At 45.0% G+C, this 72,089-nt stretch overlaps 1 protein-coding gene across 1 annotated transcript; it reads right to left on the bottom strand.

Moving 5' to 3' along the window:
• Window positions 1-36,039: 36,039 nt before the first annotated feature.
• LOC141148162 (uncharacterized) lies at window positions 36,040-70,422 on the bottom strand. The gene is made up of 5 exons (XM_073635345.1): window positions 70,272-70,422; window positions 66,811-67,091; window positions 39,285-39,476; window positions 38,454-38,473; window positions 36,040-36,417 (listed from the first exon to the last, which is right to left on the bottom strand). Exons 2-5 carry the CDS (start codon window positions 67,064-67,066, stop codon window positions 36,238-36,240), a joined length of 648 nt encoding a protein of 215 aa, XP_073491446.1. The 5' UTR covers window positions 67,067-67,091; window positions 70,272-70,422; the 3' UTR covers window positions 36,040-36,237.
• Between the last annotated feature and the right edge of the window lie 1,667 nt (window positions 70,423-72,089).

Below are 72,089 nucleotides of genomic sequence, written 5' to 3'. Positions count from 1 at the left end.
GTTACCTTTGATGATGCCTCTGAGCTGTTGATGGCTTTTCCCAGATTTGGATACTTTTGCCATTCCCTTATCATCATTTCCAAAAAGGAGAAGATCCCGGGCCAGTGTTCCGATACTGGGCTGATCTTTCAGGATCGCATTCTTCTGCACTTCACTGGTGTCCTCCATATCATCAATCACCACAACCACATTCTCTCTTCCTGTAGGAAGATGATTTCCTTATTGAACATTCATTTAGTATTACGGTATACCATTTCACAGACCTGTACAGAAGATGTTTGTTGTCTATGTACTATATACTCTACTGTATGTCACGCCCCAACGCCATAATGTCTGGGTAACTGTGCCACACTGTTCTTAGCTCAATTAAAGATGGAAATGTTGAGAGAACCCTGTTAGGTCTCTTGCTGTTCAACGCTAGGAAATCCATTGTCCTATGCTGGAAGCGGAAAGCTCATCCCTCTATAGGTCTTTGGAAAAAGCTTGTCAATGATGTGATACACCTATACAAAGATACTTATATTCATAGAGGCTGTCCAAAAAAATATGACAGGGTCTGGTCTAAGTGGTTGGCGGAACCCTCTACTGCTGCAGCAGACTAGGAGGTTTCTCGCTATCTGACGACCTCCCTTGAAGCCCTGCTAAACCAAACCTTGCCAGCACAGTAACTTAGGTGAGCTAGTTGATTATTCACCTACCCCTGGAGCATGAGCCAGGCCCACACATGGATGATGGTTTTATCTGGTAGTCGCAAAAAATCTAACACTTTGTTCCGCTATGTTGACTTGCGACCCTTGCGCGGGTCCCATTCCTGATGTTGCCATGTGTTGGCTGTACTGTTGTATGTTTTTTTTGTGTATGTGTTTGTTATACGCAAAAAATAAAAAGATTTGAAAAAAAAAAAGATGGAAATGTTTTTTGCTAAACATACAAATGACCTAATGCAGATCTAATTGTAGAGCATCCCTGTAGGAGCCGCTGGTAAATTTGGTCCTCTTTCCCTACTTAGAGCACCCACAGCCAGGCACACAACATTTTCTTCACTCTTCTACTGGCTCCAAAGAACAGTCTAGGGTTTTTCTTTTGGGGTTTTTATTTGGATAATGAACTTGAGTAGGGAGAGGGAGCATGATAAACCTCAATAAATTGTAGAACTGAATAACTTGGACTCCTCAACTTTCTAGCTGCACATTACAAAAAGCAATGTCCCGCAGGATATCTATGCTGTCGATGACCTGTACTCATTCCAGAGTTAAAAGCTACACACTTTTCCTCCAGCACTAAGGTCATGTACGCACTCAGCCACAAGATCATCGGTTTCCTCCTGCCAATATTCTCCAGGATCTTTCAAGTGAGGGAGATGTTGACTCACACCACCATAGGACAGCTGGACTCCTTTCCACCAACTTCCTCCTGGCCTCTCTTCAGTGAACTTCTCCAGAACCAACTTGATCCTTGTGAATAGGCCCCCCAAGCTAAGACTAGCTGGGACTTCTGTGTCTTTCTAATAGCTTCTTGTAGAAATCTGCCCCAGGGGTTGAACCCACATGCACAGAGGTCTCTTCCAGCAGGACTGGACCCAGGATCTCCGCACCCTGCTGCTCAGGCCTAAGACTACGTATGGGTTCTCTCGCCACCAACAGCACACCCCTCCCATCCCCCAGGGATTGACTGGAGTACCACAAATATTCAGGTTGAATGCCCTGCTTTTCATCCCACTAAAATTTCAGAATTCTCTAGAAGAAAGGGGGAAGCAACAGAGAAGCAGCCTGTGAGGCACTCATCAGCCCCAATTAATCAACCCAATTTACCTAGAAGCCTACTCTACTCTAGGAGGGTGCTACATCATGAATATCTATGGTGGAGAAGTAAATTTAGGTGGCTCTGGTCAAGTAATGGCTTTGGGCTTCCCTGTGGTTACCACGTTACAGAAGGAAGCCTTGACTAGTTTAAATCTCAGTACAGCAATCACCACAAACAGTTAAAATAAAGTTTAGTTCTCTCACCCAAGATCTCCGATAGAGCTCGGAGCTCATCATCGTACAGAGAATCTGGTACATCAGTGACATTAATTCTTCCTCTGTTCTTGGTGTGGTAGAGAATAGCAAATGTACATTCGTGTATTTCCTTTGTGAGGTTCCAGGATTGATGTGATATGTAGAAATAGTTGACATCTCTCACCAGGGATGAGTCCAGAAGGAAATCAATCAACCATTTATAGCAGCTGGCATGCTCTCTGGAGAAGATCCCTACCAATGCCTTCTTCTGACACATCTCCCGTCCAATCCAAGGAGACCTCAGAAGTCCTGGACCTCAGCATCGACAGATAATAAAGACAGATCTCAACACTTTCTGTAAAGAGAATAGAAAATACCAATGTACTTTCCTGCTTCTGATATTAGCTGAATGTTCCTCCATCATATTATATTTATGGTGCTTCCTACGATGGCCACAAAGAGGACAAAGTTATCTATAAAGAGTTTAAATTCTACTGGTGGATTTTTTCTCTGCTGATACTGAATTAAAATGACAACTTTCACTATTAAACTTAAAAGAGAAGTATGGGGTTTTAAAAAAAAAATCTGTCGAGTGAAAGAAAGGGGCGGAAGGTGCGTGATCTAATGCTTGAATTAAGATGATACAATTTATTCTTATACAAAGTAGATAAATACAAAAAAGCTACTACGTGTTCATAAAAACTAGGTTACAAAATATGCATTAAAAGTTAGACATGCCCATGCAAGGACAAGTGCTCAAGGGTAGGCTGACGCATTTTGACGCGTTCCCTCTTCATCAGAGCCTTGGAAAACAAGAGAAAGTCTGTACAATGTGGTAGACTAACATAAAGAGGAGTGGCTGATTGGGAGGTGTATCACACGGTAAGTGATGGATTCTCCTTTACTCTAGAACTGTCCACATCACAGTGCTCTAGAGCGCCCTCACTTTGATTGTACCTGGGTACTGTGCCCGTCACCAGACTATATATACTGAGCTCCAGGGTGAGTTATATCTGCTATGAAGTTCCATTGGCTGGTTGCTGGTGTGTCACCTGCATCTGTCCCATGCCCGCTCTAAGACCGAGAACTGAGTGATCAAAGACCACTGGTTGCTCAGCTCTCGGTCTTCAGGCTGCAGAGAGCTGGTGACTCTCAGTCACCGTCTCTTTGCTCTGCCCCTCCAGGGCTCACTGGAGCACTGGGCTGTGGAGAGGCTGAGCCAGCTGCAAGTCCAGGCATCTGGGTGGACCCCAATGGTTGAGATTTTTTTCAGAAACTGAACCAGTCTTGTGATGTCAGCCAACAGTGAGCTTTAGCATGCTGTCGGCTAAAAACAGGTCACAGGAGTGCAAAACGAAACTGAACTCCTGCGATCCACAGAAGTACAGCTGAAAAATCTTTGTACTAAATGTACTAAATGTACTTCATGAAGGTATGTATAGCAGGCATTCTGAATGGACGGCGACGGCGCCATCACCGGGACGGCACCGACCAATCAGAACCCGCATAGCCCATCCTGTCAGCAGGGCAGAAGAGGAGGAAAAGCCACAGGGATTTCACATCCCCCAGACCAGTAAAGCTGCTATGCGATGTATCACAGAGGGAGATCACGGGACTCCAGGTTAGCAGGACCAGAGGTGGTGGGGGGGGGGTTTGGTAGAGGTTCCAGTGTAAGTTCACCTTACAGATTTTCTGTAAAGGTGAACTTACCTTTTAACCGCTTGCCGACCAGTGCACGACGATATACGTCGGCACAATGGCACAGCTGTGTAAATAGGCGTACAGGTACGTCCCCTCTAAGAAGCGGTATTGTGGGCGCGCGGGCGCCTGCCTCATGCTGCTTGACTGTGCCCGCAGGACCAGCATATTCGATGTCCACCGGTGTCTCGTAAACGTGTCACGGAGCCGCAGAATGGGGAGAAGCCTATGTAAACAAGCCATTTCCCTGTTCTGCCTAGTGACATGACAGAGATCTACTGCTCCCTGTCATCGGGAGCGGTGATCTCTGTCATGTCCTTGGTAGCCCATCCCCCCCACAGTTAGAATCACTCCCTAGGACACACTCAACCCCTTGATCGCCCCCCTAGTGGTTGACCCCTTCACTGCCAGTGCCATTTACACAGTAATCAGTGCATTTTTATAGCACTGATCGCTGTATAAACGACAATGGTCCCAAAATAGTGTCAAGTGTCCGATGTGTCCGCCATAATGTCGCAGTCATGATAAAAATCGCAGATCGCCACCATTACTAATAAAAAATAAAAATGCCTTAAATCTATCCCCTATTTTGTAGACGTTATAACTTTTGCACAAACCAATCAGTGTAGGCTTATTACGATTTTTATTTTATTTTTTTACCAAAAATATGTAGAAGAGTACATATCAGCCTAAACTGAGGAAAACATTTGTTTTTTTATATATTTTTGGGGGGATATTTATTATAGCAAAAAAGTAAAAAATATAGCTTTTTTTTCAAAATTGTCGCTCTTTTTTTGTTTGAAACGCGCAAAAAATAAAAACCACAGAGGTGATCAAATACCACCAAAAGAAAGCTCTATTTGTGGGAAAAAAAGGACGTCAAAGTTTTTTGGGTACAACGTCGCACGACTGCGCAATTGTCAGTTAAAGCGACGCAGTACCGAATCGCAAAAAGTGCTCTAGTCAGGAAGGGGGTAAAATCTTCCGGGGCTGAAGTGGTTAAAGTGTTACTAAAGGTTTTTTAATTTTTTATTATTAAAATAACAAACATGTTATACTTACCTGCTCTGTGTGATTGGTATTGCACAGAGTGACCCTGATCCTCCTCTTCCTGGGTCCCCCGCTATTGACATTGGCTTCTACTCTTCTTCGTGTGTCCCCATAGCAAGCCGTTTGCCAGAGAGGCACATGGTGCCTGCTCGCTCCTGAGCTCTGTGTCTATGGAGCCTTGCTCCATAGACACACACAGCCGGGCCTAGCCCCGCCCCCTACTTCCTGCGTTTGATGATGTGAAGAGGAGAAGAGGGGAGAAGAGATGCAGCCATGTACATCAGGGGCATTGGAAGGGGGAGGACACAGAAGGGATTCCCTTCCTGACCAGTATCTAATCAAACTATTTCTTGGTAGAAGAACTACTGCAACCAGCATATAATATTAACCATATATATATATATATAAATACACACCAGTATGGAAATAATGCAATCTTTATATAAGAAAGGATTATTAATAGTACATCCATTTTTTTTTTTTTTTTTTTACGATTGCAATAAGCATATATTGATTGGTTTGTGCAAAAGTTATAGCATCTACAAAATAGGGGATAGATTTATAGTGTTTTTATTATTTATTTATTTATTTTTTACTAGTAATGGCCACGATCTGCGATTTTTATTGTGACTGCGACATTATGGTGGACACATCGGATAATTTTGACACATTTTTGGGACCATTGGCATTTATACAGCGATCAGTGCTATAAAAATGCTTTGATTACTGTGAAAATGTCACTGGCAGGGATAGGTTAACACTAGGGGGCGATCAAGGGGTTAACTGTGTTCCCTCTCTGTGTGTTTCTAACTGTAGGGGGAGGGGACTGACCTAGAGGAGATGATTGATCGTGGTTCCTAGCTATTAGGGACTCACAATCTGTCTCTCCTCACAGAACAAAACAAGGATTTGTGTGTTTACACACACATGTCTCTGTTCTGCCTCCGGCCACGAGCTTTGGCACCCCAGCAGTGCAGCGGGTGCATGCGCACCTCCAGCGGCACATGCACGCCTGCTATCAGGCACACGTGCGCCTGCTATCCCGATTGCGCAGACCGGCCGCTGTATAATGACGGCGGCTAGTCGGCAAGCGGTTAACCTCCTCCCGCCTGTGCTTTAGCCAAATGCCAGCTACAGCATGGGCCTTAATTGCCAGGAGGGTGTCAATAGACGTCCTCCACTGCATGAGCTGCCTGCACGCCCCCTGCGGGGTATGCGCCGTGCTCTGTGAGAATCGGCTGATCACAGATTGGAGTAAGGGGCTGATCCTGACCCCTTACCACGTGATCAGCTGTCAGCCAATGACGCGGTGGCACTTATGGGCACTGATAAGGCGGCACTGATATGCCACACTGATGAGCACCAGGGATGAGCTTCGAGTTCGAGTCGAACTTATGTTCGACTCGAACATCGGCTGTTCGCCAGTTCTCCGAACAGCGAACAATTTGGGGTGTTCACGGCAAATTCGAAAGCCGCGGAACACCCTTTAACCACTTAAGGACCGCCTAACGCCGATTTACGTCGGCAAAGCGGCACGGGCAGGCAAAATCACGTACATGTACGTGATTTGCCTTCCGCGGGTGGGGGGTCCGATCGGACCCCCCCCCGCCGCCCGAGGCGGTCCCGTTCTGTTCCCCGGCGATCCGAGATGAGGGGGAGGCCATCCGTTCGTGGCCCCCCCCTCGCGATCGCCGCCGGCCAATGGGAACACTCCTTTGCTGCTGTATGCTAAACAGCAGCAAAGGAAATGATGTCATCTCCCCTCAGCTCGGTATTCCGTTCCAGCGCCGAGGGGAGAAGACATCAATGTAAGTGCACAACACACTACACACACAGTAGAACATGCCAGGCATACAAAACACCCCGATCCCCCCCCCGATCGCCCCCCGATCCCCCCCCAATCACCCCCCCCCCCCTGTCACAAACTGACACCAGCAGGTTTTTTTTTTTTTTTTTTCTGATTACTGCATAGTGTCAGTTTGTGACAGTTACAGTGTTGGGACAGTTAGTATTACCCCCCTTTAGGTCTAGGGTACCCCCCTAACCCCCCCTAATAAAGTTTTAACCCCTTGATCACCCCCTGTCACCAGTGTTGCTAAGCGATCATTTTTCTGATCGCTGTATTAGTGTCGCTGGTGACGCTAGTTAGGGACGTAAATATTTAGGTTCGCCGTCAGCGTTTTATAGTGTCAGGGACCCCCATATACTATCTAATAAATGTTTTAACCCCTTGATTGCCCCCTAGTTAACCCTTTCACCACTGATCACCGTATAAACGTTACGGTTGACGCTGGTTAGTTTGTTTATTTTTTATAGTGTCAGGGCACCCGCCGTTTATTACCGAATAAAGGTTTAGCCCCCTGATCGCCCGGCGGTGATATGCGTCGCCCCAGGCAGTGTCAGATTAGCGCCAGTACCGCTAACACCCACGCACGCAGCATACGCCTCCCTTAGTGGTATAGTATCTGTACAGATCAATATCTGATCCGATCAGATCTATACTAGTGTCCCCAGCAGTTTAGGGTTCCCAAAAACGCAGTGTTAGCGGGATCAGCCCAGATACCCGCTAGCACCTGCGTTTTGCCCCTCCGCCCGGCCCACCCAAGTGCAGTATCGATCGATCGCTGTCACTTACAAAACACTAAACGCATAACTGCAGCGTTCGCAGAGTCAGGCCTGATCCCTGCGATCGCTAACAGTTTTTTTGGTAGCATTTTGGTGAACTGGCAAGCAAGCACCAGGCAGCATCAGGTTAGCGCCAGTAGCGCTAACACCCATGCACGCACCGTACACCTCCCTTAGTGGTATAGTATCTGTACGGATCAATATCTGATCCGATCAGATCTATACTAGCGTCCCCAGCAGTTTAGGGTTCCCAAAAACGCAGTGTTAGCGGGATCAGCCCAGATACCTGCTAGCACCTGCGTTTTGCCCCTCCGCCCGGCCCGGCCCACCCAAGTGCAGTATCGATCGATCACTGTCCCTTACAAAACACTAAACGCATAACTGCAGCGTTCGCAGAGTCAGGCCTGATCCCTGCGATCGCTAACAGTTTTTTTGGTAGCGTTTTGGTGAACTGGCAAGCACCAGCGGCCTAGTACACCCCGGTCGTAGTCAAACCAGCACTGCAGTAACACTTGGTGACGTGGCGAGTCCCATAAGTGCAGTTCAAGCTGGTGAGGTGGCAAGCACAAGTAGTGTCCCGCTGCCACCAAGAAGAGGACAAACAGGCCCGTCGTGCCCATAGTGCCCTTCCTGCTGCATTCGCCAATCTTAATTGGGAACCCACCACTTCTGCAGCACCCGTACTTCCCCCATTCACATCCCCAACCAAATGCAGTCGGCTGCATGAGAGGCATTTTCTTTATGTCCTACCGAGTACCCCTACCCAACAAACCCCCAAAAAAGATGTTGTGTCTGCAGCAAGCGCGGATATAGGCGTGACACCCGCTATTATTGTCCCTCCTGTCCTGACAATCCTGGTCTTTGCATTGGTGAATGTTTTGAACGCTACCATACACTAGTTGAGTATTAGCGTAGGGTACAGCATTGCACAGACTAGGCACACTTTCACAGGGTCTCCCAAGATGCCATCGCATTTTGAGAGACCCGAACCTGGAACCGGTTACAGTTACAAAAGTTAGTTACAAAAAAAGTGTAAAAAAAAAAATATATATATAAAATAAAAAAAAATAGTTGTCGTTTTATTGTTCTCTCTCTCTCTATTCTCTCTCTATTGTTCTGCTCTTTTTTACTGTATTCTATTCTGCAATGTTTTATTGTTATTATGTTTTATCATGTTTGCTTTTTCAGGTATGTAATTATTTATACTTTACCGTTTACTGTGCTTTATTGTTAACCATTTTTTTGTCTTCAGGTACGCCATTCACGACTTTGAGTGGTTATACCAGAATGATGCCTGCAGGTTTAGGTATCATCTTGGTATCATTCTTTTCAGCCAGCGGTCGGCTTTCATGTAAAAGCAATCCTAGCGGCTAATTAGCCTCTAGACTGCTTTTACAAGCCGTGGGAGGGAATGCCCCCCCCCCACCGTCTTCCGTGTTTTTCTCTGGCTCTCCTGTCTCAACAGGGAACCTGAGAATGCAGCCGGTGATTCAGCCAGCTGACCATAGAGCTGATCAGAGACCAGAGTGGCTCCAAACATCTCTATGGCCTAAGAAACCGGAAGCTACGAGCATTTTATGACTTAGATTTCGCCGGATGTAAATAGCGCCATTGGGAAATTGGGGAAGCATTTTATCATACCGATCTTGGTGTGGTCAGATGCTTTGAGGGCAGAGGAGAGATCTAGGGTCTAATAGACCCCAATTTTTTCAAAAAAGAGTACCTGTCACTACCTATTGCTATCATAGGGGATATTTACATTCCCCGAGATAACAATAAAAATGATTAAAAAAAAAAAATATGAAAGGAACAGTTTAAAAATAAGATAAAAAAAGCAGAAAAATAATAAAGAAAAAAAAAAAAAAAAAAAACACCCCTGTCGCCCCCTGCTCTCGCGCTAAGGCGAACGCAATCGGCGGTCTGTCGTCAAACGTAAACAGCAATTGCACCATGCATGTGAGGTATCGCCGCGAAGGTCAGATCGAGGGCAGTAATTTTTGCAGTAGACCTCCTCTGTAGATCTAAAGTGGTAACCTGTAAAGGCTTTTAAAGGCTTTTAAAAATGTATTTATTTTGTTGCCACTGCACGTTTGTGCGCAATTTTAAAGCATGTCATGTTTGGTATCCATGTACTCGGCCTAAGATCATCTTTTTTATTTCATCAAACATTTGGGCAATATAGTGTGTTTTAGTGCATTAAAATTTAAAAAAGTGTGTTTTTTCCCCAAAAAATGCGTTTGAAAAATCGCTGCGCAAATACTGTGTGAAAAAAAAAAATGAAACACCCACCATTTTAATCTGTAGGGCATTTGCTTTAAAAAAATATATAATGTTTGGGGGTTCAAAGTAATTTTTTTGCAAAAAAAAAATAACTTTTTCATGTAAACAATAAGTGTCAGAAAGGGCTTTGTCTTCAAGTGGTTAGAAGAGTGGGTGATGTGTGACATAAGCTTCTAAATGTTGTGGATAAAATGCCAGGACAGTTCAAAACCCCCCCAAATGACCCCATTTTGGAAAGTAGACACCCCAAGCTATTTGCTGAGAGGCATGTCGAGTCCATGGAATATTTTATATTGCGACACAAGTTGCGGGAAAGAGACACATTTTTTTTTTTTTTTTTTTTTTTTTTGCACAAAGTTGTCACTAAATGTTATATTGCTCAAACATGCCATGGAAATATGTGAAATTACACCCCAAAATACATTCTGCTGCTTCTCCTGAGTACGGGGATACCACATGTGTGAGACTTTTTGGGAGCCTAGCCGCGTACGGGGCTCCGAAAACCAATCACCGCCTTCAGGCTTTCTAAGGGCGTGAATTTTTGATTTCACTCTTCACTGCCTATCACAGTTTCGGAGGCCATGGAAAGCCCAGGTGGCACAAACCCCCCCCAAATGACCCCATTTTGGAAAGTAGACACCCCAAGCTATTTGCTGAGAGGTATAGTGAGTATTTTGCAGACCTCACTTTTTGTCACAAAGTTTTGAAAATTGAAAAAAGAAAAAAAAAAATGTTTTTTCTTGTCTTTCTTCATTTTCAAAAACAAATGAGAGCTGCAAAATACTCACCATGCCTCTCAGCAAATAGCTTGGGGTGTCTACTTTCCAAAATGGGGTCATTTGGGGGGGTTTTGTGCCACCTGGGCATTCCATGGCCTCCGAAACTGTGATAGGCAGTGAAGAGTGAAATCAAAAATTTTCACCCTTAGAAATCCTGAAGGCGGTGATTGGTTTTCGGGGTCCCGTACGCGGCTAGGCTCCCAAAAAGTCCCACACATGTGGTATCCCCATACTCAGGAGAAGCAGCTAAATGTATTTTGGGGTGCAATTCCACATATGCCCATGGTCTGTGTGAGCAATATATCATTTAGTGACAACTTTATGCAAAAAAAAAAAAAAAAAAAAAAAAAAAAGTGTCACTTTCCCACAACTTGTGTCAAAATATAAAATATTCCATGGACTCAATATGCCTCTCAGCAAATAGCTTGGGGTGTCTACTTTCCAAAATGGGGTCATTTTGGGGGGTTTTGTGCCACCTGGGCATTCCATGGCCTCCGAAACTGTGATAGGTAGTGAGGAGTAAAATCAAAAATTTACACCCTTAGAAATCCTGAAGGTGGTGATTGGTTTTCGGGGCCCCGTACGCGGCTAGGCTCCCAAAAAGTCCCACACATGTGGTATCTCCATACTCAGGAGAAGCAGCTGAATGTATTTTGGGGTGCAATTCCACATAGGCCCATGGCCTGTGTGAGCAATATATCATTTAGTGACAACTTTTTGTAAATATTTTTTTTTTTTTTTTTTTTGTCATTATTCAATCACTTGGGACAAAAAAAATAAATATTCAATGGGTTCAACATGCCTCTCAGCAATTTCCTTGGGGTGTCTACTTTCCAAAATGGGGTCACTTGGGGGGGTTTTGTACTGCCCTGCCATTTTAGCACCTCAAGAAATGACATAGGCAGTCATAAACTAAAAGCTGTGTAAATTACAGAAAATGTACCCTAGTTTGTAGACGCTATAACTTTTGCGTAAACCAATAAATATACGCTTATTGACATTTTTTTTACCAAAGACATGTGGCCGAATACATTTTGGCCTAAATGTATGACTAAAATTTAGTTTATTGGATTTTTTTTATAACAAAAAGTAGAAAATATCATTTTTTTTCAAAATTTTCGGTCTTTTTCCGTTTATAGCGCAAAAAATAAAAACCGCAGAGGTGATCAAATACCATCAAAAGAAAGCTCTATTTGTGGGAAGAAAAGGACGCAAATTTCGTTTGGGTACAGCATTGCATGACCGCGCAATTAGCAGTTAAAGCGACGCAGTGCCAAATTGGAAAAAGACCTCTGGTCCTTAGGCAGCATAATGGTCCGGGGCTCAAGTGGTTAAAAGTCTATGGGAGAAATCAAAAGTGCTAATTTTAAAGGCTTATATGCATGGTATTGTCATAAAAAGTGTTTGGGGACCTGGGTCCTGCCCCAGGGGACATGTATCAATGCAAAAAAAAGTTTTAAAAACTGACGTTTTTTCGGGAGCAGTGATTTTAATAATGCTTAAAGTGAAACAATAAAAGTGTAATATTCCTTTAAATTTCGTACCTGGGGGGTGTCTATAGTATGCCTGTAAAGAGGTGCATGTTTCCTGTGTTTAGAACAGTCTGACAGCAAAATGACATTTCAAAGGAAAAAAAGTCATTTAAAACTACTCGCGGCTATTAATGAATTGCCGGTCCGACAATACACAAAAAGTTCATTGATAAAAATGGCATGGGAATTCCCCACAGGGGAACCCCGAACCAAAATTTAAAAAAAGACGTGGGGGTCCCCCTAAATTCCATACCAGACCTTCAGGTCTGGTATGGATATTAAGGGGAACCCCGGCCAAATTTTTTTAAAAAAATGGTGTGGGGTCCCCCTCAAACCTGGCAGGCCGCAGGAAAAGAAGGGGGGACGAGAGAGTGCCCCCCCCCTCCTGAACCGTACCAGGCCACATGCCCTCAACATTGGGAGGGTGCTTTGGGGTAGCCCCCCAAAACACCTTGTCCCCATGCCTCATCCCCACAATCCCCACAACCCTTGCCCGGTGGTTGTGGCGGTCTGTGGGCAGGGGGCTTATCGGAATCTGGAAGCCCTCTTTAACAAGGGGATCCCGGCCCTCCCCCCCTGTGTGAAATGGTAAGGGGGTACAAAAGTACCCCTACCATTTCACAAAAAAACTGTCAAAAATGTTAAAAATGACAAGAGACAGTTTTTGACAATTCCTTTATTTAAATGCTTCTTCTATCTTCTATCTTCCTTCGGTTTCTTCCTCCATCTTCTTCTTCTTTTGGTTCTTCTGGTTCTTCCTCCGGTGTTCTCGTCCGGCATCTTCCTCCACTGCGTCTTCTTCCCTTCTTCTTCTCGGGCCGCTCCGCGTCCACCATGATGAGAGGCTCCCGCTGTGTGACGCTTCTCCTCTTCTGACGGTTCTTAAATAACAGAGGGCCTACCCCCTCTGACGCACGGGGACTTGACGGGGACTTCCCTGTGGCATTCCCCATAACGGATGACCCCGCCTCCCTCTGACGTCACAGGGAATGCCACAGGGAAGTCCTCGTCAAGTCCCCGTGCATCAGAGGGGGGCGGGGTCACCGGGTGGCTCCGCCCTCCATTATTTAAGAACCGTCAGAAGAGGAGAAGCGTCACATAGCGGGAGCCTCCCATCATGGTGGATGCAGAGTGGCCCGAGAAGAAGAAGGGAAGAAGACGCCACAGAAGAAGATACTGGACGAGAACACCGGAGGAAGAACCAGAAGAACCAGAAGAAGAAGATGAAGGAAGAAACCGAAGGAAGATAGAAGATAGAAGATAGAAGAAAGAAGAAGCATTTAAATAAAGGAATTGTCAAAAACTGTCTCTTGTCATTTTTAACATTTTTGACAGTTTTTTTGTGAAATGGTAGGGATACTTTTGTACCCCCTTACCATTTCACACAGGGGGGAGGGCTGGGATCTGGGGGTCCCCTTGTTAAAGGGGGTTTCCAGATTCAGATAAGCCCCCCCGCCCGCAGACCCCCACAACCACCGGGCAAGGGTTGTGGGGATGAGGCCCTTGTCCCCATCAACATGGGGACAAGGTGTTTCGGGGGGCTACCTCAAAGCACCCTCCCAATGTTGATTTTAGGGGGACCCCCACGTCTTTTTTTTTTTTTTAATTTTGGTTCGGGGTTCCTCTGTGGGGAATTCCCATGCCGTTTTTGTCAATGAACTTTTATGTGTATTGTTGGACCGGCAATTCATTAATAGCCGCGAGTAGTTTTAAATGACTTCTTTTCCTTTGAAATGTAATTTTGCTGTCAGACTGTTCTAAACACGGGAACATGCGCCCCTTTACAGGCATACTATAGACACCCCCCAGGTACGAAATTTAAAGGAATATTACACTTTTATTGTTTCACTTTCAGCATTATTAAAATCACTGCTCCCGAAAAAACGGCCGTTTTTACAGGCAAGCCTGTAGGTACAAGTGGTGTACCAGGGTTTACAACCACTTTAATAGTACACAGTATCTTGAGAGCGTAGTGATTGGGTTTACATCTACTTTAAGGTTGCAGGTTGAAAATGATCATACAAGCACACTTCATGCATCTCTGCAGTGGTGGCCCGTCGATACAGGGCGCCACCCCCCCTAATCCATGCCCCCCGGCCCCTAATCTCCATGTGGTGGTGTCAGACACATGAATTTCTATGTTCTTTTTTTAAGCATATGATTAGAGCCTGAGGCTCTAATTGGCTTGAAAAAAAGCGGTGGGCTCGGGGTGCAGAGAACTGTGCCATGAGCCCACCTTGTGTGACAACAGCAAATTAATATTCACAGTTGTCTTCCTGGTTCTCCTCCCGGCCAATCAGGATGCAGGTTCTGAGACCTGACTGGCCAATCGGGTCTCAGGACCCATTTCCTGTTCAGCCAGGAGGAGAAGCAATGGCCCCTGGAGTGATGAACGGCAGCCCTGCCTTGGATCCTTGTCATCTGCCTCCTAAGGTAAGGAGGCCACTGATCGTCCGCCACCTTCCAGTCCGTCTCCCGGGTTGGGGGGTCATGCCTTCTTGTCCGTCTGCCGTGGGGGGGGTCGCGCCTTCCTGTCCGTCTCCCATGGGGGGGTCACCTTCCTGTCCATCTCCCGGGGGGGTCGTGCCTTCCCATATGTCTCCCGTGGGGGGTGGCTTTGGTTTACTGCCCCTTTTCCCCAAAAATATTGAGCACCAGCCGCCTCTGTACCTATTTGCAAACTGAGTCTCTGCACAAATGGCGAGATACACATTGCAAAGCCTGCTATTGTCATAAGGAAGCCCACCCAGAGAAATGCCATGCAGCCATCACTGATGTACATGAAGATGGGGAGTGTATACATGTATTTTTTTTTAACGATACACACACAAACAAAATTCCCTTCAGATATGGTTTAAATCTACGTTAAAGGACACCCTTACCCTTATTAGCAACCATCCTCCTCTAACAGAATTGTACTTTTATTCTGGGGGGGTAGAAATACTGTTTTGGGGGTCTAGGCCCAATTGTTTAAATCCCAGGTAGTCCCGGGTACTCTATTGCACATGACTCGGAAATGACAGCTGCCACCCCTGGAAACGTCAGAGGAAGATGGCGGCATAAACCGATGTACTTCGGTGAAGAGGCAGATCTCTACGGTGTCTGGATCTCCAGGATTGTGAGTGTGCTTTTAGAGAACAACCCAGCTATACGGGTAAGAGGGGAGGGGGATGGTAGGTTCTTGTTTTATAGACAGTGTAGTCTTTATGCCGCGTACACATGACCGGTTTTGCCGTCGGAATAAACTCCGAAGGTTTCTTCGACAGAACTCCGACGAAATTCTATTCAAGCGGTCTTGCCTACACACGGTCAAACCAAAGTCTGACCAAAGTCAGACCGTCCAGAACGCGGTGACCTACAACACGTACGACGGGATTAGAAAAAGGAAATTCAATAGCCAGTAGCCAATAGCTTCCGTCTCGTACTTGCTTCAGAGAGTCGTTTTTGGTCTGTCGGAACAGCATACAGACGAGCGGTTTTTCCGATAGGAATTGGTTCCGTCAGAAATATTTAGAAAATGTTCCATTTCTAGGTCCGTCAGAATTTTCGAAAAAAAAAAGTCCGATGGGGCCTACACACGATCGGAATAGATGAAAAGCTTCCGTCTGACTTTTTCTGTCGGACATTCCGCTCGTGTGTAGGCGGCATTACAGTTGGTTTGCCTTCCCCTCTACATACTGCAGCTACTATCTCAGAATAAGAATACGTTGCTTTTCTAAACTCTGATCTGGGCTCTCCAGTCTTCTGGAGCTTCATCAACAACGACATGAATATCATCAGTCTGTGCCTAAAATCCATTATGAGATCCCGACCACAATACCCTCCCGCTTCAGCTTACCTGTGTGCACCTCTCCGAATCCCCCCGATAAGGTTCATAAAGGTCTTTTTTTTCTTCTCTAGATTTTCTTCTGACCTGCAAAAATAGCAACCCTGACTTGTGAAGTGATAAGTGGAAAAACCGGTCCCCAGCCTGAGATCTTCTGTAGCTGTAGTAGGGCACATCCCATTTTTTTCTCAGAAAAACAAAACTATTTCTAGATTAGATCTACTAGATTACATGATATTGTCCAAAAGGATGCAGATCACTTTATACCCAACTGTGACAAGCGTGCAATATAGAAATACAGACGTGCTTGTGATCAATTGATATATTTTAACCACTTCAGTACTGGGCACCCCTTCCTGCCCAGGCCAATTTTCAGATTTCAGCGCTGTCACTTTTTAAATGACAATTGTGCGGTCGTGCTACACTGCACCCAAACAACATTTTTATCATTTTTTCCCACAAACAGAACTTTGTTTGGTGGCACTTGATCACTGCTGGGGTTTTTTTTTTTTTTGTTTTTTTTTTTGCTAAACAAATAAAAAAAGACTGATTTAAAAATATATATGTTTTTCTTTGTTTCTGTTATAAAAATTTGTAAATAAGTAAGTTTTCTCCTTCACTGACGGGTGATGATGAGACTGCACCGATGGGCACTGATAAGGCAGCACTGATGAGGTGGCACCAATGAGGTGGCACTGATGAGGCAGCACTGATGGGCACTGATGGGCATTGATAGGCGGCACTCAAAGGTAGCACTGATGAGGACTGATAGGTGGCACTGATGGGCATTGATAGGCGGCACTCATAGGTGGCATTGATGGGCTCTGATAGGCAACACTGATGGGCACTGAAAGGCTGCCCCCCACGGGCGCGCCGGCTGTTATCCTGAAAGACGTCATATGACGTCCAGTCAGGATAACGGAACCACCTCCCGGCCGTCATTCTGCTATAGGCCGGGCTTGAAGTGGTTAATGTGGCTATTAACCCAGTTGATAAACTTTCATATATGCTCTAACATGTTAATTTTATTCCAAATATAATTTCCAAAAACTTTAAAATGTGCCACTCACATTGAAAGGATTCCTGGTGATCCTGCCATGAATGCCCTTATCTCTGTATTTTCGGTATAATCATTTCAATAGTGCTAAATGACCAAATAATATAATATTTGTTAATAAAACCAGAACTATGCTTGATCATGAGTAAAGGGCATATAAACCAATAATTCTATATACAGTATAGGAATGTAGAAATACCGCGCTAACAGAACAATGGCAAAAAGCAGCAGCATACAGTGCGATAACACCAAAAAGTCTAAGGAATGGGGGAAGCTGCGCTAAAAAACGAAGTCCATAATGGTTGACATCAGGGAAAACAAAATGTCCATTGGGAACATGAAAAATAATAATAACACCACAGTGTGCATATACAAGCAGTGTGCCCAACCACCATAGCTGTTGATTGAGTTTACCAGACGGCAAGCTTAAAAAGGCAGATGGCTATAGCCCAGCCAAGGCCTCTAAGCTTGCTGATGATCACAGTGTTCAGATGGCAGGGGATCAATCTCTAAGGCCCACTTCCGGTATCCACGTATCCACGTACTCAATAGAAAGCCCAGGTAGCCCAGAAGAGAAGAAGACTGGCCAGAGTATGATATCTTCCAAACATTTATTAAAAAACAAGTAGTCACTTACAGTTAAAACAGCGATGTCGCGCATACAAAAGCCGGCGGCATATACAAGAAAAGCGGAGCCCGTTCTCCTAATCCGATGGTGTGGTGACGTCAATGCGTGCCTTCCCAGATGCGTTTCGTCATCATCTGACGTTGTCAATGGGGAACGGGCAGCGCAGTGACTCACCACCATAAATAGGGAACCAAGCCTCGTTCTGAGTCACAAGCATCTAGGCGCCATATTGAATATGGGAAAAAGTTCCCTTACTTCGGGCAAAGATATATTGATTATATAACGCCACGTATACCATTATTTAAAACCGAATAAAAGAAAAGAAAAAACTGCAATGAATCAGCCAGTTAATCTTGTTAAATGTACCCTGAAAATTTATAATAGTAACCATATCTTAACCCTATATAAGCCAGAAAATTATATAAATCGCGTGTAAACATGGAGAAGTAACCTCCATGTGAATGTGAACATAATAATTACAAATATCATGTATAATAATAACAAATAAATATCAAATGGTATAATATGTAAAATACTGTGTGTATTAATAAACAAACAGTGATAAATGTGAGAATAAATACCAAGTGGTGTTTTGTGTAAAAATATATACTGTGTGTATTAATAAGTATGGAAATGTACCATAAAAAGTGGAAATATATATATAAAAATATATATAGGAATGAACGGCAATTAATGTAATGAAGCCATTTATTATGTGTAAATAAAAAGTGCTACGTGCCCTACTCAATAAATAAATTGTTCCTCAACTTAATTAGTATACAATATCTCAAAAATTTCAGGTTTAATTGGCATAATTTGGCAATATATGCCTTACAAATTATAATATGATATAAAATCTATTGAATTCATATTTGGAGGGGATTGACCCTATGGTGGACGTCTCATACTCATGTCTCAGAACCAGTCCACAGACAAATTCTATTTCCAAAAAATCCCTTAAAAATCAGTTAAAAATTATATCAAATGAATTATGAATTATCAATAAAAGCGTTGACATCAGTGTCAATATTCAACCCATAAGGGGCATAAGTCCTCAATCTGTGGATCCAGGTCATCTCCAATTTGGATATTTCTCTCACTAATAAGCTCCCTCTCCAGTGGGGGCTGAACTTATCTATACCCCAAAAAATTGTCTTAGAGGGGTCCCTATTGTGTACAAATAAATAGTGCTTAGATACAGAGTGGTTTCTGAACCCATTTTTAATGTTAGTGATATGTTCGTTGAGGCAGACCTGAAGAGGCCGTTTGGTTCTGCCTACATATTGCAGGCCACACGGGCACTGTAACATGTACACAACTCCCTCTGTAGCACAAGTGATGAAGGGTTTTATCTCATATGATTTCTGTGTGCTAGTAGAGGTAAAGGTTGTGGTCCGTCTATGAGGACAAGCACTGAATGAACAGACTCTGCATCGTCTGCATTGATAAAATCCTGTTAAATGATTAAAAAAACTGGGTTTTGAAATCGGTGGATCTAAAACATTTGGGGCTAACCGATTACGCAACGATGGTACACCTCTAAAAACAACCAGAGGTTTCTCTGGTAGCACCTTGTTAAGCACCACATCACTACGTACAACATGCCAATGTTTATATATTAAGTTCTTAATAGTGCTGTGCTGCAAGGAATATGTGGTCAAAAAAGGGACACCAAGGGAAAGGTCCTCATTAATACGTGGTGTTCTTTCAACCAACAAATCCTCCCTATTAACTTCTTTAATGGTATCAAGGGTCATATTTAGGGATTCCTTTGAATACCCCTTTTCCAAAAAACTATCAGTAAGGACCTTCGCCTGTACTAAAAAATCAGTTTGACTGGAACAGTTCCTTTTGAGCCGAAGATATTGGCTCTTCGGAACTGACTCCAGCCAGGGACCATGATGGCAACTATCCACAGTATAAACTAATTTCTGTCAGTTTCCTTGAAAAAAGTGGACGTGACCACTCTATCCCCACTAACAGAAATCTTTAAATCAAGGAAATTAATGTCAGTTTGACTCATCTCATAATTCAAACGTATACCTCTCTGGTTGCCATTAAGGGAAGACAAAAACTCCTGTAGGGCCACCTGTTCACCATCCCATAGGAGGAGGATGTCATCTATGTACCTCGCCCACAGGGTGACCTGAGGTACATCGCGAGCACAGATGACATTCTCCTCCCATTTGCCCAAAAAAAGATTTGCTAGGGGCATACTTGGCCCCCATAGCAACCCCCATGTCTTGTCTGAAAAATTATTGTTGAACCAAAAATAATTGTGGGAGGCGGCGTATTCCAATAAATCCATCAAAAACATCACCTGGCTATGTGGGAGGCCAGAATCCCTATCCAAAAAATGTTTAACTGCCCCCAAACCTAACACATGAGGGATCATGGTATATAAAGATGTCACATCTGCGGTGACTAACCACATTCCAGCTTTGACTCTGATTCCAGAAAGTAACTGAATGACATGCCTAGAGTCTTTAACGTATGAGGGTAACCTATGTACAAGGGGCTGTAAATAAAAATCTATATATCTGCCCACCCGGGATGTAAATAAATCTATACCACTAACAATTGGGCGTCCCAGGGAGCAGACAAGGCTCTTATGAATTTTTGGTAGATAGTAAATGGGTGTGCATGGGGCTCTGGGGACCAAATATAAGCTCTCCTTTTTATTGAGAATGCCCAACCGACACCCCCTATTAACAATTACCTGTAATTCCCATATTTATTTTTGGGATCTGAGGGCAGCACTGTGTAAGTATTATGGTCATTTAAGATTCTATACATCTCTGTCATATAATCTTGTCGGTCTAAAATGACAATCCCTCCCCCTTGTCCGCAGGCCTTATAACCAAATACTTGTCATGACAAAGGGAATCGAGGCCTTCCTGTAAGGTCTTGTTTAATCTGGCTTTCTTAACTTCTAAAAGATCTAAATCCTTAAGCACAATGTCCCTAAAAACTCGCAATGCGGGTGCCAATGTACCAGGGGGGATTAAATAGTGAGGCGTTAGATAGCCCTGAATGAACAATTTCCGTTTCCCCCACCACATTGTTCCCAAAGGGATTGTTAGCCATATAGCGTTTTAAATTCAATTTCCTTACAAATTTATGGATATCCATGTATGTCTGGAATTTGTCGAGCTTAGTAGGCGGGACAAATTTCAGACCTTTGTCAAGGATAGCCTTCTCCGAATCAATTAACGTTTTAGAACTAAGATTGAAAATCCCCTTCCCTGTTACTTCTTTGGTTTTTTGAACTGCTCGTACCCGCCTCCCCCCTCTGACTCCTCTCCTCTTTCGCCCTGCCTTTTGATACCTTGGCTGGGTTTGTGAAAACCCCAGCTGGTCTGATCTATAGGGGCAGATGCTCCTTTAAGGGGGATGGGCCCATTGGAAGATTTATAAGGAGGAGTGGGGGTAGTTCCTCCACCAGGGTGGTAAAACTGAGGGTAATCTGAAGGAAAACCACCATCAGGTCCATCCCTATCAGTAAGTGGGAAAAAACTGTTAGATGTTGGGATATTGGTTTCCCATTCTGGTTCAAAACTTGAATACCCAAAACCCAGTGATTGGTATCCTGAATACCCATTAGGTCCGGGTTTCCAAGACTCTGGATAATCCATATTGTGACCCCTACCTCATTGGTTATAATAGGGCCCCCAACCTCTTCCTCTAAAGGGGGGTGCCCTAGTATTAGATATAGGACCCTGTTGATAGGATCTAGGGTCATAACTGAGGGGTTGTGGAGGTCTAGGAGGACCGCTTGATCGCAACTGTCCTCGAGAGGAGGAACCTCCCCTGATACCTCCATTTCCTCTATGGGGTGATTGATAGGGGTAGTCATTCCCCCCAATCCTTTGGGGTTTAACGTGGAGCATACCCCGCTTATTTAGATAGGGAGCAGCGGATGGTGCACCCGGTAAACCTACACCATTATTAGGGGCCTGCGCAGCAACTGAAATATCCATCTCATTGCTGCTCTGTTTGGCTGCCTCCTCAAGAAGTTTTTTTTGCCAATCAAAAACAACATTCCCATGATAATCAGATAAGTCCCTATTATATTTTTTTATTTTCTTAATCCTTTGATCTTTTTTTCCAAGGAAACTGACAGAAATTCGTTTATACCTGTGGATTGTTGCCATCATGATCCTTGGCTGGAGTCAGTTCCGAAGAGCCAATATCTTCGGCTCAAAAGGAACTGTTCCAGTCAAACTGATTTTTTAGTACAGGCGAAGGTCCTTACTGATAGTTTTTTGGAAAAGGGGTATTCAAAGGAATCCCTAAATATGACCCTTGATACCATTAAAGAAGTTAATAGGGAGGATTTGTTGGTTGAAAGAACACCACGTATTAATGAGGACCTTTCCCTTGGTGTCCCTTTTTTGACCACATATTCCTTGCAGCACTGCACTATTAAGAACTTAATATATAAACATTGGCATGTTGTACGTAGTGATGTGGTGCTTAACAAGGTGCTACCAGAGAAACCTCGGGTTGTTTTTAGAGGTGTACCATCGTTGCGTAATCGGTTAGCCCCAAATGTTTTAAATCCACCGATTTCAAAACCCAGTTTTTTTAATCATTTAACAGGATTTTATCAATGCAGACGATGCAGAGTCTGTTCATTCAGTGCTTGTCCTCATAGACGGACTACAACCTTTACCTCTACTAGCACACAGAAATCATATGAGATAAAACCCTTCATCACTTGTGCTACAGAGGGAGTTGTGTACATGTTACAGTGCCCGTGTGGCCTGCAATATGTAGGCAGAACCAAACGGCCTCTTCAGGTCCGCCTCAACGAACATATCACTAACATTAAAAATGGGTTCAGGAACCACTCTGTATCTAAGCACTATTTATTTGTACACAATAGGGACCCCTCTAAGACAATTTTTTGGGGTATAGATAAGTTCAGCCCCCACTGGAGAGGGAGCTTATTAGTGAGAGAAATATGCAAATTGGAGATGACCTGGATCCACAGATTGAGGACTTATGCCCCTTATGGGTTGAATATTGACACTGATGTCAACGCTTTTATTGATAATTCATAATTGATTTGATATAATTTTTATCTGATTTTTAAGGGATTTTTTGGAAATAGAATTTGTCTGTGAACTGGTTCTGAGACATGAGTATGAGACGTCCACCATAGGGTCAATCCCCTCCAAATATGAATTTAATAGATTTTATATCATATTATAATTTGTAATGCATATATTGCCAAATTATGCCAATTAAACCTGAAATTTTTGAGATATTGTATACTAATTAAGTTGAGGTACAATTTATTTATTGAGTAGGGCACGTAGCACTTTTTATTTACACATAATGAATGGCTTCTTTACATTAATTGCCGTTCATTCCTATATATATTTTTATATATATATTTCCACTTTTTATGGTACATTTCCATACTTATTAATACACACAGTATATTTTTTGACACAATACACCACTTGGTATTTATTCTCACATTTATCACTGTTTGTTTATTAATACACACAGTATTTTACATATTATACCATTTGGTATATATTTGTTATTATTATACATGATATTTGTAATTATTATGTTCATATTCACATGGAGGTTACTTCTCCATGTTTACACGCGATTTACATAATTTTCTGGCTTATTTAGGGTTAAGATACGGTTACTATTATAAATTTTCAGGGTACATTTAATAAGATTAACTGGCTGATTCATTGCAGTTTTTTCTTTTCTTTTATTCGGTTTTAAATAATGGTATACGTGGCGTTATATAATCAATATATCTTTGCCCAAAGTAAGGGAACTTTTTCCCATATTCAATATGGCGCCTAGATGCTTGTGACTCAGAATGAGGGCTTGGTTTCCTATTTATGGTGGTGAGTCACTGCGCTGCCCGTTCCCCATTGACAACATCAGATGATGACAAAACGCGCCTGGGAAGGCACGCATTGACGTCACCACGCCATCGGAGTAGGAGAACGGAATCCGCTTTTCTATATACAGTGCCTTGAAAAAGTATTCATAACCCTTGACGTTTTCCACATTTTGTCATGTTACAGCCAAAATCGTAAATGTATTTTATTGGAATTGTATGTGATAGACCAACACAAAGTGGCACAAAATTATGAAGTGGAAGGAAAATGATAAATGTTTTTCAACATTTTTTACAAATAAATATCTAAAAGGTGTGTGTGGGATGGGGGGGGGCATTTGTATTCAGCCTCCTTTACCCTGATACCCCTAACTAAAATCTAGTGGAACCAATTGCCTTCAGAAGTCACCTATTTTGTAAGTAAGGTCCACCTGAGAGTAATTTAATCTCAGTATAAATATAGCTGTTCTGTGAAGCCCTCAGAGGTGTGTTAGAGAACCTTAGTGAACAAACAGCATCATGAAGGCCAAGGAACACACCAGACAGGGATAAAGTTGTGGAGAAGTATAAAGCAGGGTTGGGTTATAAAAAAATCTCCCAAGCTTTGAACATTTCATGGAGCTCTGTTCAATCCATCATCAGAAAATGGAAAGAGTATAGCACAACTGCAACCCTACCAAGGCATGGCCCTCCACCTAAACTGACAGGCCGGGCAAGAAGAGCATTCATCAGAGAAGCAGCCAAGAGGCCCATGGTAACTCTAGAGGAGCTGCAGAGATCCACAGCTCAGGTGGGAGAATCTGTCCACAGGACAACTATTAGGCCCCTCTCACATGTGCGGATCCCGGGAGGATCCATTTTTGGACATCCGCTTGCTCAGCGGGGATCGCTCCTTTGATCTCCGCGGAGCTGGCAGAAGACTCGTCCGTCTCTGCACACTGTGCAGAAATGGACTGGTCAGAACTCTGCTTTCCTCTATGGGGGGATCGGATGAAAACGGACCGTCTGTCCGTTTTCATCCGATCCACAGACGGATGGAAAAATAGGGTTTTCCTCCATCATCAGAAACAGAGTATAGTGGAGACTGATGTTGTATAAAACCAAGTGTAGTGCTAATAAGTGAGAAAAAAATTGTACATATTACGATAACACATGCAGTAATAAAAATAAAGAATAAGTGTTGTGTATTAATGAAAGTTCGTGCATGAAAGGTCCATCATATTAAAAAACCCTTAAGGTCATCATATGTGATGGCGAGATAAAAAAATAATAAAAAAAAGTCCAGAACTAAATAAACAAGTACAGTAAACATAGATATTGCAATGGTGATGAACTCCAAGATATATGATAGTGGAAACTCTCGAATACAATCCAATAACTGCTGATAGACACTTGTGCAGAACCACCACCCGAATGACTGGAGGCTTACCAGAAAGTTGGAACCCACAGAGCGTACGCTATATGGGTCAAACAGGCTTAGGTTGCTCTCTGGCAATGGAGGTAGAATACCAAGGGCTGATGGATGGTGAGATCATAGCGGTGCTATCCCAAAGCAGTCTTCTCCGTATGGAAGCTCAGACATCAACGAACTTTAAAATTTCAGATCCACACTAAGACGCCTGGGCCCATGCATGTGTTATCGTAATATGTACAATTTTTTCTCACTTATTAGCGCTACACTTGGTTTTATATGATTTATAGCAAAATTTCTATTTGTTGTGGTAGCTTCTTACATACACAAATTTTTTGGAGTAAGCGCATGGTTTTACAGGTTTTTTATACACATGAGACTGATGTCGTGTTCATCCGCTATCCCATAGGGATACATGTATGTCTGTTTTTCATCCAAAGACGGATGGATGAAAAACGGACATACGGTCCGCCTATGTAAAAGGGGCCTTAGTTGTGCCCTCCACAAATCTGGTCTTTATGGAAGAGTGACAAGAAGAAAGCCATTGGTGAAAGAAAGTCATTAGAAGTCCTGTTTGCAGTCTCCGAGATGCCATGTGGGGGACACAGCAAACATGTGGAAGAAGGTGCTCTGGTCAGATAAGACCGAAATTTAACTTTTTTGCCTAAAAGCAAAATGCTTTGTGTGGCTGAAAACGAACACTGCACATCACCCTGAACACACCATCCCCAACGTGAAACATGGTCGTGGCAGCATCATGTTGTGGGGATGCTTTTCTTCAGCAGGGACAGGGAAGCTGGTCAGAGTTGATGGGAAGATGTCACACCACCATCCACTGCTTTACTGACACCATCCACTGCTCTACTGACACCGTCCACTGCCCTACCGACACCGTCCACTGCTCTACTGACAACATCCACTGCCCTACTAACACCGTCCACTGCCCTACTAACACCGTCCGCTGCTCTACTGACACCGTCCACTGCTCTACTGACACCATCCACTGCTCTACTGACACCTTCCACTGCCCTACTAACACCGTCCACTGCTCTAATAACACCGTCCACTGCTCTACTGACACCGTCCACTGCCCTACTAACACCGTCCACTGCCCTACTAACACCGTCCACTGCTCTACTGACACCGTCCACTGCTCTACTGACACCATCCACTGCCCTACTAACACCGTCCACTGCCCTACTAACACCGTCCACTGCTCTAATAACACCGCCCACTGCTCTACCGACACCGTCCACTGCTCTACTGACACTGTCCACTGCTTTACTGACACCGTCCACTGCCCTACTAACACCATCCACTGCCCTACTGACACTGTCCTCTACCCTACTAACCCCGTCCACTGCTCTACTGACACCGTCCACTGCTCTACTAACACCGTCCACTGCTCTGCTGACACCGTCCACTGCTCTACTGACACCGTCCACTGCCCTACTGACACCGTCCACTACCCTGCTAACCCCGTCCACTGCCCTACTGACACCGTCCACTGCTCTACTGACTCCGTCCACTGCTCTACTGACACCGTCCACTGCTCTACTAACACCGTCCACTGCTCTACTGACACCATCCACTGCTCTACTGACACCGTCCACTGCCCTACTGACACCGTCCACTGCTCTACTGACACCGTACACTGTCCTACCGACACCGTCCACTGCTCTACTGACACCGTTCACTGCTCTACCGACACCGTCCACTACCCTACTGACACCGTCCACTGCTCTACTGACGCCGTCCACTGCCCTACCGACACCGTCCACTGCCCTACCGGCACCATCCACTGCTCTACCGACACCGTCCACTGCTCTACTGACACCGTCCACTGCTCTACTGACACCGTCCACTGCTCTACGGACACCATCCACTGTCCTATCAACACCGTTCACTGCCCTACCGACATCGTCCACTGCTCTACTGACACCGTCCACTGCTCTACTGACACCGTCCACTGCTCTACTGACAACGTCCACTGCTCTACTGACACCGCCCACTTTTCTACTGACACCGTCCACTGCTCTACTGACATTTTCCACTGCTCTACTGAAACCGTTCACTGCTCTACTGACACTGTCCACTGCCCTACTAAAACCGTCCACTGCTCTACTGACACCGTCCACTGCTCTACTGATACCGTCCACTGCTCTACTGACACCCTCCACTGCCCTACTGACACTGTCCACTGCCCTACTGACCCCATCCACTGCTCTACTGACACCGTCCACTGCCCTACTAAAACCGTCCACTGCTCTACTGACACCGTCCACTGCTCTACTGACACCCTCCACTGCCCTACTGACACTGTCCACTGCTCTACTGACCCCATCCACTGCCCTACTGACACCGTCCACTGCTCTACTGACACCGCCCACTGCTCTAGTGAAACCGCCCACTGCTCTACTGACACCGTCCACTGCCCTACTTACACCATCCACTGCCCTACTGACACCGTCCACTTCTCTACTGACACTGTCCACTGCTCTACTGACACTGTTCACTGCCCTACTGACACCGTCCACTGCTATACTGACACCGTCCACTGCTCTACTGACACTGTCCACTGCCTTACTGACACCATCCACTGCTCTACTGACACCGTCCACTGCTCTACTGACACAGTCCTCTGCCCTACTGACACCGTCCACTGCCCTACTGACACCGTCCACTGCCCTACTGACACCGTTCACTGCTCTATTGACACCGTCCACTGCCCTACTGACACCGTCCACTGCTCTACTGACACTGCCCACTGCCCCACTGACACCGTCCACTGCCCTATTGACACCGTCCACTGCCCTACTGACACTGTCCACTGCTCTACTGACACTGCCCACTGCCCTACTGACATCCCCCACTGTTCTATTTACACCATCCACTGCCCTACTGATACCATCCACTGCCCTGTAGCCCCGAGTTTGACACTAATACCTATAGGCCAGTGGCGGCCGGTGGTATATTATTTTGGTGCACAGCCACCCCCCCCCTTCGCGGTCGGGTCACCCACACACCCCCCAGTCGGTTAGTCACCTGCAACACTTACCCTGGGCAATGCCTCCCTCCAGGCGATGGGCGGCCAGCATCCCCTGCGTCTCCTCCTCGACATCACAGCGGTGTCCTCACCTCCTCCCTCGACCAATAGGGTAGGTTCTCCTTTTGGATAACCGGGAAATGGGTCTCAGGACCCGCTTCCTGATTGGCCGGGAGTCAGAATCATTGTGACAATAGTGAATATTTACTGGCTATTGTCACACAACTGGGTGGGCTTCGCTCTGCACCCTGAGCCCACCCTTTTTTTTAAGTCAATTAGAGTCTCTGGCTCTAATTACGTGCTTCAAAAAAAAAATTCCCCCATTGGAATCCAATCGTCCGGTGCCCTACACATAGATTAGGGTGCTGGACCCATGGATAGGGGACCCCTGTGCCCCTAATGGAGCGGCCGCCGCTGCTATAGGCCTATACACTCAGCTTTGTCCCCAAAGTATTGTCTTCATTGCCAGATCCTGAACTAAGGACACGCAACACTTCCTCAGTACCAGAGACTGGGGAATGGTCAAGCAGCACCTTGCCAAGCCTCTGCAGCCTCACTGGAATGGGGATTTTCCAAGTTCTGTTGACTAATACTACATCTGTCAAGCATGAGGCTCTGCCACATATATGCGAATAGGATGCATTTTGAACCACATCCAATTCACATAACATGTGAAATCTGAAAGAAGTCGGTTCACACATGTGCGGGGTGGCCACGGTGCGCTTTTAAAAAAAGAGTCCTGGGAGTTTTTCAGTCCAGTCCAGGTAAGGTTTTAGGTAAAAATTTGCACCTGAATCGCTGCATATATGTAAACCCAGCCTGAAGGTAAGTCCACCTGGATCCACACTTATAATTGTCACCTCTATGATGTCATCAATCTAGGCAGTTGATGTAATTAGGTTACCAGCCAAGTCACTGTTCGGTGGGAAACTACTTCCCAAGAAGAATGGAGCTTTCCAACAGGGAGTTGTTTGTTGTTTGCTGCTGTTTATGTGCTGCCTTTTAGCCGTACTGCTTAAGTCCAACTGGCCACTTTAGTTTTGTCTGGTTCAAGTCTCTAGTGAACCTTCCAATGGGTGGACATGAGAGTTTTGATGTTTGTGGGTTTTTTTTGCTCTTTTTTCGATGCTCTTCAATTCAAAGTGCCATGCTCTAACTTCCTCATGCAAATGGAATTCCTTTTTTGACTAGATATACTGGGAAAGGGACGCATGGAGTCATCTCACTTGGTTTTACACCATCTGAAACACTCTGCGTATTTTTGGGGTTCTGCTGGGCATGGGCGTCCGCAGAACTTTTTTCAGGGGGGGCATCATTTTAAGGTCACCTATGCTCTGACCCTTCGACAATGTCATTATCACATTATCACGGTCAGAGACTGCAGACGTAGTACAGGAGATGGTCAGAGACTGCAGACATGGCCCAAGAGACTGTCAGAGACTGTATACATGGCCCAAGAGACTGTCAGAGACTGTATACATGGCCCAAGAGACTGTCAGAGACTGTACACACGGCCCAAGAGACTGTCAGACTGCGGACATGGCCCAAGAGACTGTCAGAGACTGTATACATGGCCCAAGAGACTGTCAGAAACTGCATACATGGCACAAGAGACTCTAAGAGACTGCATACATGTAGGGTGTGACAGAGAGAAACAGGGGGGTGACAGAGAAAAAGGGGGTGAAAAAGACAGAGGGGTGACAGAGAGAGAGGGGGGTGAAAAAGACAGAGGGGTAAGAGAGAGGGGGGTGACAGAGAGGGATGATGGGCATCAGAAAGAGGGACCCCCTAGCCCTGTCTGCAGTCCCTCAAGTGCCCCTATGTCCCAGTGGTGTGTGTAATGCTCAGTATGGTACCTTGCATGCCAGTAGGATGTCTATGATGGCCAGCAGCTGGCAAGACCCGTTTTCATTCTGGGTGAGGACAGGAGGTGCTCTGTTCCTTCCATCGGATTTATGATGTGACATGGAGTGGTCCGTAGCTGCTTGCATTTCCTGCCCGTCCTTGTTCTCTGGACCCCTGGTCAGTCTGTCCTCCAGATCTGGGAGCAGTGAGGAGGTTTAATGGTTCCTGGGGTTCCAGGCTCTGGGAGGCGCCGGGGACGTTGTGCCCGCTGTTCCCCGCGTCTTGCTGCTCTCCTTTCCCGTGGCTTCCGTCTCCTGGGTCGCTTGCTCACACTATGTAGACCGGGTTATGTCGTCCTGCCCACCCCTTGAGGCCTTCACTGTGCTGCTCCTCGCACCAGCTGTCACTGGCCCGTGATAAACTGTGAAGAGGTGCGAGCAGGGCCAGCCGCCTGCGCTAGGATAAAGACCGAGTGGGGAACTCCTGATCCGATCCCTGATTCCAGGGGGGGCACTTGCCCCCCTTGCCCCTACCTGCGGACGCCCATGCTGCTGGGTGCTTGGACGGATTATTTCAAAGTGTGGGACAGACAGCTGGAGAGACAGACATCATCTGCACAGAAGGACCCCGGGACATGCCGCAGTTGCCAATTCCTATTGCGCTTCTGACCTTCAATAATAGAGGGTCCACCTGTTGCGGTAAGGGGAACATCCATATCTCAATGTCGATGAGGTCACAAGGTGGAGGATTAATTTGGAATATCTACATACAAGCACTTAAACACTTGAACCAATACCCAAAGTGTTTTGCATCATGTTTTGTCACTTGGACCATTTAGTACAGTTTGGACATTTTTGTTATTTTGAAAGTTTCAGCGCAACATTTTTTTGTTTATGGATACCAGAAATATTACTGGGCCTTAAAGAAACAGACACCAGTTTAACCAGTTCCAGATCGGGGGAATTCCAACATCTCTCTCATACATGGAAATATCAGCATTTTTTTTTTTTGCTAGAATATTACTTAGAACCCCCAAACATTAATTTTTTTTTAAGCAGAGACCCTGGACAATAAAATGGTTGTTGTTGTCACTTTCTATGTCACACAAATTTTTTAAAAAAAAATACAGTTTAAGGAGTTTTAGCGAATACAAACACAATATTATTCCCAAATTTTTTGTAAAACATAAAAGTTGATGTTAAGATATCACACTTTAACTAGTTGCCGACCAGCTGCCGTCATTATACGGTGACGGGTTGGCTCTACTGCGCAAATCGCTGTGGCTGTAAGGCGGCTAGTGCAGGCGCAGTTGCGGGCACGTGCCCCCGGGACGGGTGGACTCGATGTCTGCTGGCAAAACACGATCGCCTAGTACAGAGGCAGAACGGGGATCTGCCTTTGTAAACAAGGCAGATCCCCATTCTGACAGGGAACGTGACAGAGATTGACTGTTCCCAGTGATCGGGAGCTGTGATCTCTGTCATGTCCCATCCCCCCTACAGTTAGAACACACCCAGTTAAGCCCCTGATCGCCCCCCTAGTGTTAACCCCTTCCCTGTCAGTGCCATTTTTGCATTGATCAGTGCATTTTTATAGCACTGATCAATGTGATAATGTCACTGGTCCCCAAAAAGTGACATTTGGGGTCAGATTTGTCCACCGAAATGTCGCTGTCCCGCTAAAAATCACAGATCGCCACCATTACCGGTAAAAACAATACAAAATAAATAAAAATCACTAAATCTATCCCGTAGTTTGTAGACACGATAACTTTTGCGCAAACCAATCAATATACGCTTATTGCGTTTTTTTTTTTTTTTTTTACCAAAAATATGTAGAAGAATACATATCGGCCTAAACTGATGAATACATTTGTTTTTTTATACATATTTTTTGGATATGTATTATAGCAAAAAGTAAAAAAGATTTTTTTTTTTTCAAAATTCTCAGTCTTTGTTTATAACGCAAAAAATAAAAACCGATCAAATTCCACCAAAAAAAAACCTCTATTTGTGGGGAAAAAAAAGGACGTCAATTTTGTTTAGTGTACAACGTCGCACGACAGAGCAATTGTCAGTTACTGTAAAGCGACGCAGTGCCGAATCGCAAAAAATGGCCTGGTCATTAAGGGGCAAAATTTTCCGGTCCTTAAGTTAAAATTAAAATTGTGTATGCTCATGGAACAGTGCCAACAACCTAAAAATCTCCATAGGCAACACTTTATAAGCCTTTACAGCAATGGCAGTCCGCTCATTAGGAGGCGCCCCCCCCCCCCGTTCCATGAGCCCGGCCACTAATCTACATTCAGGGCGGCAGACGCATGAATTTCAATGAAAATTAAGAGTTTCCATCACTGGAACTAAGGGACCAAACCCAACCCCTGAAAAACAACCCCCCCACACTATAACCCCCCCCCCCACCAAATGATTTGGACCTGCCTCACAAATTAGGTTCTGGAAGAAAGGTCAAACACCCCCATAGACACACTCACAGGCATAGCCCACCATTGTCTCTATGGGGAAGCCGGTCCAGAGGAGAAACGTCAAATTTTTAAAAAAATTTTAAGCCATGGGGAAAAAATTTCCGGGAACAAATAAACATTTTTGGAGAAATTGAAAAAAAAAAAAAAAAAAACGCAAAAAATGGCCCTGGTCATGAAGGGGGGTAAAACGGGAGCTGAAGTGGTTAAAGAGGTTTCTTTCATTGCTTATGAAATCAATATATTATCCCCTTAGCGCCGACCGCACGCACATAGGCAGCCTCGGCTTTAGGGGTTATACCGGAGTGATCTGCAGCTGCAGGCAACACCCCGGTACCGTTTTTTTGTTAGAGCGGGCGGCTCTTTAGGGATAACAACCAATGTGGCTAAAAGCCCCTCAGCTGTTATCCCAAAGGAGCGGGAGGGGACGTAAATAAATAAATAAATAAATAAATAAGAAAATGTTTTTTTTTTTAAAGCGCCCCCCGTTCCCGCGAGCTCGTGCAGCAAATAAAACACATACGTAAGTCACGCCCGCATATGTAAACGGTGTTCAAATCACACATGTGAGGTATCGCCACGATCGCCAGAGTGAGAGCAATAATTCTAGTAAAAGAACTCCTCTGTAACTCTAAACTGGTAATCGTTACATTTTTTTAAAGCGTCGCCTATGGAGATTTTTAAGCACTGTAGTTTGTCGCCATTCCACGAGCGTGTGCAATTTCAAAGCGTGACATGTTAGGTATCTATTTACTCAGCATAACATCATCTTTCACATTTTACAAAAAAAAAATTGGACTAACTTTACTGTTTATTTTTTTAACTCCTGAATGTGTCTTTTTTCCCAAAAAAGTGTGTTTGAAAGACCGCTGCGCAAATACCGTGTGACATAAAATATTGCAACAGTCACCATTTTATTCTCTAGATATATAGATCTATATCTATTTATATATAGATAGATATAGAAATATATATATTTACATATTGTAGATTTACATATCTACATATTGATATATATATATATATATAATGTTTTGGGGTTCTAAGTAATTTTCTAGCAAAAAATACAAATTTTTAACTTGTAAGCAACAAATGTCACAAATAGGCTTAGGCATGAAAGGGATAATAATAATGTAAAGCAAAGTTTATTTACATTTATAAGTATTTTGTAGAAGTATAGTGTATAAAAAAAGGGTAGCGCTGTAATATAACAAAAAAATATATATTAAATGAGATTGCCGTATATACTCAAGTATAAGCCGAGTTTTTCAGCACATTTTTTGTGCTGAAAATGCCCCCCTCGACTTATACTTGAGTCAAGCACTTTTCTGCAGCAGAGAATGACATTTTCTGAACTGACTTTGGGGCCCCCTATCTAGGGGCCACTTGGTGCTAGAAACCCCAAATTTGGTGTGCAAACCCAGTGGACCTAGCACTACAACATATTCAAAACTGGGGTTCCTAGCACCAAGTGGCCCTGAAATACGCGGCCCCAAATTCGGTTCAGAAAATGTCGTTCTTTGCTGCAGAAAAGTGCTTGACATTTTCCGAACTGACTTTGGGACCCTGTATCTCGGGGCCACTTGGTGCTAGGAACCCCAGCTGTGGATATGTTGTAGTGCTAGTTCCACTGGGTTTGCACACCAAATTTGAGGTTCCTAGCCCCAAGTGGCCCCAAAGTCGGTCAACTGTGTCCATCAATGTCATTTTGGGACCCTTTGGGTCCAGAGACCCCAAATTTTGGCTGCAGCTAGGGGGCATCTAGGAACCCTTAACTACCGAGTTTGAAGTTCGGGGGACCTATGGCTGCAAATGGGCACAGTGAGGCTGCAAATGGACATTGTTGACCCTCTTTTCCACTTACAGTAGCTGCACATTTCTCACCCTCGTTTTATACTCGGGTCAACAAGTTTTCCCAGTTTTTTGTGGTAAAATTGGGTGCTTCGGCTTATATTTGGGTCGGCTTATACTCGAGTATATATGGTAAATGCCAACATGAACAAAAAGAAAATGTGCTTCAATAAAGTACATCCGCAAATATCGTAAATCAGAATTTCAATATCAATCTATGAGAAAAGGTGGCTAACTACTTGACCTACGGAAGATTTACCCCCCCTCAAGACCAGGCCATTTTTTGCGATACGGCACTGCGTTTCTTTAACTGACAATTGCGCGGTTGTGCTGTACCCAAATAAAATTGGTGTCCTTTTTTTCCCCACAAATAGAGCTTTCTTTTGGTGGTATCTGATCACCTCTGCAGTTTTTATTTTTTGCGCTATCAACAAAAAAGACCGTCCATTTTGAAAAAAAAACCCCACTATTTTTTACTTTCTGCTGTAAAACATATCCAATAAAAAAAAATTGAATTTCTTCATAAAAATTACTTATTACTACAAAATGATACTTGGACCTTTATTCTCTAAAAGGGTGATACTGGGAGGTGGGTAGGGGGTGGAGCTAAGGGACGGTGCTCAGAGGTGGGTAGGGGGTGGAGACAAAATGTGTCTTGGAAGGAGGGAGTACCTGCACCTGGTCTCTGAGAAAAAAAGCCTTGGTTATAACACCTCAAATTCACTAATATACAGTAATCAGGTAGATCAATCACATTTTCAAATGTAAACTCTTTTCCCTTTCTAACCATAAATATATATATATACACAAGGCTTTTTTTCTCAGATAGTAGGTGCAGGAACTCCCCTCTCCCAAGTCACCCCTTGTCTCCACTCCCTACCCACCTCCAAGCACCGTTCCTTGTTTCCATCTCATACCCACCTCCCAGTACCGCCCCTTTTAGATAAAACAATGAAGTATAATTTTGTGGTGCTAAGTAATCTGTAAGGAATTTGGTAATCATAATAAGAAAAGCAGTAAAATGGAAGCCAGCCAGCAACAATAGCCCCCAAAGCAAAAATACACTCCCCCCAATAGTAGATACCCTCAACAATAATGGACCACTTGCAACAAAATATTGCCTCACAACAAAAAACCCACCCCAGGAACAATAGACCCCTACCAGCAACAAGAAATCCCCCAGAAGCCAACATTAATAGACCTTCCAGCAGCCAGCAATAATAGACCCCTACTCAACAGTAGATCGCTCCCAGCAACAATTGACTACCTGTCAGGGCTGGGCTCAGCCCTTCCTCCTCTGAGCTGGCCGCTCAGCTGTTGGCTAATTGCCAGCTCCCATCTCTCTCCACAGTTACTCAGCTGTTGATGATATCCTGCTCGTCAGTCCTGCCTACTTAAGCTGTCCGGTCCAGATGATCTCTGCCTTCACCTTGGTCAACATCACAGAGATGATCTCCTGCGTTCCTGTTTAAAGACTTGCTTTGCTGACATCCCTTCTGGCTCCAGATCCTGCTTGCTGTTTCACTACGTTGATCCCTGACTTCTGGCTTGGCTGACTATCCGTTCCGGTTACTGAACTTTAGCTATGTTTTGACTACGTTTGTTCTTTTTACTTTTATTATTAAACATGTGTGATTTAACTGTACTTCTGTCTCGGTCTGATTTCATGGTTTCTGACACTACCAGCAACATAAGAATCCCCAGCAACAATAGACCCCTCCCTCAACAATAAATCCCCCAAGCAACAATAGATCCCCCAACAGCCACCATTAATGGATCCTCCAGCAGCCAGCAACAATAGACCCCAACCTCAACAGTAGATCCCTCCCAGCAACAATTGACCCACTAGCAACATAAGATGGATGGGTCTTATGTCGCTAGTGGGTTTAATTGTTGCTGGGGGACAAAAACAATTGACCCCCCCAGTAACAATAAATCCCCTGGCAGCTGGCATTATTGGACCCTTCAGCACACCCCGCTATCCCCTGCATACATTTAGTGCTGGATGTGCAGGAACTGCATTCTCCCACGTTCCCCCTGGAAAAAAGACACATATATATCATCATCGCAAAGTTTTATTCATTTTATTTTTGTATTGGTTTAGGTAAAAACAAATTGTACCCAAGACATTTACTTAACTTTATTTTCCTCCACCTGTTACCCATTCTAAACGTATATATATATACTGCACAATAGAATAGGACTTTCCATGGCCATGTCTATGTGTAGGACTTTCCATGGCTATGTCTGCGGGTTCACATTTTGGCGGTGGTGTTGGCGGTGATATTCCATGTACTTGCCGTAGTCAGAGGTACAGTACTCTGTTGGATCTCAAACGCAACCAGTAATATGATGAAAGTAAGAAGGCCACAGATCATTAAGATGAATATAACCAGAAAATGGTGTTTGATAGATATTTCTCCAAAGCTTATGCTCTGAAAAATAAGAAGAAATCCTTGTACTTGTATAATCAATATAAGCAAGTGATGCATGGCACATGATACATTATAATGCATTGTATGACGGTGTAAGAACCAGGGGTGGGCAAAACTGAGTTTCAGATTTCTTGATAATTTGGTAAAATTTGGGGCAACCATTTCAGGGAAAAGTAATTGTAATCAAAGCAGAGGGAAAAATCAAAGCTATGGCCTTCCATTACATAGTCCCATGATTACCTGTTGATCCTGTCATTACAGCCCACCTTATACAGCTTCCTGTGAGGGGGTGGCAATTATGTTGCACTGCTTCTGAATTCAGTTCAGAGTTGTTACTCTCATGTAGGTGGTGCCTGATTGTACTGAAGTGGAATTAATAAATGTTGCAGGGGGTGTGGCTATCAGGTTGTCAGTCAGCACCTGGCCACACCTAGTCCCATCCACTGCTTTCTGGATTGACAGTCCTGCCTCTGTAGCTGAAACCCTCCCACTGTGAGCTGCAGTGTCTGAGAGGGGGAACGTGTGAGACACAAATGAAGGAGGATTTCAGGGAAGGAAAAGATATTTGGAAAAAGGTAGGTATGGAGTTACTGTTGGCTGACTCCCTATGTAGTGCTACCCCCTAGAGGACCGCTGGATTTTTGGGTACCCCTATTCCTGCATTGCCAACAACACGCATTTTCCAACTTTTCTTCAAAGACAGAAATCAGTCTATGGGCTTGTTTTTGTTGTTTTATTAGGGGAAAACAACTTGGATGGGGAAGAGGCATTATGGGATGCCCAACTTGACTTGATAGAACAACACAAGGACAGCTGCCTTCACTATATACACTGAAAAATGGCAAATCCTGGACTGTATCCCCTCTGAAACAATATCAGTCTCTCTGTAATTGGCAGTAAAAATTTCTCTTGTCGGAGTTCTGTGCCCCCTTAGTGGAATTTAGCAAAGCCCCAAGCTTGGAGGAGCTCTATGTCCCCTTAACCAAAAATACCAGCCCACCTGGCTTCCTTGTAAGGTGTCCTAAAGCAAGGGATTAGGTTTAGATATGACACTATCCCTGTGAAAGCTTGCTGGATATTGCATCTGGCAGTCTTCTCCCTTTTCGGCCCTGTAGGTGTAAAGGTTCTCACACTGTCCCTTGAATCCTGCTGCTTTGGATAAGACTGCTGTTCTGGCCTCCTGCTGTCCAGGTCCTCTCATGCTAGCCAGAGTATCTCCCGGATGAGACTGAGGGGTAGTGGAGATGCCTCTCTACAACTTCTCTGCTTCCTCAGCTCCTAGCCTGGAGACAGAGTCCTCTCAGCTCTGGGGGCCCCTCCCAGGCTCCACGACACAGCCCCAGCACTCCATCTTCCACCCAACCAAAGCAGAACTATCCCAACTGGCCAGGCTCCACAATATTTATGGGCTGACCCAACCACCCTGACAGGTCTCCTGCCTGGGGATTGGTCAGATTCCCATGAATATGCAGATCTCAGCCTCCTTGCCTCCACAAACTAGCTTCTAGAATCTTCTCCAAGCTTCTAGAACCAGGTGGAGGTACCATAGGCCTGACCTGTAGATCCCTCCAGCCTGACATGGATCCTGAAGTGATGTTACAGTAGTCCAAACCTGGTTTGGATGGGGCAGCGGATGAAGTCACCCTTTTCGGAGAGGAACTGACCTCTTCCATGTAGCACACGGCAAGTGACCTGGGCCCCCATGTCACACGGGCCTCAGGTGTTCATTGGACAGTCAGAGGCCTATCCTGTCACCATGGAGAAGATGTAAGACCTTTCAAAAGGAGGATCCTAAGCCATTGGTGGGTCGTTGCTAATAGTGACCAGAAGAATGATGAGTGAAAGATTTAGAACCTGCCGTTCGTTCACATTAGGCAGAAACAGAGTTCTGCCTGGGCTGTGGACTGTCAGCGGCTGGTGTGTTTAGGCTTTAGTCAGCCTTTTCTGAGGCAGCACCCCTAGTGGAGAGTGTGGGTGACTCAGTCACAGTTGGCCCTGCTTTCAAGTGCACATCTTGTATATTCTGATGCACTTACCGGCATTCTTCTATTGTGAGCTGCAACAAACAAAAACAAACAATTAGAAATCTGTATCACAGAATATTTTGGAATATAATGGCAAATGTCAGAATAACCATAATAACTCAATTCAGATGAATGTCTTGTATATAGAATGCTGAATACTTGAGCAGACTATTTTGCTATTGTCAGTAAGTGTAGGCTAAATGAGGATAAACCGGATAATTGCTTAAATTGCTTAAATTGTTAGATAGATAAGCATGTCCCCTGACAGCATTGTAGAGAAGGATCCTTGCTCTCTCTGTGTAAGCAGTGGTCTCTCGGCAAAGATTACCCCTGTTGAGTAAGAGCTACAGCTATCCAATAAGCAAAGCTCATGTTGCCCGCTGACTAAAGATCTCCAATATGTCAGGCCTCGCCCTTGAGTGAGGGTTTAGCACAGGGGTAGGCAACCTCGGCTCTCCAGCTGTGGTGAAACTACAAATCCCATCATGGCTCTGCCTCTAGGAGTCATGCCTGTGATTGTCAGGGTCTTGCAATGTCTCCTGGAACTTGTAGTTTCAAAACGGCTGGAGGGCCGAGGTTGCCTATCCCTGGTTTAGCATCTAGGGAGGGACCAGGATTTTGTACTCAAGATGTGTCTGCTTTCCAAAAACAAAACAATGTTAAGACTTTGCACACCTTTTGTTTTGAGGCCCCTAGAATAAATGATACTTTAAACTGCAAATTTAATTGGAATTTACATATGAAATGTCATTAATTAATATGGAGCAGCAAGTATGTAAAAATGTGCATTGATCTGAGAGGATGACCCAATAAAGTCCCAATGACTGGTTGATTTTGCTTTACCTTTTATGATGTGTTTGATCTCTTTGAGATTCTTCTGGGAGTTTGGTGAATTTCTTTTATCATGTGTAGAGCTGAATAGGTACAAATCCCGGGCATATTGTCCAATGCTGGGCTGAATCTCCAGAATCTGGGCCTTCTCCTCATCACTGGCATTTTCTAAATCGTCAATTACCACAATCACATTGTTCCTCCCTGCAAATGCACAGTACATGATTACCACAATTGTACTTCATTCCCTGAATACAATTCATGGAGGTACAACAATGAGAGCATCACCAATACAATTCTTGATTCTCATGCAAGCACTTTTCAAACACGAAGCATTGAAAAGAACAAAAATGGGGGCGATATTTCTGTATTCTTTTTCTCTTTATAAAACACAATAAAAATCTTAAATTAAAAAAAAAAAAAGAAAAGAACAAAAATGAGCCACTTTGGGCCTTCCATTGATTTAGATTGGGGCACCAACTGGGGTTTGCAGTGCACCAAACCTCTGTTCATACCAAAGAGTTGTCGTTATTTGGCAACCTGTTTTAGCTGCTTACATAACTGGATAAGTTTAATGCTGATCGGAAGTAGACCGATGTTGTCCTGTACTTTCTAAGTAATGGGCATCTCCAAAGTTGGAAACAATCTCTATTTCTTACAAAGCTCTTAGGTTGTTGGAAATTCTCTTTGCATCCCATCTGATGTCTTTCTTGTGTTGGGGACTGGACTAACTGGATAGGTCCATGGTCCTGAGTGGGTATTCGAGTGGACAGAAGGAAGAAATGTCTTCCGGTGGGTAGTGCCCAGTGATGGATGGTGGTGATTGGCCCTCTTGAGGTTTGAGCTGCTGCCTTTTCTGTGCGACCTTAAGGTTGTTTCAGCATGTAGACTTAGATAAAAAGAAAGGAGCGCCCGGTGTCCAAAGAAATGTGACTATAATATGGTTCATGGGTCTTTCATAAAAAATTGCAACATATGCATCAAAATCCAGAAAGAGTGTAACACCGCTCAGACTGTGGATAAAGATTTATTTGTGGGTGCTGGCCCCGGCTCACCGCTGTCAATATTAATTGAAGAAACACCTTGTAAGGAAGAACTTCTGTGGAATAGTTACTTTATTGTCAAGGTGCCAAAGGACGTAGACAGAACGTTACAGGAACATTGGTAGACCGGTTTTACATGGATAACTGGTGCTTGTTCACAACAAAATGGAAAAGAAGTTCTTCCTTCCACGGTTTGTGACCAATCTTCTTTTTTTTCAACATATGCATCAAGCCAGCGTGTTTCAGGGAATAGGCCCCCCCTTCCTCAGGGCTGTTGCTGTGTACTATTTGGTGGGAAAGATTCCCATGAGTGGTTATGTTGGATCAAAGTTTCTGAATGGTGTGATGCCAGCTTTCTTTGTATAAGCAGCAAACTTCCAGAAACTTTGATCCAACTCATGGGAATCTTTCCCACCAAATAGTACGTAGCAACAGCCCTGAAGAAGGTGGAGTCTATTCCCCCCCAAAAAAACACATTGGCTTGATGTACATGTTGCTAATTTTTTATAAAGACCCATGAACTATATTTTAGAATTCACATTTCTCTGGACACCGGGCACTCCTTTCTTTTTATCTGATGTTAACATCTGATGTCTTTGGAAGTGAAGACTGGTGATTCACCACTGCAGCCAAGACCCAAGCAGAGCAGTCTTACTGCCACCCCTCATCATGACATCACTACGCTGCTGGTGTCATCAGGACCCTATGGGGATCCCACTGCTGGAACCAATGTTAAGTGTTCACATCAACAGGCTACAGTGTAAAGCATCCTCCCACTCTTTAGTTCAGAAGACAGATGACTTGGGACCGAGCACCTTAAAGTGGAACTTTACTCATAACAACTTGATTAAAAATCATGTGCTTTAGCAAGGAACCTATATTCCACATCATTAATTATGCTACCAAAATTAGTGTTGGAAACATTCCTCAGAGATTTTGGTCCATAGTGACATGATAGCATCACGCAGTTGCTGCAGATTTATCGGCTGCACATCCATGATGCAAATCTTCCGTGCCACCACATCCCAAAGGTGCTCTATTGGATTGAGATCTGGTGACTGTGGAGGTATTTGGAGTACAGTGACCTCATGGTCTAGTGGTGAAATGATTGGAGATTTGTGACATGGTACATTATCCTGCTGGAAGTAGAAGATGGGTACACTGTAGTCATAAAGGGATGGACATGGTTAGTAGGGATGGGCCGAACACCCCCCTGGTTCGGTTTGCTCCAGAACATACTGAACAGGCAAAAAATTTGTTCGAACACACGAACACCATTAAAGTCTATGGGACATGAAAATGAATAATAAAAAGTGCTCATTTTTAAGGCTTATATGCACGTTATTGTCATAAAAAGTGTGGACATGTATCGATGCAAAAATGTTTTTTTTAAAAATGGACGTTTTTTCGGGAGCAGTGATTTTTTTAATGGTTAACGTGAAACAATAAAAATTAAATATACCTTTAGATATCGTGCCTAGGGGGTGTCTATAGTATGCCTGTAAAGTGGCGCATGTTTCCCGTGTTTAGAACAGTCTGACAGCAAAATGTCATTTCTAAAGGAAAAATTGTCATTCAAAACTGATCGCTGCTGTAATGAATTGTCGGATCTCGGCAATATAGATAAAAATCATTGAAAAAAAGAGCATGGGATCCCCACTCAGTCCATTACCAGGCCCTATGGGTCTGGTATAAATATTAAGGGGAACCCTGAACCAAAATTTAAAAAAAAATTGCGTGGGGGTCCCCCTAAAATCCATACCAGGCCCTTCGGATCTGATATAGAAAATTGAGGGGAACCCTGCGACAAATTTTAAAAAAATGGCATAGGGGTCCCCCTCAAAATTCATACCAGACCCTTATCCGAGCACACAACCTGGCAGGCCACAGGAAAAGAGAAGGGGATGAGAGAGTGCCCCCCCTAAACCGTACCAGGCCACATGCTCTCAACATGGGGAGGGTGCTTTGGGGTAGCTCGCCAAAGCACCTTGTACCCACATTGATGGGGACAAGGGCCTCATCCCCACAACCCTTGCCCGGTTGTTGTGGGGGTATGCAGGCGGGGGCTTATCAGAATCTGGAAGCCCCCTTTAACAAAGGGACCCCCAGATCCCTGCCTCCCCCCTGTGTGAATTGGTAATGGGGTACAAATGTACCCCTGCCATTTCAAGGAAAAAAGTGTCAAAATGGTAAAAAAGACAATAGCCGGTTTTTGACAATTCCTTTATTAATAATGTCTTCTTCTTTCCCCGCTTCTTCCTCCATCTTCTTCTGGTCTTCCTTCGGTTTCTCCTTCTTCCTCCATCTTCTTCTTCCCCCGCTTCTTGCTCCATCTTCCTCTGCTTCTTCCTCCGGTCTTCTGCTTCTTCCTCCGGTCTTCTCCATCTTCCTCCCGCTTCTTCTTCCCCGATTCGTCCTCCGGACGATCTGCCTCAATGGGAGGCTCCCGCAGTGTGACGCTTCTGTGCTTGTAACAGTTCTTTTTAACGGCCAGTGTGACCCCACCCCCTCTGGCTTCCCTATGACTTTCCCATGGCGTCAGAGGGGGGCGGGGTCCCCCGTTTACATAAATAGTGACCCCGCCCCCTCTGACGCCATGGGAAAGCCATAGGGAAGTCCCCGTGGCGTCAGAGGGGGTGGGGTCACTGAAGTTATATAAGAGCTGTCACAAGCACAGAAGTGTCACACTGCGGGAGCCTCCCATGGAGGCAGATCGTCCGGAGGACGAGGTGGGGAAGAAGAAGCCGGAGAAAGATGGAGAACACCGGAGGAAGAAGTAGAAGAAAATGGAGCAAGAAGCGGGGGAAGAAGAAGATGGAGGAAGAAGGAGAAAACTGAAGGAAGACCAGAAGAAGCTGGGAAAGAAAAATAAATTATTAACCACATGCTGACCAGGCCATAGCTACAGCGCGGTCGGCTTGTGGGACGTCCTCCGGAACTCTCGCTCCCCGCGAGCCCAGTGGGGCACGTGCTCGGAAGTGTTCATGCTCGTCTGGTTCACGGGACCCGGCGTAACATGGATCGCGGTAAAGGGCCAATGACAGCGGCCCTTTACCACGTGATCGATCCCTCCAATGAGGGAGCGATCATAATGTCAACAAACTGGGGTCATGCAAAGGTCCCAGCTCTCTTTTCTCTCTCTTCTTCTCCTCACACTGATACAGCGTGAGAGGAGAGAAGCGAGATCGAGTGACAAATCGACTGAGAAATAGTGAGTGAAAGTACAACAGTGCCCAGCAGTGCCATACAGTGCCACACAAGTGCCACTACAGTGCTAATCTGTACCCTACAGTGCCACCAGTGCCACTACACTACCCATCAGTGCCACTACAGTACCCACCTGTGCCACCAGTGCCACTACACTACCCATCAGTGCCACTACAGTGTCCATCAGTGCCACTATAGTGCTCATCAGTGCCACATCAGTGCCACCAGTGCCCATCAGTGCCACCTCTGCTACTTCAGTGCCCATCTGTGCCGCCAGTGCCACGCCAGTGCTCCGTCAGTGCCACACCAGTGCCCAGTGCTCATCTGTGCCTCCAGTACCACATCGGTGCCACCAGTGCCCATCAGTGCCACTACAGTGCCCATCGGTGCCACCAGTGCCATGTCAGTGCTCCATCACTGCCACGTTAGTGCTCCATCAATGCCACTACAGTGCCCAGTGCCACTACAGTGCTCATCAGTGCCACATTAGTGCCAATACAGTGCTCATTTGTGCCATCAGTACCACATCAGCGTCACTACAGTGCTCATCTGCACCACTACAGTGCTCATCTGTTACACATTAGTCCTTTTGACCATCGTTATGTTTTCCAGTTCGCTTGTGTCTTTGATAATTGTCCTGCTATATACTTCATTGCTGACTCTTCTGATTGTTATTTCCTTTGGCCATTCCCCTTAGTTCCGGTTTTGTCCCTCCCCTTCCCTTCATCCAGACCAATCACCACATTCCTTGTCCTGGCCCTTCCTTCCACCTCCTATTTTTTAAGCACCCAATCGCATCCATCCACAGCCTGATGAAGGGGCGCGGCTGTCCTGTCACCGCAGCTCGTACGCCCTGCAACGGGTCGCTCGACCAGTGACGTCATCACTCCTCGCCGGATGTTTTCCTTCCATGCTCTCTGCCTTGTTTCGTGATCTGTCACCGCTGCGGCCAGCCATACATCTCAGCGGTACCTCTCCTCACACACAGGCAGAGCCTCCGGCTAGGAGTTGTTTTGACTGACCTGACCTCTTGATGGATGATGATTTCTTCAGAACCTGCTCACATTTACATGCTTTTATGATGACTTCTAAAATGTGAGTTTGATCACTACTATTTTTTTATGAATAAAAACTGTTTTTAGTCTACACCCAGAGGCGCCTCTCTCTTCTGTCTGTCCATCCAGAAGAAATTAAGTACCACTGCAGCAAGGCCAAGAACTAGCGGGGTGTCATCTCAAGCCCCAAAGCGTTAGGACCCATGCCGGCCTTCCCTATGCCCTTGAAAAACCCCTGTGGCTTCCCCCTAATTCAGGAGCAGCAAACATCTGTCCAGCCAGGTGTTCAAACTTTCACCGCCCAGCCAGGTGTTTAGGTGAACACAGAGAATTTTGCCCCTATTGATTTTTTTTAATCTAATTTTTACCCAAGACCTATTATCCTCCATCGTGGCCCAGTGCAACCTCTATGCACAACAATTTATAACAAGCAACCCTGGTTCAAGTTAAAAAAATGAATTATACTCCTATTGGTCCACCAGCCCCATCCACCACATGCCAATCTATTCATCCATTATGCGAAGATCAAGATACCTCATGATAATGCGTTTCCTCTATTACAATGACAACACCCAGTGCCCTCCCTGAAATGGCCCATCACATGACAAATTATTTAAAAATCGGCCACTTCTAAATTTTTTCTCTGAGAAATTCCCCCAGTTATTTATCCCCGACCAAAATATCTCCGTGGATGAGTCATTGGTCCACTTCACAGGCAGGCTTGGCTTCAAGCAGTTTATCCCCAGCAAAAGGGCTCGATATGGGGTTAAGTTCTACAAGCTATGTGACCGAGAAATGGGGTATATGTACGCCTTCTGGGTGTACGAAGGGAAGGACACCCAACTGCATACCCCTGAATGTCCAGAGTACATCAAAGCCAGCGGAAAGGTTGTTTGGGAGCTGGTATATCCACTCCTTGGAAAGGGTTACCACCTTTATGTGGATAATTACTATAAAGCTTGCCCCTCTTCCGCAATCTTTACCGCAAGGACACTCCAGTGTGTGGTACAGTGCGAGCCAATAGGAAGGGCCTCCGCAAAGGCTCGTTACTGAAAGACTATAACAGAGGGAGATGGCGTCTTTGCGGAATGAAGAGATATTGGCTCTCAGGTGGAGGGACGTCCACATGCTCACAACGATCCACAACGACACCTACGTGGAAATCCCCAGAAGAAACAGCCCAATCCAACAGCTCACAGGTGTGATGCTGTGAGTGTCCAAGGGCTCCTCCCTGAGTGAACATGCAGAAGTTATTCTGAGCTCCTGTGTCGAAATTTACCGACGCCTTTGATGATGTTAACTACAGACCGGCCCGGAATGAGCTGCTGATACCTGATACCTGTTACCTACTTAGAGGTCCGGACGCTCACCGCTCAGCTGATTGATTGCCGGTCGGCTGGCGTCCTTCCGAGTCTAGGGGTGAGCGGCCGCAGTGAGCCATCCAGCGGGCGGTTTCATCACACGGATCGAAAGCCGCTGTCACATTCCTGTGTGGTGAGAGGGTGGTGACGGATAATATCGGAAGAGTTCGGAGCTCGGAGCCCTGGAGGACGGGTGAACTGACAGCAAACGGCGGCAAGGGCGAAGCGGGATGGCAACTCTTACACAAGTCCGGAGAAGCCTCACACAGCTTAGCCATGTCTGAGAGACGCCCGGGAGGGTATATGCCGGATGGATGAAATGCATGGACGTTTCTGAAAATCGGGTAGGACTGTTCAAATTTGCACCTTAAACGTATACTCATACCTATCTCATATACTAAAAATTAAAGTGCTGCTAAGGAAGCTGGCCAGGTGGAGTAAGATCAGGAGGACGAGGACTATTAAAATAATTGAAAAACTGTCTGCTCTGATCCTATCTGGTCCATAGCATTATAGTAGTGAAAGACTCTGGAAAAACTTTGATGGAATACGACTGAACTGATTCTTTAGCTTGTTTTACTTGTTTTATTTGCCCATTGCTAGTCAACTCCACACAAAAATCTCCTCTTTTCCTTCCTTGGAGAAGACTTGCAAAGGGAAAAAGGGATAACGCACACATTTTGCAAGCCCCCATGCATATATCCACCTGCATACCTCCCTGCAAAACTAAAAAAGGGGGGGAATACTCCATTGTGAACAGGAGCAGTCCCTATTGACTCATAGAGACTGCTTTTTGGGGGTCTCCCTTCCCCTAAAAGGCTAGAGGAGAGAAAGGGGAGTGATCTGGTCTTGCTGCTCCACTGTATATTTATATAACTTTATATGACTCTTGCGGATTACCGATCCTCCCTCCCTAAAAAATTATATATGAGATATTGATATCAGTAATGACTACACGCCGACAAGCTGCGCAGCAACCAGCAAAAGGAAACCGGAATGAGTCAGGAGGGATAAGATTTTATCTCTCCCCCCGTGCAGAGCAGAGATACCATATGGGAGGGCAGGAAGAGAGAGGTAGTGGGGCAATGGAGGCCAAGCAAGATAGTGGGAAGCAAATGGACCGTAAGTCGCTGACATCAGGTCGTGGTGTACAAGTGGCTGGACGAACCCACACAGAGCAAGGAAGGGGATCCCCGACAATAGGACGAGGGAGGAAGCTACCTGAGAGAAACATCCCTAATGCTAAACAACACTCTCCAAGCACGGGAAAAGACACAGTAGGGTGGGGACAAAACAGTCTGGGGCCTGAAGAGGGGGTGCCTAATATGGGAAGGATGGAAAAGGACCAAGAGGGGGGCGAAAATAAAGATGGAGACACGCAGAAAGTGGACACCTTGATATTGGAACATAGCCCCCCCGAACCCGCAAATAGTAAGGCTCTGCGCGCTTCATCCTTTAAGGGAGACTTGGCTATGGTAGAAAGAGGGACCCCATTTGTGGAGGGAGAATCAGTAATGAGGGAGGAAAAACAAACATTGGCAGGCCCCGGCTACTCTACAGGTCCCCCACTGGAAAAAAGGGAGACACAGACTCCGGTTCCAAGGGGAGAGGCGGGAGAAGCTGAGAGAGAAATTAGGGAAATCAAAGATCTACTGAGGGCCCTCCCTACAAAGACTGATATCCAGCAACTAATCAGCACAGTGGAGCAGGCTTTCCAGCAGGCGGTAGAGGACCTAAAAGAAGATACAAGGGCACTGGGGCATAGGGTGGAAAGCTTGGAAGAGAACCATGAGGTAATGATACAGGCAGTGACGGAGGTCCAAGATTTGATCAAAGAACATGAGGATGTCCTAAATCTATATAAGGATCAGTTAGACGATTACGAGAACAGAGACAGAAGGCAGAACATCCATATAAAAGGGTTACCTGAAACAATCCAAACAACTGATTTAATCTCAGTAGTCCAAAAAGTTTTTTGTCAGATTATGGGGGCCTCCGCACCTGAATGTATTGAGATCGGATTCATCGAGTCCCCACATATTCCACTCAGAATAGGGAAAAGGCTAGGGATATTATATGTAGAGTAGGGATGAGCCGAACAGCCCCCTGTTCGGTTCGCACCAGAACATGCGAACAGGAAAAAAGTTCGTTCGAACATGCGAACACCGTTAAAGTCTATGGGACACGAACATGAATAATCAAAAGTGCTAATTTTCAAGGCTTATATGCAAGTTATTGTCATAAAAAGTGTTTGGGGACCTGGGTCCTGCCCCAGGGGACATGGATCAATGCAAAAAAAAGTTTTAAAAACGGCCGTTTTTTCAGGAGCAGTGATTTTAATAATACTTAAAGTCAATCAATAAAAGTGTAATATCCCTTTAAATTTCGTACCTGGGGGGTGTCTATAGTGTGCCTGTAAAGGGGCGCATGTTTCCTGTGTTTAGAACAGTCTGACAGCAAAATGACATTTTGAAGGAAAAAACTCATTTAAAACTACCCGCGGCTATTGCATTGCCGACAATACACATAGAAGTTCATTGATAAAAACGGCATGGGAATTCCCCAAAGGGGAACCCCGAACCAAAATTAAAAAAAAAAAAATGACGTGGGGGTCCCCCTAAATTCCATACCAGGCCCTTCAGGTCTGGTATGGATATTAAGGGGAACCCCGGCCAAAATTAAAAAAAAAAAATGACGTGGGGTTCCCCCTAAATTCCATACCAGACCCTTCAGGTCTGGTATGGATTTTAAGGGGAACCCCGCGCCAAAAAAAAAAAAACGGCGTGGGGTCCCCCCAAAAATCCATACCAGACCCTTATCCGAGCACGCAACCTGGCAGGCCGCAGGAAAAGAGGGGGGGACAAGAGTGCGGCCCCCCCTCCCTCCTGAACCGTACCAGGCCACATGCCCTCAACATTGGGAGGGTGCTTTGGGGTAGCCCCCCAAAACACCTTGTCCCCATGTTGATGAGGACAAGGGCCTCATCCCCACAACCCTGGCCGGTGGTTGTGGGGGTCTGCGGGCGGGGGGCTTATCGGAATCTGGAAGCCCCCTTTAACAAGGTGACCCCCAGATCCCGGCCCCCCCCCTGTGTGAAATGGTAAGGGGGTACATAAGTACCCCTACCATTTCACGAAAAAAGTGTCAAAAATGTTAAAAATGACAAGAGACAGTTTTTGACAATTCCTTTATTTAAATGCTTCTTCTTTCTTCTATCTTGCTTCATCTTCTGGTTCTTCTGGCTCTTCTGGTTCTTCTGGTTCTTCCTCCGGCGTTCTCGTCCAGCATCTCCTCCGCGGCGTCTTCTGTCTTCTTCTCCTCGGGCCGCTCCGCACCCATGGCATGGGGGGGAGGCTCCCGCTCTTCTCTTCTTCTCTTCTTCTTTTCTTCTTTTCTTCTCTTCTTCTTCATTTTCTTCTCCGGGCCGCTCCGCAATCCATGCTGACATGGAGGGAGGCTCCCGCTGTGTGACGGCGCTCCTCGTCTGACAGTTCTTAAATAACGGGGGGGGCGGGGCCACCCGGTGACCCCGCCCCCCTCTGACGCACGGTGACTTGACGGGACTTCCCTGTGGCATTCCCCGTGACGTCACAGGGAAGTCCCGTCAAGTCACCGTGCGTCAGAGGGGGGCGGGGTCACCGGGTGGCCCCGCCCCCCCGTTATTTAAGAACTGTCAGACGAGGAGCGCCGTCACACAGCGGGAGCCTCCCTCCATGTCAGCATGGATTGCGGAGCGGCCCGGAGAAGAAAATGAAGAAGAAGAGAAGAAGAGAAGAAAAGAAGAAAAGAAGAAGAGAAGAAGAGAAGAGCGGGAGCCTCCCCCCCATGCCATGGGTGCGGAGCGGCCCGAGGAGAAGAAGACAGAAGACGCCGCGGAGGAGATGCTGGACGAGAACGCCGGAGGAAGAACCAGAAGAACCAGAAGAGCCAGAAGAACCAGAAGAACCAGAAGATGAAGCAAGATAGAAGAAAGAAGAAGCATTTAAATAAAGGAATTGTCAAAAACTGTCTCTTGTCATTTTTAACATTTTTGACACTTTTTTCGTGAAATGGTAGGGGTACTTATGTACCCCCTTACCATTTCACACAGGGGGGAGGCCGGGATCTGGGGGTCACCTTGTTAAAGGGGGCTTCCAGATTCCGATAAGCCCCCCGCCCGCAGACCCCCACAACCACCGGCCAGGGTTGTGGGGATGAGGCCCTTGTCCTCATCAACATGGGGACAAGGTGTTTTGGGGGGCTACCCCAAAGCACCCTCCCAATGTTGAGGGCATGTGGCCTGGTACGGTTCAGGAGGGAGGGGGGGCCGCACTCTCGTCCCCCCCTCTTTTCCTGCGGCCTGCCAGGTTGCGTGCTCGGATAAGGGTCTGGTATGGATTTTTGGGGGGACCCCACGCCGTTTTTTTTTTTTTTTTGGCGCGGGGTTCCCCTTAAAATCCATACCAGACCTGAAGGGTCTGGTATGGAATTTAGGGGGAACCCCACGTCATTTTTTTTTTTTAAATTTTGGCCGGGGTTCCCCTTAATATCCATACCAGACCTGAAGGGCCTGGTATGGAATTTAGGGGGACCCCCACGTCATTTTTTTTTTTAATTTTGGTTCGGGGTTCCCCTTTGGGGAATTCCCATGCCGTTTTTATCAATGAACTTCTATGTGTATTGTCGGCAATGCAATAGCCGCGGGTAGTTTTAAATGAGTTTTTTCCTTCAAAATGTCATTTTGCTGTCAGACTGTTCTAAACACAGGAAACATGCGCCCCTTTACAGGCACACTATAGACACCCCCCAGGTACGAAATTTAAAGGGATATTACACTTTTATTGATTGACTTTAAGTATTATTAAAATCACTGCTCCTGAAAAAACGGCCGTTTTTAAAACTTTTTTTTGCATTGATCCATGTCCCCTGGGGCAGGACCCAGGTCCCCAAACACTTTTTATGACAATAACTTGCATATTAGCCTTTAAAATTAGCACTTTTGATTTCTCCCATAGACTTTTAAAGGGTGTTCCGCGGCATTCGAATTTGCCGCGAACACCCCAAATTGTTCGCTGTTCGGTGAACTTGCGAACAGCCAATGTTCGAGTCGAACATGAGTTCGACTCGAACTCGAAGCTCATCCCTAATGTAGAGTACATAAGTATACAATAAAGGAAACCATTATGAAAATGGCCCGCAGCAGCCCTGAAATCCTATTTGATGGTATAACCCTATCGCTATACCCAGATCTAACAGGCAGGACTTTGTTCCAACATCGAGCGGTTCGGCCTCTGCTTGAAGCCCTGCGTTTAAAGGAGGTGAATTATCGCTGGGGGTTCCCATTAAGCTTGACAGCTTCTAGAAATGGCAGAACAGCAACTCTACGTACGAAGGATGACCTACAGTCATTTGTGGAAACACTGGATCTTCCGGCAGTAGACTTTACAGATTGGAGGACACAAAAAAAGGAGACCTTCTTACAGCAGCCTGAACAATGGCAAGTCTCCCCTAAGGCCCAACATAGAAATCGCCATGGGAGGCATAGCCCCACCTAAAAGAATAAGATAACCTAATTGTATAAAATATATGGGACTTAATTCTAAGTGAATGGGTCCAGGGAATGGTATGAGTGGTGGACTTTGGTATATAAAATATGTATAATAGGTGATACATAGGTAATAGGTGTAGGTGGAGGAAATTAGCTGTTACTGTGGAGAGAGGGGGGAATATACACTGACCCTACTAGTGTAAGACATAGTATAGGAAGCAGTTACAGGGAACTCGTTAACATTAAAAAAGGATTTTTAGATGATATAGTCAAGACACAGGGAGAATATAAAAGAAAGAGCTTGGGAAGGAGGGAATCAGAGGGGGATATCTAGGGTTATTCTGGTTCCTTAGGTAGGTCCCGATATAATGGGATTGGTTGAACTGGTATTAGTGAGGGGGTGGAGGGGATCAGGCACAGGGGGTGTGCGTGGACCCCCCTACCAGTTAGATAGGATGCTCCGAATGGGGAGATATATTTAGAGTGTCTTGGGGGGGTTGGGGGGCGGTACAAGGTTGCGTGTAATTTTCTTTTCTTTTTTTTTTTTTCTTCTCCCGGCAAATGGCAAATATGGTATTGTGTTTTTTTTTTTGTTTTTTTTTTTGAGAGATGGCTACACCATTAAATATTGTATCCTATAATGTGAAGGGACTGGGCTCACAACACAAAAGGGGCCAACTTTGGCATGAATTACAATATCATGCAGCAGACATAGCATTTCTACAAGAAACGCACTTTAGGGAGAGATCAACACCTAATCTGCCGGGACATATGTTCAGCCATTGGTATCATGCAACCTATTGCAAGGGCAAGGGGGGTTACAATAGCTTTTAAGAAAACTTGCCCATGGGTACTAACATCTGTTCAAGCAGACAGAGAAGGTCGTTTTTTATCTGTCAAAGGTGCAATACACGGCCAGCGATACACATTTGCTGCAATTTATGCTCCAAATATGGGGACAGTTAAATTTGTTGTCGAAATGCTAAGGACATTGGAGAAATTCAGGGAAGGGTGTTTGATCCTGGGGGGAGACTTTAACATGGTGTTGGACCCAGGTCTGGATACAACATCAGGGAAAACTTTTAGAACCCTAAAGTATTTAAAACAACGCCTACGCACCCAACACTTGGTTGATAGCTGGCGGGTATTGCATAATGAAATAAAGGATTATAGTTATTATTCTAAAGCACATAAAATGTATTCATGGTAGATCAATTCTATCTGGAAAATGTCTGAAATTGTACCATCGAGGCTATAACTATCTCGGATCACGCCCCAATAACGTTAACACTTTCCCCGATTCAGGCAGGGCATATAGAATGAACCTGGTGATTGAATGTAACACTATTGGACAACAAAAGGATAACTGAAGAATTCACAGCTAAAATACGGGAATATTTTGAAAGGAACACGCCAGGAGAGGTGTCAGAGCAGTCAGTGTGGAAGGCCCATAAATCAGTTATAAGAGGAGAATTAATAGCTTATGGATTCTATATTAAGAAAGAAAGGAAAAGGGAAGTGACAGAGCTATTGGAGAAAATTAAAGCACTAGAGATTAAACATAAAAAAAACTTAGACCCCTCAGATATTCAACACCTTCGAACAGAACTCGCACAATGCCTAGATTGAAGAATAAATTGACGAAGAAGAATAAATTGACTGACCAAACAACTTAAAAAACAACAAGATTCTAGACATGTCCATAACCTATTAATTCACAACAGGAAGGTAGTAGAAACACAGGCCATAGCGAAAGAATGTCATAAATTCCACGAGATCTTATATGACATTCAGATACCGGCGACAGACCAATTAGGAAATAAAGAGGACCAAAGAAGGGAGGTAATACGAGAATATATTAGGGAATCATCTATGCCGACCTTATCTGAGATAATTAAAGTGGAAATGGATCATCCAATTACAGTGAATGAGTTGAGCAGAGCAATAGCAGCCTTACTGGCGGGGAAAAGTCCTGGCCCGGATGGCCTGACAAATATTTACTAGAAAAAATTCTCCTTGGAGCTGATAAAACCGCTATGCAATTATTTTAACTCAATTAATGCAGTTAATCCACTGCCCCCAGAAGCCCTGGTGTCGTACATAACTATAATCCCCAAGGATGGGAAAGACCCTCAGTATTGTGCCAACTATAGGCCTATTTCTCTGCTCAACTCAGATACTAAACTGCTCGCTAAAATCTTAGCTCTGAGACTGCAAGAACATATAGGGGATTTAGTGCATCCGGACCAGACAGGTTTTGTAAAAGGACGCGAGGCAAGGGATAATACCATCCGGGCACTTCACCTGCTCCACTGGATACAACATGGCCCAGAGAAAGCCCCAAAGATCGTACTATCGATGGACGCAGAAAAAGCCTTCGATAGGGTGAACTGGGGCTTTATGAATGAAGTTTTGAAGGGAGTGGGTCTGGGTGACCGTATGATGGGATGGATAATGGCCCTCTATGCAGATCCAAGAGCAAGAGTTAAAGTGAATGGTACAATCTCTGACTATTTTAACATACGAAACGAAACAAGGCAAGGGTGCCCACTCTCCCCATTAATATTTGCTATAATATTAGAACCATTTCTTTGTAAGATTAGAGGCAATGGGGAGATATTGGGAATAGGTGTTGGGGACGTGGAACATAAGGTATCGGCCTATGCTGATGATCTGCTGTTCTTCCTCTCAGCACCTCAGACTTCCTTAATGGCTCTCATGCAGGAAGTAGACGGATAGGGTCTCCTATCTAATTTCAAAATCAACTATGAAAAATCAATACTCCTCCCCAGTCATGTTCCTCAAGAGATGGCAAGGATGCTGAGGAGGGAATACCCCTTTGTGTGGAAGATGGACTCACTGTTTTATCTAGGGGTTCATGTTACCTCGGATCAAAAAATGTTATACGATCTTAACTATGCCTCCCTAATAGCTGGGTTAAAGGGGGACTTAAAGAAATGGACAGGACAATATCTAACATGGTTTGGAAGAGTGAGTGCCATTAAGATGTGTATACTACCCAGAATTATTTATATGTTATATACAGTTCTAATTAAACTACCAGGAATCTTTTTCAAACAGATACGGAAGACTTTTGTAGCATTTGTGTGGAATAATAAAAGACCAAGGTTGACATATGACATCCTGCGTAGAAGTAAGGCAGATGGAGGATTGGGTCTGCCCGATATATTAGTATACTATAAGGCAATGTCGTTGGTTCGCATCCTGAATTGGTGTCATGACTCTTCTAGTAAAATGTGGGTCCCACTAGAGAAAGCTATAGCGGGGAGGAATTTGGCAGGAGCCCCCTGGATTCCGAGTGCGGTAAGAGGACTTTCGAAGTGGACGTCCCCCCTGACTTGGAATTCTTTGACAACATGGGACTAGGGATGAGCCGAACACCCCCGGTTCGGTTCGCACCAGAACCTGCGAACGGACTGAAAGTTCGCACGAACGTTAGAACCCCATTGACGTCTATGGGACTCGAACGTTCAAAATCAAAAGTGCTAATTTTAAAGGCTAATTTGCATGGTATTGTCCTAAAAAGGGTTTGGGGACCCGGGTCCTACCCCAGGGGACATGTATCAATGCAAAAAAAACTTTTAAAAACGGCCGTTTTTTCGGGAGCAGTGATTTTAATGATGCTTAAAGTAAAAAAAAAAAAGTGAAATATTCCTTTAAATATCGTACCTGAGGGGTGTCTATAGTATGCCTGTAAAGTGACGCGTGTTTCCCGTGTTTAGAACAGTCCCTGCACCAAATGTCATTTTTAAAGGAAAAAATCTCATTTAAAACTGCTTGCGGGTTTAATGTAATGTCGGGTCCTGGCAATATGGATGAAAATCAGTGAGACAAACGGCATGGGTACCCCCCAGTCCATTACCAGGCCCTTTGGGTCTTGTATGGATATTAAGGGGAACCCTGCACCCAAATTTAAATAAGGAAAGGTGTGGGACCACCAGGCCCTATATACTCTGAACAGTAGAAGTAGAATCTCTTTGTAATTTTGAACGGGTACATTTTTAACGTGTTTAGCTCCAGCCAAAAAATCTTTTTTAAGCTTTTTGGAAAACATAGGGAAGGGTTATCACCCCTGTGACATTTGTTTTGCTGTCTTTCCTCCTCTTCAGAAGATTTCACCTCACTTTTTGTCCCAATGGATTGGAAAGCATCAGTGGAAAGGAGAAATGTTTTTCCCATATTAACTCTTACAGGAGAGAATTTCCCTTCCTAGGGGTAGATTTCATCTCACTTCCTGTTTGCAAGTAGGAGTCGTTTGTAAGTTAGTTGTTTGAAAGTAGGGTCCTGCCCTATATACAGAAATTTGGGCCTTAGGTGTTGCTGTGGCCACAACACTGTAAGCCCTCACAGGGCTCTGCTGTGAAATATTAGATCAAGAATTGTAATTACATGCCCCTGTTGAACAGGAGCTGAAAAATTAGGCCTTAGGCACTGGTGCTGGTGCCACAACACTGCAACCCCTCACAGACACTCTAGTTGGAATGCAGGAACGAGCCCTGCTGCAAAGTATTGCATCAAAAAATTGTAATTACACGCCCCTGTTAAACAGGGGCAGAAAAAATGGGCCTTAGGCACTGGTGCTGGTGCCACAACACTGCAACCCCTCACAGACACTCTAGTTGGAATGCAGGAACGAGCCCTGCTGCAAAGTATTACATCAAAAATTGTAATTACACGCCCCTGTTAAACAGGGGCTGAAAAATTGTGCCTTAGGCACTGGTGGTGGCGCCCAGAACCAAAAATGTTCTTACAAGCTATCAGCGTGATGATTGAGGAGGAAGAGGATAATTACTCAGGGATAGTCACTCAGCATCAGCATAGGCAGTCTTTGAAGGGATCTGAGATTTCAAAAAAAATTATTTGGTTACATCAGCATCAGGTGCTTGGTAGCTGGTGGTGATCCAAGACTCATTCATTTTTATGAAGGTCAGTCGATCGACCGAGTCAGTGGACAGACGCACCCTGTGATCGGTTACCACGCCTCCAGCAGCACTGAATGTGCGTTCCGAAAGAACGCAGGATGCAGGACAGGCCAGTAGCTCAATTGCATACTGTGCAAGCTCTGGCCAGTGATCCATCCTCAAGACCCAGTAACCCAGAGGATTTTCGGTGGGAAAGGTGTCCAAGTCTGATCTTGCCCCTAGGTATTCCTGCACCATGTAAAACAGACGCTGGCGATGGTTGCTGGAACCGATCATACCTTGGGGCTGCGGACCAAAAAATTGTCTGAACGCATCGGTCAGACGGCCACCTTCTCCACCGCTCCTTCTTTGACTGACCGAAGCCTCAGCAACACGTTGTCCAGAAACAGGAGTTTGTAACCTCCCAGTCTCTGGGAACGCGTTGCACAGACCTTTCTGCAAGGCCTCCCGAAGATGTTTCATCCTCTGCTCCCTCTGCGATGGCAAGATAAGGTCCGCAACCTTACCCTTGTAACGTGGATCAAGGAGGGTTGCCAGCCAGTATTGGTCCTTCTCCTTGATACCACGAATACGAGGATCCTTACGCAGGCTTTGCAGGATCAGGGAGGCCATGCAGCGTAGGTTTTCTGAGGCATTCGGTCCGGAGTCCTCTGGGTCACTAAGGACGACATGGTCCGCAGCCACCTCCTCCCAGCCACGTACAAGTCCATGTGTTTCTTGGGACTAATCCCTTAAAGACTACTGCTGATGCTGAGTGCCAGGCTCCACCTCCATACTGACACAATCTTCCTCCTCCTCCTCCTCCTCTTCCTCCTCGTCCTCTTCCTGTGTGATCGGCGGGCACGCAGGAACACTGTCTGGATAAAGGGGGCCTTGAGAGCTAAGGAAGTCCTCCTCTTCCTGCCTCTGTTCTGCCTCAAGTGCCCTGTCCATTATTCCACGCAGCGTGTGCTCCAACAGGTGGACAAGGGGGACAGTGTCACTGATGCATGCACTGTCACTGCTCACCATCCTCGTGGCCTCCTCAAATGGTGACAGGACAGTGCATGCATCCCTGATCATGGCCCACTGACGTGGGGAAAAAAAACAAGCTCCCCTGACCCTGTCCTGGTGCCATAGTCGCACAGGTACTCATTGATGGCCCTCTGCTGCGTGTGCAGCCGCTGCAGCATGGCCAACATTGAGTTCCACCTGGTGGGCATGTCACAGATTAGGCGGTTCTTGGGCAGGTTAAACTCCTTTTGGAGGTCCGTCAGCCGAGCACTGGCATTATATGACCGGCGGAAATGCACACAGACTTTCCTGGCCTGCCTCAGGACATCCTGTAAGCCTGGATACCTGCCCAAGAACCGCTGCACCACCAAGTTAAGGACGTGAGCCAAACAGGGCACATGGGTCATTTGTCCCTGTCGGAGGGCAGAGAGGAGGTTGGTGCCATTGTCACAAACCACCATTCCTGCCTTAAGTTGGCGTGGTGTCAACCACCTCTGAACCTGCCCCTGCAGAGCTGACAGAACCTCTGCCCCAGTGTGGCTCCTGTCCCCCAAGCACACCAGCTCAAGTACCGCATGGCATCTTTTGGCCTGCGTACTTGCGTAGCCCCTTGAACGACTACGGAGCACCGCTGGTTCCGAGGAAGAGGCCATGGAGGAAGAAGAAGAGGAGGGGGTGAAGGAGAGAGGTGTGTTACAATCATTAGCATTTTGGAGGCGTGGTGGCGGAACAACCTCCAACACTACTGCACCTTGTCCTGCATCCTTCCCAGCTGCCAGCAGAGTCACCCAATGCGCCGTGAAACTTAGGTATCGTCCCTGTCCATGCCTGCTGGACCATGAGTCAGCGGTAATATGCACCTTACCGCTGACCGCCCTGTCCAGCGAGGCATGGACATTGCCTTCCACATGCTGGTAGAGAGCTGGAATCGCCTTCCGTGAGAAAAAGTGGCGTTTGGGTACCTGCCACTGAGGAACCGCACATTCCACAAACTCACGGAAGGGGGCAGAGTCTACCAACTGAAAAGGCAGCAGTTGAAGTGCTAGCAATTTTCCCAAGCTAGCATTCAACCGCTGGGCATGTGGATGGCTGGGAGCAAACTTCTTTCGGCGGTGCAGCAGCTGGGGCAGGGAAATTTGCCTGGTACAATCTGACGTCGGTGTACCAAAATCAGATTGCCCACAAGTACATGGCTGTGACACACCTAATTCTACACCTTCATTCCTCTCAGTGCAGGTCTCAGAGAGGACTGAAGGTCTAGTGGGGTTGGAAATCTCAGCTGATGAGGAGCAAGCAGAGGTCCTCTTTGTTCTTTGGTGTGGGTCTTTTAGATACGCTTGCCAACGAACTGCATGGCAGGTCAACATATGTCTGGTCAAGCATGTGGTACCCAAGCGGGAGATGTTTTGGCCACGCGAGATACGCTTGAGACATGTGTTGCAAATAGCAGCGGTGCGATCTGATGCACTCGTCTCAAAAAATGCCCACACCAAAGAACTTTTTGAATAACGCGCAGAGACTGCAGCGCCCTGCACATGTGGAGCTTTGGGGTGTGATGCAGTCAATGTGCTGCCCTTAGGCTGGCCCCTGGAGGGCATCCTGCCTCATTGGTGATGTGCCGCCTCCTCATCCTCCTCCTCTCTCCTATCAGGCACCCACGTTGAGTCAGTGACCTCATCATCCCCTCCCTCCTCATCACTGGAGCAAACCTGGCAGTATGCTGCAGCAGGGGGAGCATGACTGCCAGATTGCTGTCCTTCTTGGGCACCCCCTCTGTCCGTGCTCGTGTTACTGCCTTCATCGAGCTCAGTATCATCATCAGAGCCTTCCAAACGCTGGGCATCCTCCTGGAGCATGTACCCAACACTGTGGTCAAACAGTTCGAGGGACTCCTCAGGAGGACATGGTGGGGCTAGGGAAGGAGTCACTGATGACATTGAGCCGAGGGAAGAGGCCACTGCTTTGCCAGACAAAGTACCCTGGGCATGGGTGAGAGAGGATGAGGAGGATGAGGACGGCTTGGTCATCCACTCGACCAAGTCTTCCGCATGTTGCGGCTCAACATGGCCAGCTGCCGAAAAAAAGGCCAAGCGTGTCCCATGGCCACGTGCTGATGAGGATGCACCGTCTCCACGACCAGCACTAGACACAGAGCCTGCTTGCCCTCTCTTATTGGCTTGTGACTGTCTGCCTCTCCTTCTTGGCCTTCCAGACATACTAATGGCCTGTAGCTGCACTAAGCTGGGATATATATATATATATATATATATATATATATATATATATATATATATATATATGTACTGATACTGCAGCTAGCAAAATCAACTGCCTGCCTGTAGTATGAGAACACCACCAACCTTCTACAGGTAGCTTTAGCTGAACACTGTGAGGTGGACGCACCCCACTAACTTGTAGGTTTAGCTGAACACTGTGAGCAGGACGCACCCCACTAACTTGTAGGTTTAGCTGAACACTGTGAGCAGGACGCACTGTACTAACTGTAAATAGTCTAGCTGCCTGACTGAGGTACTAATAGGATCAAAAGAACACCAGTAATTTTCTTCAGGTAGCTGTATATACTGTAACAAGACAAGCCTGCCTGTCAGTAGGAAGATAACAGGAACGGATCTAGCTGAACACTGTGAGCAGGACGCACTGCACTAACTTGTAGGTTTAGCTGAACACTGTGAGGTGGACGCACCACACTAACTTGTAGGTTTAGCTGAACACTGTGAGCAGGACGCACCCCACTAACTTGTAGTTTTAGCTGAACACTGTGAGCAGGACGCACTGTACTAACTGTAAATAGTCTAGCTGCCTGACTGTGGTACTAATAGGATCAAAAGAACACCAGTAATTTTCTTCAGGTAGCTGTATATACTGTAACAAGACAAGCCTGCCTGTCAGTAAGAAGATAACAGGAATGGATCTAGCTGAACACTGTGAGCAGGACGCACTGCACTAACTGTAAATAGTCTAGCTGCCTGACTGTGGTACTAATAGGATCAAAGTAACACCAGTAATTTTCTTCAGGTAGCTGTAAATACTGTAACAAGACAAGCCTGCCTGTCAGTAGGAAGATAACAGGAACGGATCTAGCTGAACACTGTGAGCAGGACGCACTGCACTAAATGTAAATTGTCTAGAAGATAACAGGAACGGATCTAGCTAAACTGAATACAGTGTATATATATATATATATGCAACACCTGGGATGCATATATATATATACACAATACACTGTAAGTGCAGCTAACTGACTGACTGTTCTGCCTAATCTATCTAACTCAAATCAAATGTCACTGTCTGTCTCTCTCTCTCTCTTAATGAACGCCGGAACACACACTACACAGGGCCGCCGTGCAGGCGGCCTTATATAGTGTGGGGCGTGTACTAAATCCCCTGAGCCATAATTGGCCAAAGCCTCCTTGACTTTGGCCAATTACGGCTCTCTGTTAAGGCGGCGCTGTGATTGGCCAAGCATGCGGGTCATAGTGCATGCTTGGCCAATCATCAGCCAGCAATGCACTGCGATGCCGCAGTGAATTATGGGCCGTGACGCGCCACACGAATTTGGCGCGAACGGCCCATAAAGTTCGGAATTCGGCGAACGACCGAACAGCCAATGTTCGAGTCGAACATGGGTTCGACTCGAACACGAAGCTCATCCCTACATGGGACAACTTGAATAAAACAGGAGAGTACTCCCCCCAGGTGTCCCCTTTAGCTCCACTGGAGGGATTCCCATGGTTTACACCGGGGGAGGGAGGGGGATTCCTGGGGGCATGGGGGAGTGATGGAGATGTCACTTGTGGCAAGTTTGCCCCGCGGGGGACCTTAGCAACTTACCCGTGGCTGGTTACAGCACTAGGGAATATATCCATATCAGGATGGAGATACAACCAAATGATAATTTTTTTTAAAAAGATGAAACCCTCTCTAAGACCTCTCTAAATAGACATATGTTGTCCCAGATGTATAGCCTGATACTTGGTACCCAAAAGAAAATCATCCCATACTTTATTAGGGAATGGGAAAGGGAACTAAATAAGGTACTGTCAGATGAACAAATTAAAAAAATGATTGAATCAACTTATTCAATGTCCATAAGCTCGTACACTCAGGAAATGGCCTATAAATTCCTGACAAGGTGGTATAGGACACCAGTAAGACTAAATAAGATGTATCCAACAGCGGATGCCCGGTGCTGGAGAGGGTGTGAGCAAAGGGGTACATTTCTTCATTTGTGGTGAGAATGCCCAAGGATCAAAGAATTTTGGGAAGCAGTTCCACCATGGATCGAGAGGTTAGCTCCTAGATCTATAGAGCGTGCACCTCTGGACTCCCTGTTTCAATGAACAACCGGCCCAATTAAAGCTTATAGGAAGAGCATTACACCACACCTATTAAATGCAGCCAAAATATTAATCCCCAGATTCTGGAAACAGACCGCTTGCCCAACACTAGAAGGTTGGAAAAGGGAGGTCAACCGGATAATGGAAGCTGAAAGGTGGATTCATGTAGTAAGGGATAAAAAAGGGGAATTTGAGGCAATATGGGCAGGCTGGATACAGTGTGTACATGGAATAGATTAAGAGGAAAACATGGAATGAGAAGGTGAAGGGGGGGCTATGGCCCTATAAAGACCTTAGAATAACCGCATATGGTTTTAGCTATAAGGAACAGACATAAGCTGGGGTTTTTGTTTTTTTGTGTTCTGCTGTCTCCTCCCTCCTCCCCTCCCCCTTTACCCCTATATTTGGATACCTGCCCCAGTGAAGGGGGAGAGGGAGGCAGTAAGTTGATTCGTAGAGAGTTTGGCACTTGAAGGTTGGGAGTAGTGGGTTGTGAAGTTTGCTTATTCATAATTAGGGTGCAACAATATTTTTTTTTTTTTCCTTAAGATAGATGTTATATTTTATTATGGCCATTAGTGGCCTCTTACATTATATGGGGTTTGGTAACACATGGAGGTAGGAGAAGGGTCCTATTCTGGTTTTAATTAATTTGTTCTAATTATTTTTTTTTTCTCTTCTTTATCTCTGTCACTTAGAAGTGAGGAATTAGGCCATGAAGGCCAATATACACAATTATGGATAATTATTAACAACCACAGGGTTTGTATGGGGGCGTTGTGGGGTTTTTTTTTTCTTCTTTGTCACCTAGAATTGAGGAATTAGGCCATGCAGGCCGATATACACAACTATGGATAATTAATAATAATCACATAATTAACATTTTTTTTTTTTTCACGTGTTGTTTGGGTTTGTTTAATGCGTTGGCTTGTAGGTGCTTGGAGTGTCACTGAGGAATTGGATATATAGATTGATACACACAATCATTGGGAATTATATCAATCACAGGGTATTTTTTTTTTCTTTTCTTTTCTCTCCCTTTGACACAGAGAGGTTTGGTAGGTGAACACATGATGGGAAGATCGGAGGGTGCTGGGTTGGGAGGGGATAGGGTTAGTATAACTGTTTAACTGCCGACAAGAGAACTGTGTAACCAGCTTGTTTCTCGTCTATGTTTACTATGTTTAACCTTGTGTAGTTATTGTAAAGTATGAAATGAAGGATGTATAATTGTGAATTGTGGAATTTATAATAGAAAATAAAGGAAAAATTTTGATTATAAAAAAAAAGAAACAGCCCAATCCAGAAACCAAAATGTGTCCATGAATATATTTTGTTCATGGGGGGAGTCGACTTCAATGATCAGATGATAGAACCCTACCTTCCCACAAGAAAAAGCAGCTTTTGGTATAAAAAAGTCTCCATATATCTTTTCAGTTTTTGCCATTTACAATAGTTTTGTTATTTACCGTAAATCTACAGAGAGCCCCGTATCTTATCTTCAGTACCAAGAAGAAATTATCTCCACCCTTTTGTACCTGAAGGCGCACCAGAAAGCATTCGCTCGTATTCAGTGAGCAGACTCCACAAATGCCACTTTCCTGAGAAACTCCCTCACCATGAAACAGGCCGGAAACATCAGAAGAAATGCCGGGTGTGCTCCAGAGGAGGAGCTAGAAAAGACACCGTGTGTTATTGTCCTGATTGTCCTTTCCAACCAGGCCTTTGTATTGATGAAGGTTTCCACCGTTACCATACTTCTCTACATTATTAGGGAAGTATGGTAAACGTAAATGTCATTTACCGCCACACCCCTTTATGCCACTGTACATACCGCTGCCTTCTCCGGAACTGACCCTGGCCTGCTAAACGACCACGTTTCTGCCTAATGCTAAACTGTACCTACCTCTGCCATCTCCGGAACTGACCCTGGCCTGTTATACCACCACACTTCTGCCTAAGTCTAAACTGCACCTACCTCTGCATGCTCTGGAACTGACCCTGGACTGTTTGACCATGTTTTTTGCCTGCCTCTTGGACTGGTCTTTTACACTGCTACTGGAGTAGTGGGCTTCAAAACACAGGGGTCTCACATATGTGAGGGGCTCCAGAATTGTTTTTCTGGATGAAGAAAACTAATTTTTTAATTTTCTCATTCCCGGATTAAGGTCTGGAGACTCGGAAGCTTCAAAGAGATTTGGGTGGGAGAAGCCTCTACCCCTGTCCACATTCTTTCCTGGACTGCTACATGGACCGTGTTTCTACTTACTACCAGGACCAATATTTTGGCACTGCTGGCAATGTCTCTACTTGCACTGACCCTGGACTGGACAGTATTCCTGCCTGTACTGACTATGGACAATATTTCTGCCTGCTGCCTGGACAATTACATTCAATGTCGCTGACCATGTCCCTGCCCGCTGCCTGGATCAGGGCTCTCCTCCTGTGGACAACTGCACTACTAAAACCACAGGTAATCTTTTGTTTACCCTTTGCTCAGCAGAATGTATTTTAGAGTGTAATTCTTGGTATGTTCATGCTATGTGTTAGAAATATGAAGGGCCTTCAAAAGTGTGATAGATTGTAAGGAAATTAGATGTGTAATTTATGCTCCTAGAACGCCTGAATGTGCTACTTCAATGTTGGGCCTCTGTATGTGGCCAGGCTGTGTAAAAGTCTCACACATGTGGTATCGCCATACTCAGGAGGAGTAACAGAATATATTTTGGGGTGTCATTTTTGCTATGTACATGCTATGTGTTGGAAATATCTTAGAAATGGACAACTTTGTGAAAAAAAATGCGTTTTCATATTTTTTCCACATTTTCCAAAAACTTCTGGAAAAAAATGAACCGTTCAAAAGATTCATTATGCCTCATAGATTATACATTGAGGTGTTTGCTTTCCAAAATGGGGTCACTTTGTGGGCGTTTTCATTGTCCTGGTGCTCTAGGGCCTTCAAAATTGTAATAGGTGGTTGAGAGATTAGATGTGTAATTTATGCCCCTAGAACGCCTGAATGAGCTACTTCAATGTTGGGCCTCTGTATGTGGCCAGGCTGTGTAAAAGTCTCACACATGTGGTATCGTCATACTCAGGAGGCATAGCAGAATATATTTTGGGGTGTCATTTGTGGAATGTACATGCTATGTGAGAGAAATAACCTGTTATAATGACAATTATGTGTGAAAAAAATAAAAATAAAAAAATCTTAATTTTGAAAGAATTGTGGGAAAAAATGACAACTTCAAAAAACTCACCATGCCTCTTACTAAATACCTTGTAATGTCTACTTTCCAAAAATGGGTCATTTTGTGGGTATTTGTACTTTTCTGGCTTGTTAGAGTCTCAAGAAATGAGATAGGCCTCAGTACATCAGATGTGATCAATTTTCAGTTTTAAATTACTTTTTTTCCTTTAGAAATGTCATTTTGCTGTCAGACTGTTCTAAACACGGGAAAAATGCTTCACTTTAAAGGCATACTATATACACCCCCCAGGTATGAAATTTAAAGGAATATTTCACTTTTATTATTTCACTTTAAGCATTATTAAAATTACTGCTCCCATAAAAAAAAAAATATTATTAAAACTTTTTTTGCATTGATCCATGTCCCCTGGGGCAGGACCCAGGTCCCCAAACACTTTTTATGACAATAACTTGCATATAAGCCTTTAAAATGAGCACTTTTGTTTATTCATGTTCGTGTCCCATAGACTTTAACGGTGTTCGCGTGTTTGAACAAATTTTTTGCCTGTTTGCATGTTCTGCTGAGAACCGAACAAGGGGGTGTTCGGCTCATCCCTACACAGCACTTTACAACTTGAGAGTAGACAGTACAAACACTTTAATACAGAAGGAATCAGAGAGCCCTGCTTGTTAGAGCTTCCAATCTAAGAGGGAGGATCAGGAGATACAAGAGGTAATAACTTTGGGGGATGTGCTGATGGGGAAGATAAATGTAGAGTTGTTAGGCTGGGACAGATAAGCTCATCTGAAGAGATGAGTTTTCAGGGATCGTCTGAAAGTATACAAAGTAGGAGATAGTAGGACTGATTGGAGTAAAGCATTCCAGAGGATGGGAGAGGCTCTGAAGAAGTCCTGGAGGTGAGCATGGTAGGAGGTGACGAGGGAGCTAGAAAGCAGGAGGTCTTGGGAGGAGTGAAGAGAACGATTAGGTTGGTATTTTGAGACCAGATTAGTGATGTAGCTGGGGGCAGAGTTATGGACAGCTTTGTAAGTTATTGTTAGTATTTTGAATTTAATTTGTTGGTTGAGTGACAGCCAATGGAGGTACTGGCAGAGAGGGGAAGCTGACCAATATTTTTTGCTTTCTGATATAAAACACATCCAAAAAAAAGAATTGTAAAAAAAACGAATTTTATCATAAATTAAGGCCAATATGTATTCTGCTACATATTTTTGGTAAAAAAAAATCCCAATAAGCATATGTGATATATTCTGGAGGTTTTTTTAATACTAGTAATGGCGGCGATCGGCAACACATAGCGGGACTGAGATATTGCGGCAGACAAACGGACATTAACTGACACTTTGGACACTTTTTGGTAACTAGAGAAATTGTACTGGTTGGGAAGGGGTTAAACATCCAGGGTGATCATAGGGTTAACTGTGTGCCTAGCCTGCATTTTTGTGTGTATTGTGAGGTGCTTTTACTAAGGGAAAGAGATGGATTTGAGTCCCTGCTTAGCAGGGACACATAATTCATCCCCCCCTACCTTGTCAGAACAGAGATTTTCCTTGTTTAGCTCTATTATGAGTCTCTGCCTGGCGATTGGCAAGTGCTGGCGGATATCAAGTGCCCGACACCCGCATATTGGCTGAATAATCACAGCAGAATGGGGGCATGTGCCCCCTGCAGGCGGAAGCGCCAGATCACGTATATATACACGTGATTCGGCACACAGCTGCCACTCTGCAGCAGTCAGCAAGTGCTTAAAAATTGGTATAACAAAAAAAACCTTTCCTAGATTTTTCCTTGTTTTTGCCCAAGACTACAGCACTTAAAATAAACCGAATGTACTCTCACCTAGTAAGCGCGATAAAGCCTCCAACTCCTCGTCATACAGAGAGTCCCTCACATTGGTGACATTCAATCTTCCTCTGTTCTTGGTGTGGTAGAGAACAGCGAATGAGCAGTGACGGGCCTCACAAATGTAGTCACAGGGGATGGAGACCTGACGGACATCTTTCACCAATGAGGAGTCCAGGAGGAAAGCAATCAACCAATCATAGCAATCCCGGTGTTCTCTGGAGAAGATTCCAACTAAAGCCTTCTGAAACATCCTCTGTCTGCTGCACAGAGACTCCCTGAAACCCAGATGTGGATGTTATTTAATTACAGAGTCCATAAGAGGTGGTGAAGGACAAGACAGAAGACTGTGGGATGTCTTTTCACAAAATATTGACTGTGGTGCAGGAGACTATGGATCTTCATGCTGTCATTATATATTGTGAGCCAGTTCTAAGTATCTATTTCTCAGTCTGTTAAATCTGTGTGATTTTTTACAGTGATTGGTTTTTAGCCAGTATAATGGCTTCCTAGAACATCAGGGAAATATACATTATATAGACGTGCTCAAAACAAAAGAAAATTCGCACACATGCATCCTTTACACTCTCTTATTATCATTTTCCTTTCTTTCCTGTTTGCACCCACACCTATTATGTCATGGATTTCTCTACATAAGAGCGACATCATACTATTTATACCCTTATATTACTCTAGAAGATACATACATATATATAATTTTTATTACAGTTGTCATGACATATGTGGCCTCTGGGACATCCTAGGATATACAACATTCCTTTTCTTCCTTTTCCTCGCCATGTCCGCCTCCTACTGGACCCCCGCTCGGCTTACTGCGGGCTACGCACCTTCAGCTCCCGGTTGGAGTACCTTCCGCTGTTGCCTTTGTAGATCAGTCCTATGGACCCATTGACCATAATGCAAGTATGGGATATTTCCTTTAGGCAACGTACTTCTTTTTTGACCATTATCATTATTGAATGTTATATCTTATTGATACCTATTATTTTGTAGATATCCTGCATATACACCAACTCCTGAGGAAGCGAGCAGAGCTCGCGAAACGCGTCGAGTACTAAGTTGTATATGTATACCATGTATTTTTATACTGTAACCAATATGTCAATGGTCTAATCATGCCCTATGATGTTTTTATGCTCATTATAAATTATGTTTTTGGAACTTCAATAAATCTTTATACTACTCATCATGACCTATATGACCAACTCATTTAAAGTCCCATGGGCGAATTTTCTTTTGTTTTGAATGTTTAATAGGGATGGAGTTGTGTTATATTAAGAGGCAGCATCCAGACCGCCCTCTTTTTCTCTTATATAGACGTGCTGGTCTATTGTAGTCTTCCTTTTTGGTGACCTCAAAATACATTCCCTATTCCCCCTATAGATCTGACCGCTCACTGATATGACTCTGATAATTTTATTGGTTGTTATTACTTATTAACCTTTGTTCATCATTATTGCTATATCTGTTCTATATGTTCTAGAGACCATTTTCATTGGTGATATGGACCATTGTCACTGGTGATATGGACCATTGTCACTAGTGGTGTGGACCATTGTCACTGGTGATGTAGACCATTGTCACTGATGATGCCTACTGGCTACCGGGCGGCGGTAGCCAGTACGCATTCGCATGTGCTGTTGACCGGCCAACTAGCGGCCATTTTGGTTATTGGAAAAACACTATTTTTTCCCTTCTGCTGATCTCCAACCCACCCACCTCTTTTAAGTTAAATATCAGAATCTGTCAGGTCTAATGGCTGTCAGTAGTGCTCAGCTGTGCCCTGCAGGTTCATTCCGGTACTGCATAGTGGTAGGTTCAATGCCTAAAAAAAATTAAAAAATAAGAGGAAATATATATTTATAGATTTAACCTTTTATTAAATATCTTAGTCCTTTCTCTCTCTTGCTATTTCTACAGTTGATCCTCCTGCCCTAATCTGTCATCTCGGAATCAAGATCCTCCCACTTCCAATAGGTATGAGACCAACTGTACGTGAGTATAAAAAAAAAAAGAGTGCGCTCTTTGGATTGGATTACGAGGGATAATGTTTCTTTGGAGACGGTTTGCAGGGCCGCCACCTGGTCTTCTCGCCATACGTTTCTCAGGCGCTACCATATTGATCCGGGGGGCTCTCATGACTGTAGAGTTCGAAAGGAGGGCAGTTCAGACTCAAATGTCCTTTTCTAATTAAAATACTTATTATTAGCATTATACCACCAGTGTCATCTAGTTATTTATCATCTGTATGCTGCCATGGAGGCACCAGGAAAATTGTATCATACTTACCGTAATTTTCATTTCCTGGTGCCTATCCATGGCAGAATATGCTCCCACCCTCGGTATTCTAAGTTACGGATAATGTTGGAGGAGGGATTATGTCTTTAATTTATGCTATTCACTAGTCCTGAGAGAGGAGTAGAGGCGGAGCTCTATCACCTGTATGCTGCCATGGATAAGCACCAGGAAAGGAAAATTATGGTAAGTATGATACAATTTTCCGTTTTAAGTAGAGTGGGGGAGGATGAGGACATCTGTCAGGTTTTTATCACCATACTCATCTGATTTGGGAAGATTTCTTTACTTCCTGTGGTCACCAGGACAGGAAGTGAAATATATATATATATAAAATATATATAAATATATAGCGAATAAAATGGCAATCGTTGCAATACTTAATGTCACACCATATTTGCACAGCGGTCTTACAAACACAATTTTTTGGGACTAAAATACACTTTTTTTGAATTAAAAAATAAGAAATCTGTAAAGTTAGCCCAATTTATTTCTATATTGTGAAAGATAATGTTACACCAGGTAAATTGATACCCAACATGTCACGCTTCAAAATTGAGCCTGCTTGTGGAATGGCGACAAACTTTGACCCTTAAAAAATCTCCATAGGCAACGTTTAAAAATTTCTACAGGTTACCAGTTTTGAGTTACATGGAAGGTCTAGTGCTAGAATTATTTCTCTCACACTAACAATCGCGGGGATACCTCACATGTGTGTTTTGAACACTGTTTTCATATGCGGGTGCGACTTACGTCTGCGTGCGAGCACGGCGAGACGGGGCGCTGAATCCCGCTGTCGGCTGACATCACAGAGCCGGTCCAGGCTCAGGCAAGATCGTGACAATGCCAATGCTGGTCTTCATGCCTGGACCAGCACCAGGGTCACCCATCTCCCTGAGCCGGCCGCTCCTGCCCCCTTCACAGCCCAGCACTCCAGTGAGTGCAGGGGGGGAGGAGCAGAGCAGAGAGCCAGTGACTGACAGCCACCAGCTCTCTGCTCAGGGAGCCCTAAGAACCAAGCGATCAAATACCACTGATTGCTCGGTTCTCACTGTTAGAGCTGGCAGGGAACAGAAAGAGCATCCACCTAGGTAAGTATAATTCTGAAAAAAATACAACCCCCATACTCCTCTTTTAATTACCTGTTCACCAGGTTCTGTATTCTCTCTGGGTTGATGGCTTTTCTTCTTTCTTTCCAGTGATGATGACTTTTTTTTATCCGCGGTCCTGAATCATAAAGTGAAAGCAGATCCTATTTGCGTTATAGAAAGAAAAACACCAGCCAGTTGTCCCCCAGGTATTCCTCCTACGACTGTACATTCTATTCCATCCTCCAATCACAGCACAGATTCACTGACATTTAGAGGCTCAAAAGAAAAGAATGTGGCTGGTCCGGTTCCCTCCCGTAAATAGTGATATTTCCCTCTTGTAAAGAATCACAATGACTGCCGCCGTCTCATCAATACCTATGAGGAATGTTTTTGAATAGTTCAGTCTGAGCAATGGAGTGTATGTAAAGGTTATGTACACCCCAACAACGAGCGTCTCGTGTTTTCTCCCTCTTGGTCTGTTACAATATACACTCACTGCCCACTTTATTAGATACACCTGTTTATTTGCTTGGTAACACAAATTGCTAATCAGCCAATCACATGACAGCAAGTTAATGCATTTAGACATCTAGACGTGGTAAAGACGACTTGTTGAAGTTCAAACTGAGCATCAGAATAGGGAAGAAAGAGGACATAAGCGACTTTGAACGTGGCATGGTTGTTGGTACCAGATGGGGCTGGTCTGAGTATTTCTGGGATTTTCACACACAATCATCTCTCAGGTTTACAGAGAATGGTGGGAAAAAGAGAAAATTTCCAGTGAGCAGCAGTTGTTTGGAGGAAAATGCCTTGTTGATATCAGAGGTCATAGGAGAATGGGCAGACTGGTTCCAGATGGTAGAAAAACAACAGTAACTGAGATAACCTCTCATTATATCCAAGGTATGCAGAATACCATCTCTGAATGCACAACACATCCAACCTTGAAGCAGATGGGCTACAGCAGCAGAAGACCACATCGGGTGCCACTCCTGTCAGCTAAGAACAGGAAACTGAGGCTACAATTGGCACAGGCTCACCAAAATTGGATAATAGAAGATTGGAAAAATGTTGCCTGGTCTGATGAGTCTGGATTTCAGCTGCGACATTCAGATGTTGGGGTCAGAATTTGGCCCATGGATCCATCCTGCCTTGTATCACCGGTTCAGGCTGGTGGTGGGGGTGTAATGGTGTGGGGGATGGGATATCACTGGTTCAGGCTGGTGGTGGGGGTGTAATGGTGTGGGGGATGGGGTATCACCGGTTCAGTCTGGTGGTGGAGGTGTAATTGTGTGGGGGATGGGGTATCACCGGTTCAGGCTGGTGGTGAGGGTGTAATGGTGTGGGGGATGGGGTATCACCGGTTCAGGCTGGTGGTGGGGGTGTAATGGTGTGGGGGATGGGGTATCACCGGTTCAGGCTGGTGGTGTAATGGTGTGGGGGATGGGGTATCACCGGTTCAGGCTGGTGGTGGGGGTGTAATGGTGTGGGGGATGGGGTATCACTGGTTCAGGCTGGTGGTGGGGGTGTAATGGTGTGTGGGATGGGGTATCACTGGTTCAGGCTGGCGGCGGGGGGTGTAATGGTGTGGGGGATATTTTCTCGGCACACTTTGGGCCCCTTAGTACCAATTGAGCATCATATAAACACCACGGCCTACCTGAGTATTGTTGCTGACCATGTCCATCCCTTTATGACTACAGTGTCCTCATCTTCTGATGGCTCCTTCCAGCAGGATAATGCACCATGTCACAAAGCTCCAATCATCTCACCACTGGACAATGAGGTCCCTGTCCTCCAATGGCCTCCACACTCACCACATCTCATCCAATAGAGCACCTCTGTGATGTGGTGGAACGGGAGATCGGC

This window comes from Aquarana catesbeiana, linkage group LG06 (assembly GCF_042186555.1).
Source record: "Aquarana catesbeiana isolate 2022-GZ linkage group LG06, ASM4218655v1, whole genome shotgun sequence".
Lineage (NCBI taxonomy): Eukaryota > Metazoa > Chordata > Amphibia > Anura > Ranidae > Aquarana > Aquarana catesbeiana.
This window is presented reverse-complemented; position numbering and strand designations above follow the sequence as displayed.

What these genes read in the sequence shown, in the direction of transcription:
- LOC141148162 (XM_073635345.1), bottom strand. Translation starts at nt 67,066, where the DNA reads ATGTTTCAGAAGGCTTTAGTTGGAATCTTCTCCAGAGAACACCGGGAT. An exon ending in GGCTTTATCGCGCTTACTAG is followed by an intron (nt 39,477 to 66,810) that starts GTGAGAGTACAT and finishes GTGCATTTGCAG; the next exon opens with GGAGGAACAATGTGATTGTG. An exon ending in GATCAAACACATCATAAAAG is followed by an intron (nt 38,474 to 39,284) that starts GTAAAGCAAAAT and finishes TGTTTGTTGCAG; the next exon opens with CTCACAATAGAAGAATGCCG.